This window comes from Equus przewalskii, chromosome X (assembly GCF_037783145.1).
Source record: "Equus przewalskii isolate Varuska chromosome X, EquPr2, whole genome shotgun sequence".
NCBI classification, from domain to species: domain Eukaryota; kingdom Metazoa; phylum Chordata; class Mammalia; order Perissodactyla; family Equidae; genus Equus; species Equus przewalskii.
In genome coordinates this window covers 42,801,637-42,873,725 of record NC_091863.1, presented here as the reverse complement: position 1 = coordinate 42,873,725, position 72,089 = coordinate 42,801,637, and the positions used below count along the sequence as shown (strand labels likewise).

General features: G+C 43.1%; 1 protein-coding gene across 1 annotated transcript; it reads right to left on the bottom strand.

Moving 5' to 3' along the window:
- Positions 1–41,144: 41,144 nt before the first annotated feature.
- ITIH6 (inter-alpha-trypsin inhibitor heavy chain family member 6) lies at positions 41,145–70,150 on the bottom strand. The gene is given in 17 exon segments (XM_070605475.1): positions 41,145–41,451; positions 42,376–42,758; positions 43,966–44,079; positions 44,263–44,294; positions 45,349–45,443; positions 47,266–47,662; positions 47,664–48,028; positions 48,031–49,325; positions 50,067–50,238; positions 55,692–55,808; positions 60,512–60,676; positions 62,568–62,572; positions 62,854–63,043; positions 63,045–63,102; positions 63,938–64,048; positions 68,679–68,830; positions 69,934–70,150. Coding segments are annotated over 17 exon segments (3,963 nt in total). The 5' UTR covers positions 70,036–70,150; the 3' UTR covers positions 41,145–41,241.
- Between the last annotated feature and the right edge of the window lie 1,939 nt (positions 70,151–72,089).

Sequence of the window (72,089 nt, the reverse complement as noted above, 5' to 3'; positions counted from 1 at the left end):
ATTGATAAATATGTACTTATTGCCATTTTGTTACTTTTTTTCTGGGTATATTAGTAGTTCTTCTCTGTTCCTTTCTTCTTCTCTTGCTCTCTTCCCTTGTGGTTTGATGGTTTTCTTTAGTGTTATGTTTGGGTTAATTTCTCTTAATTTTTTGTATTTATAATAGGTTTCTGGTTTGTAATTACCTTGAAGTTCATATATTATAACCTACATATATAGTAATCTGTGTTAAGTTGATGGTCTCTTTAGTTGACCTCTTTCTAAAAGCTCTATTCTTTTACTCTCCTCTTCCCACATTTTATGTTTTTGATATCATATCTAACCTCTTTTTTGTGTGTATATGTATCCATTACCCTCTTATCATTGAAAGAGATAATTTTAGTTCTTTGTCTTTTGACCTTCATGTTATCTTCATAGGTAGTTGATCTTCTACGTTTCCATCATTTTTGCCTTTACTAGTGATTTTATTGTTTTTTTTTTTGGATAATTTTCTTATTCCTATTTGTGGTCTTCTCCTTCCCACTTAAATAAGTCCCTTTAGCATTTCTTATAAAACTGGTTTCTTGGTGGTAAACTCCTTTAATTTTTGCTTATCTGGGAAACTCTTTTTCTCTCCTTCCATTCTGAATGACAACTTTGCCATGTAGAGAATTCTTAACTGTAGGGTTTTTACTTTCAGCACTTTAAATATGTCATGCCACTCCTTTCTAGCCTGTAAGGTTTCTGCTGAGAAGTCAGCTGGTAGCCTTATGGAGTTTCCTTTGTATGTCACTTGTTGCCTTTCTCTTGTGGCTTTTAAGACTCTCTATCTTTAACTTTTGACATTTTAATTATAATGTGTCATGGTGTGGGCCTCTTTGGGTTTATCTTTTTTGGTGCTCTCTGTGCTTCCTGTACCTGGATGTCTGTTTCCTTTCTTAGGAAAGTTAGGAAAAGTTAGGAAAGTTTTCAGCTATTATTTCTTCAAATAGATTCTTTGCTTCTGTGTCTCTTCCTTCTCCTTCTGGTATATCTATAATGCTAATGTTAGTGTGTTTGATGTTGTCCCAGAGGTCTCTTAGACTGTTCTCATTCTTTTTAATTCTTTTTTCTTTTATCTGTTCTACTTGGGTGATTTTCTCTAGTCTTTTTCCAGCTCACTGATCCATTCTTCTGTATCATCTACTTGGCTATCGAGTCCCTCTAGTGAATTTTTCATTTCCAGTGTTGTATTCTTCATTTCTGATTGGTTCTTTTTTATTTTACAATTCTTTGTTGACATCTCACTAAGTTCATACATTCCCCAAGATCAGTGAGTATACTTATGACCTTTTTGTTTGAACTCTTTGTCAGTTAGATTGTTTATTTCTGTTTCAAATAGTTCTTTTTCTGGGGTTTTGTCCTGTTCCCTTACTTGGAATGTACTCCTTTGCCTCCTCATTTTTCTTATTTTTCTGTGCTTATGTCTATGTATTAAGTAGGTCAGCTACCTCTTCTGATCTTGGAGAGGTGGCCTTATGTAAGTAATGCCTTATGAAGCCCAGCTGTGTGCTTCCCTCTCATCACTGGTTTCAAATGTTCCAGAAGTGACCCTTATGTGGGTTACATGTGTCATTCTGTTGTAGCAGGGTTTCTCTTGCTGCAGGTCCTCAGGGAGGCTAGGCTGTCCCCCTGGCTGGCTGGTTGTAACTCTCAGCTGCATGTGGCTGCTGTGGACCCTTCAGTCACTTTATTGGGTGTGGGAAGCCCCAGAACAGTTGGCTGCAATATCTGACAGCACATTCCTGTTGCAGTTTTTCTGTTAAGTGAGTAGGCCCCCATTGTGGCTGGTTGCTAGGTTCAGGGGCTTACAAGTGCTGTAGGCCTCCAGCCTGCGAGGCTGTTGTCAGCTCTCTCAGGATTGCAGCTGAGTGGGGCTGGCCCCAAGAATAGGAGCACCCAACTGTTTCAGGCTTGAGAAGGTGAGTCCAATCCCTTGTGTGGCTGTTTGAGAAGCACAAGTCTTCTCCAGCTGACAAGTCCCACCATCCACAGGGCCACACACACTGTCAACACAGTCCTTCCCCATGCCCACATCCTGACCCCCGAAGCAGAACCAGTTGCCCCACTGCAGAGGCCCCGCACGCTCCACCACACCCCACACACTCCACCCACTTCTCAGGCATGCTCTGCCCTGCGGAGGCGGACCCACTCACCTGCCTGCAGAGGATCCAGGTACTCAGCCTATGCAGGGCCACAAGTTGCCTGAGGGCTTGCTGTTGGGTAGGGCCAGTCCCTAGGGCAGGCTGCCTGCCCTGGCTGAGCTGGATTAAATCAGTGCTTTAGTGGGTGGGGCAGACCTTGGGCTAACAGGCCAGGGGAAGAACTCCAATGGTGCCTGCCAGCATCTGTGTCAGCAAGCCTTTACTAGGTCACAATAATGGCTGCTGCCATTGTCTCAGTCGCTGGAGAGATCTCACCTCACCGAGATGCACTCAGAGTCTTTCAGGTGAGTCTCTTTTCACCAAAGGACTGTCCACTTTTCTTTCTGGCGATTTTAGGTTGCTTTCCAAAACAGGTGAATTTGTTCATGGGCCCTTTAAGAGCTGCCTTTATTTTCCTTTATGTTGGATAGCTTTTCTGGGGGTATTCCCTGTTGTGGTTAGTAGCCAGCAAAACCAGATATTATGAGACTTGTCTTGGTTGTGCTGAGTCCAAAGGCTGCTTATAGTGGTAACGCTGCCCCACTCAGTTGCCCCACTCCTCCAGAGAAGGCTGCATACCTTAGGATTTCTCCTGGCTGGCCATGAAGCACTACAGCTTGTGAAGGTGGATTTTTTTTCTCCAGAAAGGAATTTCTGACTCTTCCACCTCAGTCAGGACTGTCTTCTGTTGTGGGAGTTCTTTTTATCCAGTTTTCAGTTCTCTCTCATGGGTAATTGTTCCAAGAGTATTTGTAAATTGGTTGTGTCTGTTGGAGGAGGTGAGTTCAGAGTCTGCCTATGCTGCCATCTTTTAATTTTATTTCACAGGCTCCACCTTCTTTTCTCATGGCTCTGCTCGCTCCTGTATTCTTAAAATCTGTGAAGTACTGTATAGAACATGACTAGGAGACAACATCTAGGGAAAGATAACTAGAAGTTTTTTAGTATTTTCCTCCCCACAAGGGAACCCTAGAGGTGAAACTGCTCAGCTGAGAGAGGAACAGGGCTCTAAGGCAGGCCTTTCACTTCTTCTTTCAAGGTAACAGCGGTTTCTGGGGGCTTGTATTGTCTTAGGCATAGATCTCAGTTAGAGGGCAGGGACAGTAAGGTTAACCCTTAAATCTGTAAAAGGTCTTATCTTCCATGAATCTGTCATTTTCCAAGTATCCTGTCCATATAGACTCATAAATGGTCAGAAAGCAGGACCCCAGTTCCATTGGTTTCAGCACAGATGCTCTGAGATCTAACCCAGTGCTCTGTCCTACCACTTCACAGGGATGCTCTGCCCTGCTGGGTGCCTGGGTTGTCCTGCTGTGGACCATGGTGGGAGGGGGTGGCTGTGTCATCAGGAATGATGCCTACAACTCAGCATCTATAAAACAAGTGAAGTGTTGCCATGACGTGGGAAGAGGACTGCTTTAGAGTCAAAGAGACCTGAGTGTGTATTTCAAGCTCTCTCACTTATTAGATGAGTTACCAAATCACCAGCAGCTGTGTATGTATCTGTATAAAGAAGTTTGACCTACCTCTTGGGGTCTTTGTGGAGTGACAAATGTAAAGGGTCCAGCACTAGTTAGAGATTCAATCAAGGCTGTGATTGATATTTTCTGTGCGTGTGTTCCCTCTCAACACTGTGAGATGCTCAAGGACAGAGAGCTTGTCTGCGTTATGTGTATCACCCATACATTGTGAACACCACCTAGAACACAGTAGGTATCAGTAAATGCTTGCAAAGCAAAGCTGGACCAGGCATGTCCCTTCATCTGAAGACTGAGGGAGTTCAACTTGATGGTTCTTTGCTACTCTGACATCCTGTGTTTCTATGGAAACTAATCACGTGGCTGTGTTGATATCAACCTCCTTTGCACAGAAAGTTAAATTTGCTGCATTGTGATCATTGCCATGATGTTTTAAATATGCATCTTTGAGCTGCTTGTAACTAGGGCTGAGCCAGATATGGTTCCTCGCTTTCCACCAGGTTGGATGATACTGACACAGAATTGTTTCACCCACAAGAGATTTAGTACCATATTAATATGATTACCCATAATCAACAGTATTCAATCACTTTTGAAAACCCAGCTTGAATAAAAATGTTTATCTTCTTGGCAAAATATTATGTAATATCACAAAGAATCCTTTACTTCAGAGAGTTTGAGGAGCATTGGATCACAGAAATTCAGCCCTATAGGTAGCAAGAAAGGTCTCTGTCAGGCCAGAAACTTTAGTAAAATAGGGGACTCTGGAGAGAGAAATCCATACATTTATAGGTAGTGCAGGTGAAACCTGATGGAGATGAATTTCTTGGCTTTGGTTACTGTTGAGGCTTACACAGTATCATCGACCCACAGAGATTTTTGAAAAATCTAGAATCTAGACAGAAGTTTGTAATGATGCCTTACCCAAGACAGGACCCTTCTTCTTACTCTTCAATCCCTGAGCAAGTTCACACCAATACAAATCTGGCCCTAAAGTACTCCCCACATGCATCAGGACAGCCCTTTCTCACTATCAGGAGCCTCTCACTTCTGCTCAGCTCATTTCTATGCTTATCCTAGTCACACCCAGAGAGACACACACTCCTTGTTCAGGCCTGTCACATGCCAAGGTCCTTACTCTGCCCAGTACATGTGAGGACAAGCCCCAACCTGATCCTGCTTGGCTCGTCCCAGGCCACACAAGGCATAACTTGCCACTCCCCATTTATTTAAGCAGAAAGTCCTACCCATATCCCAGGGTCTTCCTCATTACTGCAAGCTTCTGGTCAGCCATACTTTGGCCCAGATCCTTCTCTGCCCAACAGGTAGAATAGAAACAAATCTAGTTACCTTGACCCACATCAGGATCCTTCCCGTACTTAGAATCTGGCTCGGAATCCACTATGACTAGGTCAGGGACCTTTCCAAAATATAGGCAGTTACACACTAAGACCTGGAACACAGAAGTACAAGTCCTTCTAGTCTATACAAGCAGTTTTATATTCAGCATTGCCTATACCAGTGATCTTCTCTACAATACTTTTCTCACTACTACTTCTTAACACAGGGTCCTTCTGTTCTTTGTAAGCAAGCTTCAGATCAGACAAAGGGGTCTCTCACTTTGTTATCCTCAGACTTATGCTCAGTTCCACCTCCACTAGGGAGCTTCTGTGCCATAGGCCTACACCCTGCCGAGTCTTAGCCACATCAGGGAACTTCTTCTCCCAAAAGGCCAATCTAAGAAGGCCTATCCACACGTAAATCTCTCTGTGTTCTCTATAGGCTGCCCACTACTCAGTCCCTTCCACAACTGTATTTTTCTGTTTTCTATATGCTCCACCCTCCTCAGTTCCTTCTCATTACAGAAATCCCACTTTACATATCTATCTGCAGCTTCGCTCAGTAGGCTTGTGTTCTAATCTTGTCAGTATGTGTAGTTCTATCTCATTCTGTTTAACTCTTGCATAGTACAGAATCTCATGGAGTTGAAACATTTCCCTGTTCTTGGTATCAATTCTGGTAGTCAACAAATATATACTGAGTATCTACTATGTGTCAAGCACTCCTATAAGTTCTAGGGAATTAACAATAAAACCCCTCACTCATAGAGCTGATATTCTGCTGGGGAAAGTCAATAATGAACAGATGAATGTACATTTCAGTACAATAATCTCCTCCTGCATTCCTCCTGCCAGGTAGCTGCTGTTTTGTTCTCTTCCTCATAGCTGACCTTGAGAGAACAGATGGTGCTTCCACCTGGCCTTTCTTACCAGCCATTCCTTACCACTCTCAAGCTGCTGACCCAAATATCTCACTAAAACAACTCTAGGCACTGCCAGTGACCTACTTCATGAAAAGTCCTTAAGACATTTATCATTCCTCATTTTACTTGAACTCTCTGAAATCTCTTGCACTATATTAAATTCTCTACACTCTGACTTTTCTCTCCCTTCTTGGCTACTGCTCTTCAGCTTTCCTGAATTATCATCTACATCCTCATTAAGAATGATACCATATATCTTCAGACAAAACCTTTTCTCCAGCTCCAAATCCACATATTCAACCACCTGCTACACATCTCTGTTTGAATGTCCTATAGATATGTTTAATTCAGTAGGAGTAAAACAATGCTTTGTTATTCAAACCCTGCTTCTCTTCATCTCTCTTCCTTACGCCCCTTTGCCTCTGTATAGAGCCAATGTCCTTCTCAGCCATCCCCACACTAATGTCTTTTCCTTGGCGCTGCCCAGGCCAGTTTTCTCATCACTTCATTCACGCCTCCACGAGCAGAGTGACTCTTTTTGATTCAATTAGGCTCTCCACTGCCTTAAAGTTGAGACTTCTACATTAGTACACTAGGCTCATTTTGAACCTACTGCACTTTCATAATTCCAAGATAGTCATAGAAAGGGATTTCTTAGAGCTATTTTTACACCAAAGTTTTCCAAATGTGTATGTGTGTTTCAAAGCTTCAATTGCTAGATCTGGGACACACTCTCCTTATGAATAGGATTGCCAGATTTAGAAAATAAAAATACAGGACAATCAGTTAAATTTGCTTTCTAATTGCCTGTGAATATCTATACTGAAATAAAAGAAAAATATTGCATGGGACATATTATACTAAAAAATTATTTGTTGTTTATCAGCAGTAAATTATAAGTATCTAAATTACATACCTTTTTCTTTATATTTCTGTGATGATTCGACTTTCCTTAACAGTTCCTATTTTTTAAGAATTTGCTTATAAAATTCCATGCAGTTACAGTCTGAGTTCTATGTACATATAACAGATCTTCTACACTGATCATATCTAATTTATTTTGTTCTTTTGCCCACATAACAGTGTTAAATGAGAAAACATCTTAAATGTTAGCATTATGAGCTGGTATACTGAACATCTACTGGCAAGACGACTTTGAAAATTGCTATTCAAATTTCATTTGCTGAAGCACATAGAAACCATCTTTCACTGAATAACTTGCTTTTCCATTCTTCATGATTACACTGTATTTCTTGATCAATTATTTTTTAAATGTTGTCCAATGACAAAAAGAGCATTATCATCAATTTTTATTCTCTTCTCCAAACTATACATAGTGATCTCACTTGTTGCCATGCTAAAAGAATATTTAGTAACATCCATGTAAAAGAATCAAATTATTCAAGGGGTGAAATCCATTTCAAAAGATAGTCATGGCAAGTGCCATAATTATCCACTCCAAGTCAGAATTTATTTTCCTATTTATAAGTAATGTTGTCTTTTTTAAGAATAGCCTTGGGCCGGCTCCGTGGCCGAGTGGTTAAGTTCACGTGCTCCGCTGTGGGGCCTAGGGTTTGGATCCTGGGTGCGGACACGGCACTGCTCATCAGGCCATGTTGAGGCGGCGTCCCACATCCCACAACTAGAAGGACCTGCAACTAACATATACAACAATGTGGGGGGGGGGGGGAGGCGGGTTGAGGAGATAGAGCAGAAAAAAAAAGAAGATTGGCAACAGTTGTTAGCTCAGGTGCCAATCTTTAAAAAAAAAAAAAAAGAATAGCCTTGATGCTTAAAGGGATAAATTTTTCATCAATTTTTTCTTTAATGCAACAATGATACTTTGCTCTTCTCTCCATTTTTAGCCCTGTTACTAAAAAGATATTGACAACTACGAACAAGAAATAAGTAGGCTTCACTCTAACGGGTTGTTAAGATAGTCAGAGGAAATTTGGGGGAGTGTTTTATTCAGAATTAAAGTATGATTTAAGTGCTTCAAATAAACTGAGGATTCTCTCAACTGCTTTTGTTAAAGAGAGCCAACAGATTTTCGAATGCAGAATTGAAGAATACTAGATGCCAACAAAATTTTTAAAATCCTTAAATTGCTCAATTTGAACAGTATAAATGCCTAAGTAAGAGAATGATTTCATGATAATTACTTCAATGTCAACAGAAAGGACAGCAGGTGCTACTTGAACATCGTTATGCAGAATATGGGCAGAACAACTTCCCTAGAATCACTCATGCTTCGCTCCAACTTTGAATAAATATCGCCTGCACCTTTATGCAAACACTCACCATGTTTGTATTTGTATTATCTCCACCAAACGTAGTACAGTTTCTTTCATTAACTCCTATCTCAATAAGAGGGTCTCTTCAAAAATTTGGTCTTGTTTCTGAAATTTGATCTAGAAGGGATTTTACTCAGAAGCCTTTATCCCAAGAAAAATATCGCACAAGCAAAGGAAAGTTTTTCTGTATTATGAGTCTGTGCATAAGTGGCTCTGCTGTAAAAAAGTGAGAAATTTAGATCTTTGATAATCTCTGTAATATTAAATAGAACTATTACATTTTAGATCATTGCAATATATTTCATACTGGCACTTGAAAATTTGCTTTCAATTTTGGAATCAGAAAATAATTCTGGTAGCAGTATGTGCAAAACATCATTAGAGCTTAAAGATTGATGATGATATACAGAGTAGAAGACTATTACTTCTTTTGTGATTATTTATCTTCATTTTAATTTCTCTTACTCAAATATCTGTTATTTTATGACTTTCTTTGGTACTAGTTGAGGAAATCATACATCCCTCATACTTGGCTGTTATATGCTGGTTTATATCTGATTTTCCATCATTTTTGATATTGAATAAACAATTGCATAGTGCACAAAGATCTTCAAAAGCACTTTTTCCTCATTTAATAAATGTCCACTGTTCACAAAATCTATCATGAAATTTACACTTGTGTTTTGGCATTTTGGGATTCAAAATATACACAAAATTTTTAAAAAAGATAATAGCAATTGCCACAAGAATTGAAAAGTATGTGTCACTCTAAGTCCAAACTCATAACTAACTGTAAATAGAGGTTGAGCTGTTGAAAGGGTTATGCATTTGTGAACTAACAAATTGAACTTGAATCTGATGCAAAAAGGTGAACTTCATGTTTGCCTGCAAGGAAGAGCTGTACTTACAAGGCACAGTTTTCCAGAATGAAGCCAGAGCTTTGGGAATGGCTGGGGCAGCTAGGCAATTCCTGTCTGTGCAAGAATTGCTGGGAGAAAGAGAAGCGGGAGTGTGGGGATACTTCTGGCATGTTCCTGTGCACGTTGGAGTAAGGCTGCTGTCGACTTGCAACCCACCTTTCATAATAGGTGGCTGGAGCGAGCTCTGGCTGATCAGCTGTTGCCTAGAAGCATAGGGTTTTTATTAATTGGCTGACTTTCAGGAGATTGGCTTTGTTTCAGGACTCGGCGTTTCTGATTGACTTTCTGAAGCTTGGATGCATTGGTGATTTGCTAATTCTCAGAAGTATACTCACGGGAATGAGGCTATAGCTGATTGGCTCATTTTCAGGGCATGTATATAGATCCAAAGTTATCACTAATTAATGGTGGTTGTTCACAGCTTGAGATTTTGGCCAAAGAACAGTCTTTCCCTTTCTTGAAGATGAAAAATAAGTACTCAGTTCTCAGTCACCCTTTCTTGACTTCCCTCAGCCAAGCCTGCACAAAGAGACCATAAGGAATTTTCTGGACAATTTGTGGATTTGTCTTTATCTGTGTTGGTAGAATTTTTAGTAGTAGTACCATTTAAGTGATTTAAGAGCCAATTACTATTGCAGAAAAGTCCAACTGCTAAATTTTTGTAATTTATTGAAAGAAGTGGAATATGGCCCATTTAGGACATCCTGATAAAGTCAGTACAGGATGAATGATATAAAACCATTAAGTGCAGAACATATATTTAATGTCCTGTGTATGCAGCCATTTCTCTGGGCCCAGAAGGTGTCAACCAGGCCTTGTCTCCAGCAAGGTCATCTGCCCCATGCCCCTGAGTCTTACAGCTGCCACGGAATTTCCTGCTCATCTCCCAAGACCCATCCCAGGGGCTCCTCTTCTACCAAGACAGGGAGATAGATGGCAAGACCTCTCTCAGAGAATGTTTGGAGAGGGAGAGGTCAGGGGCCTGAGGAGGCAGGTGTTTATGGGAATACAGAGGCAGAGGAGTGTGCCAGCAAGGAGTCTGAGAAGGAGCTGCCAGAGAAGTAGGAGAAAGACAGGAGTGAATGGTGTTCCAGCAACCATAGGAAGACAGGGCTTCAAGGGAGGAGCTGGCAAAGTGGTCCTGTGACCATGGACAGGCCTCCAAGGGTTGTGATTCCCCCAAATTGTGGGGAGAATGTCATGCGGTGTGCATTTTTGGGGGCCTAGGGCTGTAACTTCCTCAAATTCTGAAGGAGTAAGAATATGACTGGGGCTAGTGGTTGAGACAACATAGGCAAATGAGGTTACCCAGGGGAATCGTGCAGAGTAAGGAGAGCAAAAAAGAAAAGGGGGCTCTGGGCTTGGCCCTGAAGAACTTCAGCAGAGGGGCTGGGCAGATGTGAGGGGCTGGGGAGACAGAGCTGGGAGGAGTAGGTAGAAAGTGGAGATGGAGGGGAGGTGGGAGGAGAGTTAGGGAGAAAGAGGAAAAGGGGTAGGAGGAGAGGATCACTCAGGGAGAATTACTGGGAATGAGAGCAAGAAGCCCTTACTAGCTGTCCCAGAGTAGATTGAGCAGAGGGAGGTATGCACAGTCCAGGGAGAGGTATTTTCTTTTGTAATTTGATTATGTTTGTTCCATCACTTGTAATCAGTATTTCAACTCCATCCACATAAGATGAGGATACTCGGGGTTTTTTTTCCCACCTCTCACCTTTTGACAGTCATTCTTTTGGTGTTACATTGTCAACACTGATAGCATTTCTATTCTGTTCCATAAGCATTACTAAATCTACCAGGCTTTGTCTATAGGTTGATTCTAAAACTCAAAATCAATACACATTATTTACATTGTTGTGACAAAGTGAATCAACAGACAAAATTCCTAGGACATCTGGCAGCCTATATGAGGCTCTTGTGTACATGAGAGAAAGGTGATCCATTGAGGCAGATGAATAAGGAAAGTGCCTCCCTTCTGGGTGGCTGCAGCCCTGCGTGTGTAGAACTTGCCAAGTGGACCATATCCTGGATTTCACCCCCAACTTGCCCTTTTGACTTGGCAACTTTGTGCTGTGCACAAATTTTGCAACCCTAAGTGGCTGTCCTGAACATTTTCCCCTTGGGTCAGCTGGGGCTCAGACACAGATTGAATGTGAAACTATGCTCTCTGTCCCCAATCCAGAATGACCTACACAATCAGGTCTGGGGCCTGAGATTGAGTGTCTCAAGGCTAAGGGCTTGCATAGGAGTAATACCTGGAATTACCAAAATTAGAGAACAAAGGTGGAGTAAAATCCACTACCCAGCCTTGGTCTCCTGGTATCTTGTAATTTCCATTCCACCGTGGTGACAAAATAAGAATATTATCTCATGTAGCGTGGATAGACAGCCACAATTTTAAGGGCAGATCCTGAAAACAGTGTAAAAATAGCACCTACCCCACTTTGGATTTGTGAGGATTCAATGAGATATGCTACATAAAGCACTATTGACTGGCACTGAATGCTCAATAAATGTCAGCAAATTAACTTAGGGGGAGTTAGACAACTAGAGTGAAAGGTTTGGTGGAAAAGGAAAAGACAGAGGATGAGGCTGCCTGGCATGGTGTTGAGCACCCAATAAGCCTTTAATAAGTACTTGCTGTTGCCTGATTAGGACAGGAGCTTGAGAAGCAATGTGGAGTAGCCCCAAAAACTCTGACCCTGGAGACAGGGAACTTGAATCATTGGCTGTGTTTTTTTCAGACAAGTAACTCTTCCTTTTCTCTGGGCCACAGAATTTTTTTTTTAATCTACCACAGGCAATCACAATCCTTCAGCCATCAATAGCTCCCAGATCCTCAACTTCAATGTTTATGCTTTTCTAAAACTGATCTGCCTGAGTATGGTTCTCTTTCACCACCTCCCCTTTCACAATCTTCTTTCTCCCTCTTTACAAAAGAAGGGCAGACCTCACACCAATCCAAAATCTTACCCTAGTGCCATACCCCTGTAGTGTCAAAAACCTCTGGGTATCCAACAAAAGGGAAATTCCAAATACTTTAGTGTTGAGAAACTTAGTGAGTGTATTACTAGGAAACAAATCCTTTTGTGAACCAGATGCTTTCCAATTCTTTGCTTTCAACTAAATGGAAAAGAGGAACCTAATGGAGTTGTATGCTGGTAAATCATTATGAATAATTTTGATCATGGATCAGTATGTAATCTTTAGCATACAATTCATAGGGAGTTCAAAGGATGGAGTGACATTACTATAACAAAACCTTTTCTCATTCCCATCTACTTGCTTACTTCTCAGTGCTTAAATCTATATAAATGAGAAACAGGAATAGAAGTGTTATTTAATGCTATCCCATTCTAGCAGTAAGTTATGTTGATCCATGGATACATGAACTAACTCTTTAAAAGCTCCATTTATCTCATTAAGGGATACATTTCCAAAAAAATTTTGCCTCTTATGTTATCTTTTTTCAAATTTGTAATTTGTTATTTTTATCAATTACATACTTCTACTTATTATGATAACTCAATCTTGAAGAAAAAATTCAATAATTCAATACTTACAGATATGGTCTCAAGAGATTAAAAAGTGTTATTTTCAGTTTATGTATATATTTTTTGTTGCTGAGAAGTATGATGAGGTGATCAAGAAATGATGTCAAACATAAAAAGATATTTCATTAAGATAAAATTCTGTGGGGGAAGTGAAATATAAATCCAGTTCAAGGAGAAATGCTATAAAATTTCTGATGGTCACATGGCTATGGTGTGTAGATTCCATTGGATAGATTTGAAAGAGTGATGTGACAGTTGAATTGAAATGTTTACAGTGAGCTGAAAGTGATATCCTTTGAAACTAAACGTGATGAAAAATTTCAGCTGTGAATTAGAAATACACAAGGCAGTACACAGCTTTTCAAGATCCTTTTAAAGGGTATGTAAGCAAAAAATTAGAAGAGCATCATGCTTGCCCGAGGCCCCTGATTCTCTTCAAGGTTAGAGCCAGACCACACTAAGATCTCTACAGAAAACTCTGGGCTCTCTTACTTTTGGAGACTCCACTCCACAATTTTTCAAACAAACTAAAATTCTTTCACATCTCTCATTAAATATAGTCTTCCTGCTGTAAAATATTTTGAAAAGATTTTATTACTTTGCTTTTTGAAAATATTTGGCTGCAAGTACTTCATTCAATTTATAATTGGCTTAGATTTCTCAGCAATAAGAAACTCTGCTTGCTTGGAAACTTTTGTGGTGTGAAAAAATCTACAAATTGTTTTCAAATATAATGGATACTTCAAATTTTATGATTTCTAAATTAAACAATAAAATTGACCTAGTACTACATTTTGTAGATGTTCAAGTTCACATTTACTACCTTCAATTTTGCAGTTTTCTTTTCCATGTGTTGGAACCAATACACTTATTTTCAGGTCTCAAACACTCTCAGGGCCCTTTGAAGAGCCTAGTGGCCCTGGGCATGATGTTTGTCATGCCCATTGGGCCAATCGGCTTGGATAGGAAGTGGGTCTAATCAGCCTCTGCAACTCCAGTGCCTAGCAGAGTGCCTGGCAAGGATAGGTGACTAAGATTTATTGAATCAAGGAATGAAGCTATTTCCCAAAGAGATCACAGAAATGTTGGGAAAATAGAAATATAGTCATAGTGGGGAAAAGGCTGAATTGGGAATTTATTGTTTCTCTGAACTTAGCAGTTGTTAGATTTTCTATTTTATAAGTTCTACCTGCATTTGCATTCTCATATCTGGTTGGTATAAGCCTGATAAAAATAAAGTGAGCCTATAAGTCAAACTAAGTAAAAAATTATATAAAATTTTGTTGTTCTTCAGGTTTAATTGAGTTCAGCTTTATCCACTGGGAGCTTGTTGTGGCGTACTCTTGCTATGCAAATGTTACTTACTGTGCAAGTAACTGTGGAATAGTACGTGGAGAGTCTTGAACATATGATACATGTGAATATTTTAACTGGAAAAGAGTTTTGAGTGTATCATCAATATTTGTGATTAATGGGAAGAATATTGTTATATTGAGACATATTAATGTTAAACAACTTTATGCTATCTAGGATAGATTTAATTTCTTAAGCTAGTCTATTTGGCTCTTTACTCTGATTTCCTGTGGTAATGGGATATATTCAGCATTTTTTAGCATTCCAAACCTTTCTGCATTATCCAGTGAGCAGATATAAGAAGAGTGGAGAATAAGTAAAAAGGATCCAATCCAAGAGGCAGAATTTCAACCTTGATTCAGCAGCCTTTGCAGATCCTCTCTTGTGGGGGCCGGCCTCGTGGCTGAGTGGTTGAGTTCGCACAGTCTGCTTTGGCGGCCTGGGGTTTTACCGGTTGGGATCCTGGGTGTGGACCTGGCACTGCTCATCGGGCCACGCTGGGGCGGTGTCCCATGTGCCACAACTGGAAGGACCCACTGCTAAAAATATACAACTATGTACCAGGGGGCTTTGGGGAGAAGAAGGAAAAAAAATCTTTAAAAACAGATCCTCCCTTGGTTATCTCTATTGACATTGATTACATTCAAAAGAAGTTTCTGTACTGGATTTATCAGTTGGCCTGAGTAGGGAAGTGGACATAGGCATAGAAGCTAAATGCCACAAATAGAGAACATTATAGATACAGAAGTACAAAATCAAGATCAAGAGTCAGTTCTAAAGCAGACAAGGATCCAGAATGAAGACCTTCTAGCGACAGTACTGTTCAAACTTGTTCTTGATATGATATACTTTGCTCTGCCAAGAACACAACTAATTTATGATAATCACTCCCAAAAGCGTAAGTCTTTTGAGGCAATCCAAGGTTTACCTTCTATAATTATGTGGAAAATGATACTTAATGCAAACCTAAAAATGTAAAAGTTTCTGTTATCAAGTCAGTGGAGTGCTGCTTTATGAGACAATGGGTCAAAATCTGAACCTATCAGATGAAGACAAAGACACTGGGTAGAAACTGCACTGGTCTACAATTCTAAATATACTAGATACCAATAAGTTGATTAAAATAGAGAAGTTAAATTCAAGAGCCATGAAAATGTAGATGCATTGGCTCAAAGATATACTGACAATTATGAGCATTTGTTACTAGGAAATTTGGTGTGGCATAATATTAATTAGAATCATTGGAAAAAAACAGCCAATAGTTGGCCTTTAAATGGGCATGTTTCTCAAGCTTTATGTTGTGCTATAATTCACCATGGCTTGTATTGAAAACATAGGATGATAATGAGCATTATAGCTAAGATTTTCAGGACTCACATAAATGGGATTGGAAAAGTCAAACCTCTATTGAAAGCACTGTAACACACCAATCTTTCTTAGCTTTGCATTGAAGTCTTCTTCTCCTCTCTCTTGAGCCATGTATCAGGGAATAGTTGAAGACCATTCTGGCATGAGTCAATTTGGGTGATGGCACCATGTGATATAGGACTGACCTCATTAGTGGACTTTTGTTGGAAGGGCAGAGGAATGCGGGATGACCAGAGCATGGCATCAAAGGAAACAACCAATAGACTGATTCTCCACCTCTAAGGAATATTTCAAGATTTGTCACTGTGAAAATAGAAAAGAGAAACTCACAGTCCAATGTGAATTTGTTTATATTAACAATTTTAAGGACAAGTGTGAGATGCTTGTTCACTGAAAAGTATATATTGGAAAGTGGAGGTAAAGCTGTTGGGCATGTGAGATGCCACCAAGGAAGGAACACAACATTTCCACTAGGAAGCTTTGTGATAGCTGAAAGGGAGTTAGCAAAAGAGAGTAGTGTTAAATAGGTCTCTGAGTAAGACAAATGGAAAATAGAGAAGAAATCAATAAAAATTTTTGTACATAACTTTCTGTGTGAGTATGTGAGACTAGTGTGAATATGAATTATTAGTGATGAAACAGTGATCTAGAAACCAGCGTCTTCTGAGACCTGTTTTATTTAGCTGTCACCTGACATTGTCTTAGTGGGAGTCAGTAGGGGCTCACCACTACTCTCACTAGGGGTTAAGCTCAAAGCCAGATGGATCAAGTAATTGTGGGAGCCTGTACTGAACAGTGAATAAAGAAAGACCAGCCAGCTAACTGGTTTGAGAAAATGAAATTCTCCTGGGAAAGAGAGGAAGAAATGCTGATTCTTTGAGAAGATGAAGCTTCCCAGAATAATCTCTTCCCTTAACCTCCTTGTTCATGGTTTTGTTTTTTTGTTTTGTTTTGTTTTGTTTTTTGGTGAGGAAGATTGGCCCTGAGCTAACATCTGTTGCCAATCTTCCTCTTTTTGCTTGAGGAAAATTGTCACTGAACTAACATCTGTGCCACTCTTCCTCTATTTTGAACATGGGATGCCACCACATGGCTTAATGAGCAGTGTGTAGGTGTGCACCTGGGATCCGAACCCGTGAACCCCAGGCCACCGAAGTGGAGCTTGTGAACTTAACCACTATGCCACTGGGCCAGGCTGGCCCCCTCTTTGTTCGTGTTCTTTTTGTCTTTGTTGTTCAAGGTAATATTTCAAGCACACAAAAAACATAGAGAATAATATTACACTCACCACTCAGATTTGTCAAATCTTAGCATTTGCCTAATTTGCTTCATATTTTTTTCTTTATAGGAAATAAAATATTACACACAGTTAAACCCCTGTGTGCCCCTCCCAATTGGTTTCCTCATTTCTCTTCCTCTCTCCCTAGTGATCACCACTATTCTAAATTGAGTTTTATGATTTCCATTCAAGTTTTTATACTTTCACTACATATTAATCCATCCATAAACAATGTAAAGTATTGTTCTACAAGTTTTATAATTGTATATAAATAGTATCATAGTAAATTCATCATTCTGTACCTTGTTTTTCATTCAAGATTATAGTTTTGGGTTTTATCCATAATAATTCCCATGGCCCTCAAGGCAGCCTACAGGTTGGAAGGATGAGTCCAGGGCCTAAATAGGATATAGCCCAGTGGGAATAACACTCAAAACCTGGGCCAAATCCTGAAGGTTAACATACTCCATCAAGACTAAGAGTAGAGCTTCCAGTTTTTTTTTTAGAGGCCGGCAGGAGGAAAGACTCATTGCTAATTTATTAGGCCAGCATCTCAGGACTGGAAAAGACCTTGGAATTTATCTGAAACCAACTGTCTGCCAAAAGAAGGACTGACCTCCACTCTCTCCCAAGGTGCCTGTCAAGGAATATGCCACACTTTGAACAGCTCCATGGATGGAAAACTCATTCTAAATGCTGACTATGACTTCCCTCTGCATCAATTTGAGATAGATTAGGACTAGTTTGAGTAGGTTTGCAATAAATGCTATCCCTTCCCTCCAACTAAACAGAAAATTTCTCTAACTGTCCTTTTTTCATGATGCCTGAAATACCATTTGTGAGAGGCATTTCTTTGGGGTAAGGCTGGTTAAGACTAATCCTCCAGGAAGGCAAACTCTACTAAGACTTGTCAGCCTCCTTGTGAATGAATTTCTCCAATCCCTTTCCAAGATGGAGATTGATTTACAGGAGGAAAGGGCAGGAGGCACCTATTCAGCTTAAACTTGGCAGATTCCCTCAATCTGCAGAGTCTCTGTTCCAGCATCCATCATTCCAGGGGCCAGGGCCCCAGGCTAACATGGAAGTGGTTTCCAATTTTGCCTTTAGTTAGATCCAGTAATGCAGGCTGCCAGCTGAGAGCTGCTTCTAAAGGGTCTTCCTGTTTGATCTGTCTTCTTTGAGCCTTAACCTCCTCCTTTCCTCCATAATACCACCTAATTCCCTTTAAAACCATCCTATGCCATCATAATCCGTCCTTGTTCAGAACTATTCAGTGTTGACTCATTACCAACAGAGTAAGATCCACAATCCTGAGCCTGGCACTCATGGAAGGGCATAGCAAATGGAGGACATAGGTCCCTGGGTGCAAATTTATGCCACGAAGATGCCAACCAAGAATTTATTTCAAAATTGAATTGAGTAAGTATCTTTAGATTTGAAAATTAAATGTGTGAACACACTTTAGTTTTGCTATGTATTTATTCAGTTCTAAGCTATTCTAGCACCTGTGTAAGGAGAGAGGGCACAATCACGTTACATTGAGCTCAGGCCCTATTTGCCCTCCCCAATGTTTCCAGACCCTCTCACTCCTTCCAGTTTCCTTCCCTTCTAGCTGGGCTGTGTGTAGGTGGAAGTGTTATAAGGGAAAAGATGTTTTCCTATCCTGTTGCACTGGAAGAGGGAAATGTGTCAGCTTCCTGAGGTGAAGCTGTTCCTTTTATCTGGACTACTGTTCTCCCAGATAATTGCATGGATCCTCCCTTACCTCCTTCTATTCTTAGGGTGACCAATTGCCCTAATTTGCCTAGAATTGAAGGGTTTCCTAGGATGTGGGGTGTTCAGTGCTAAACTGAGACAGGGTACAAGTCTTTCACATCCTTCATTAAATTTATTCCCAGGTATTTTATTCTTTTTGTTGCAGTTGTAAATGGGATTGTATTCGTGACTTCTTTTTCTGCTAGTTTGTTATTAGTGCATCGAATGCATCTGATTTTTGTATGTTGACTTTGTACTCTGCAACTTTACTGTATTTGTTCATTATTTCTAGTAGTATTTTTGGTGGATTATTTAGGGTTTTCTATATATATAATCATGTCATCCACAAATAGTGACAGTTTTACTTCTTCCTTTCCAATTTGGATCCCTTTTTATTTCTTTTTCTTGCCTAATTGCTCTGGCTAAAACTTCCAGTACTATGTCAAATAAGAATGGAGAGAGTGGACACCCTTGTCTTGTTCCTGTTCTCAGAGGAATGGCTTCCAGTTTTTCACTAAGTATGATATTGGCTGTGGGTTTGTCATATATAGCCTTTATTATGTTGAGGTACTTTTCTTCTTTACCCATTTTATTGAGAGCGTTTATCATAAATGGATGAGGGATCTTGTCAAATGCTTTCTCTGTGTCTATTGAGATGCTCATGTCATTTTTATTCCTCATTTTGTTAATGTGCTATATCACATTGATTTGTGGATGTTGAACCATCTCTGCATCCCTGGAATAAATCCCACTCAATTGTGGTGTATGATCCTTTTAACGTATTGTTGTATTCGATTTGCAAGCATTTTGTTGATGATTTTTACATCTATGTGCATCAGCGATATTGGCCTATAATTTTCCTTTTCTGTGTTGTCCTTGTCTGGTTTTAGTATCACCGTAATGTAGGCCTTGTAAAATAAGTTAGGAAGTGTCCTTCCTGTTCAATTTTTCAGAACAGTTTGAGAAGGATAGGAATATAAGAATTAAATCTTCCTTGAATGTTTGTTAGAATTCACCAGAGAAGACGTCTGGTCCTGGACTTTTGTTTTTTGAGAGGTTTTTTTTTTTTTCCCAGATATCATCCTAAACTTTTTTTTAAATTAAGGTTATGATAGTATACAACATTGTGAAATTTCAATTGTACATTATTATTTGTCAGTCACCATATAGGTGCACTCATTCACCCTTTGGGCCCACCCCTTCCCTCCCTTCCCCTCCTTCCCCCTAGTAACCACTAAATGGTTCTCTTTGTCCATGTGTTTGTTTATCTTCCACATATGAGTGAAATCATCCAATGTTGTCTTTCTATGTCTGGCTTTTTTCACTTAACATAATACCGTCAAGGTTCATCTATGTTGTTTCAAATGGGACAATTTTGTATTTTTTATGGCTGAGTAGCATTCCATTGTATATAATATACCATATCTTCTTTATCCAATCATCACTTGATGGGCACTTGGGGTACTTCCACGTCTAGGCTATTGTGAATAATGCTTCAGTGAACATAGAGGTGCATAAGTCTCTTTGTATTGTTGATTTCAAGTTCTTTGGATAAATACCCAGTAGTGGGATAGGTGGATCGTATGGTATTTCTATTTTTAGTTTTTTGAGAAATCTCCATACTGTTTTCCACAGTGGCTACACCAGTTTGCATTCCCACCAGCAGTGTATGAGGGTTCTCTTTTCTCCACATCCTCTTCAACATTTGTTATTTTTTGTCTTGGCTATTATACCCATTCTAATGGGTGTAAGGTGATATCTTAGCGTAGTTTTTTTTTCAGATGTACATCATATTTCGAATTCTGTATACATTACATCATGTTCACCACCCAAACACTAATTATAGTGCATCCCCTCACATGTGACCCTAATCACCCCTTTTGCCCTCCCCCCTCCCCCAATGGTAACCACCAGTCCAATCTCCAATGCTATGTGTGTTTTTTTTTTGTCGTTTTTATCTTCTACTTATGAGTGAGATCATATGGTTAGTGTAGTTTTGATTTGCATTTCACTGATGATTAGTGATGCTGAGCATCTTTTCATGTGCCTAGTGCCCATCTGTATATCTTCTTTGGAGAAATGTCTATTCATTTCCTCTGCTCATTTTTTGATCAGGTTGTTTGATTTTTTATTGTTGAGTTGTGCAAGTTCTTTATATATTATGGAGATTAATTCCTTGTCAGATATATGATTTGCAAATATTTTCTCCCAATTGGTGGGTTGTCTTTTTGTTTTGATCTTGGTTTCCCTTGCCTTGTAGAAGCTCTTAGTCTGATGAAGTCCCACTTGTTTATTTTTTCTTTTGTTTCCCTTGTCCGAGTAGACATGGTATTCGAAAAGATTCTTTTAAGACCAATGTCAAAGAGTGTACTGCCTATATTTTCTTCTAGAAGTTTTATGGTTTCAGGTCTTACCTTCAAGTCTTTGATCCATTTTGAGTTTATTTTTGTGTATGGCATAAGATAATGGTCTACTTTCATTCTTTTACATGTGGCTTTCCAGTTTTCCCAACACCATTTATTGAAGAGACTTTCCTTTCTCCATTGTATGTTCTTAGCTCCTTTGTCAAAGATTAGCTATCCATAGATGTGTGGGTTTAGTTCCGGGCTTTCAATTCTGTTCCATTGATCTATGTACCTGTTTTTGTACCAGTACCATGCTGTTTTGATTACTATAGCTTTGTAGTATATTTTGAAGTCAGGGATTGTGATGCCTCCAGCTTTGTTCTTTTTTCTCAGGATTGTTTTAGCAGTTCGGGGTCTTTTGTTGCCCCATGTGAATTTTAGGATTCTTTGTTCTATTTTAGTGAAGAATATCATTGGGATTCTGATTGGGATTGTATTGAATCTGTAGATGCTTTAGGTAGTATGGACATTTTGACTATGTTTATTCTTCCAATCCATGTGCATGGAATATCTTTCTATTTATTTACGTCATCATCAATTTCTTTCAGTAATGTTTTATAGATTTCAGTGTACAAGTCTTTCACTTCCATTGTCAAATTTAGTCCAAGATATTTTATTCTTTTTGTTGTGATTATGAATGGGATGGTGTTCTTGAGTCCTCTTTCTGTTAGTTCATTATTAGAATATAGAAATGCACTGATTTTTGTAAGTTGATTTTATACCCTGCAACTTGGTGTAATGGTGGATTGTTTCTAATAGTTTTCTGATGGATTTTTTAGGGTTTTCTATATATAACATCATGTCATCTGCAAACAGCAAGAGTTTCACTTCTTCATTGCCTATTTGTATTCCTTTTATTTCTTTTTCTTGCCCAATTGCTCTGGCCAAAACCTCCAGTACTATGCCAGATAAAAGTGGTGAGAGTGGGCACCCTCATCTTGTTCCTGTTCTCAGAGGGATGGCTTTCAGTTTTTCCCCATTGAGTATGATGTTGACTGTGGGTTTGTCATATGTGGCCTTTATTATGTTGAGGTACTTTCCTTCTATACACATTTTATTGAGAGTTTTTATCATAAATGGATGTTGGATCTTGTCAAATGCTTTCTCTGTGTCTATTGAGATGATCATGTGGTTTTTTTTCCCTCATCTTGTTAATGTGGTGTATCACATTGATTGATTTGCAGATGTTGAACCATCCCTGTGTCCCTGGTACAAATCCCACTTGATCATGTGTATGATCTTTTTAATGTATTGCTGTATTCAGTTTGCCAATATTTTGTTGAGGATTGTTGCATCTATGTTCATCAGTGATATTGGCCTGTAATTTTCCTTCTTTGTTGTCCTTCTAGGACTTTCATATCAGGGTGATGTTGGCTTCATAGAATGAGTTAGGAAGTGTTCCTTCTTTCTCAATTTTTTGGAATAGTTTGAGGATAGGTATTAAATTTTCTTTAAATGTTTGGTAGAATTCTCCAGAGAAGCTATCTGGTCCTGGACTTTTATTTTTGGAGAGGTTTTTGATTACTGTTTCAAGCTATTTACTTGTGATTGGTGTGTTCAGATTCTCCATCTCTTCTTGATTCAGTTTGGGGGGGGGGTTATGATTCTAAGAATTTATCCAGTTCTTCTAGGTTATCTGGTTTGTTGGTGTATAACTTTTCATAGCATTATATTATAATCCTTTGTATTTCTGTGGTGTCTGTTGTAATCTTTCCTCTTTCATTTCTGATTTTATTTGAGTCTTCTCTGTTCTTTTCTTAGTGAGTCCAGCTAAGGGTTTGTCAATTTTGTTTGTTTTCTCAGAGTCAGTTCTTGGTTTCATTGATACTTTCTACTGTTTTTTCAGTCTCTTTTGTTTATTTCTGCTCTGATTTTTATTACTTCCTTCCTTCTACTTACTGTGGGCTTTGTTTGTTCTTCTTTTTCTAGTTCTTTGTATAGTGTAAGCTTATTTTTTTGAGATTTTTCTTGTTTTTTTTTTGAAGTAGGCTTGTATTGCTATAAATTTCCCCCTTGATACCACTTTTGCTGCATCTCATAGGTTTTTGTATGTTGTGTGTTCATTTTCATTTGACTCCAGTATATTTTTATGTCTCTTTTGGCTTCTTCATTGATCCAATAGTTGTTCAGTAGCATGTTGTTTAGTCTCCACATATTTGTGACTTTTGAAGCTTTCTTCTTGTAGTTGATTTATAGTTTCATGGCATTGTGGTCAGAAAAGATTCTTCATATGATTTCAATATTCTTAAATTTATTGAGATTTATTTGTTTCCCAACATATGGTCTAGCTTTGAGAATGTTCCACGTGCACTTGAGAAGAACGTGTATTCTGCTGTTTTTGGATTGAATGTTCTCTATATATCTATTAAATCCATCAGGACTAGTGTTTCATTTGAGGCCACTGTTTCCTTGTTGATTTTCTGTCTAGATGATCTATCCATTGGTGTAAGTGGGGTGTTACAGTCACCTACTATTATTGTGTTGCTGTCAATCTTTCCCTGTAAGTCTGTTAATAGTTGCTTTATATACTTTGGTGCTCCTGTGTTAGGTGCATATATATTCATAAGTGTTATGTCTTCTTGATGGAATGTCCCTTTTATCATTATATAGTGCCCTTCTTTGTCTCTCATTGCCTTTTTTTATCTTGAAGTCTGCTTTGTCTAATTTAAGCATGGCAACACATGCTTTCTTTTGCTTGCCATTTTCTTGGAGTGTCATCTTCCATCCTTTGACTCTGAGCCTATTTTTCTTTAGAGCTGATGTGTTTCCTGGAGGCAGCATATTGTTGGGTCTTGTTTTTAATCCATCCAGCTATTCTGTGTATTTTGATTGATGAATCCAATCCATTTACACTTAGAGTGATTATTGATATATGAGGGCATAGTACTGCCATTTTATCTTTTGTTATCTGGTTGTTCTATATTCCCATTGTTTCTTTTTCCTTCTATTTCTGTCCACCATTTCAGTTTGGTGGTTTTCTCAGTTGCCTCTTTATTTATGATTTGTGACTCTGCTCTGAGTTTTTGTTTTGTGGTTACACGTGAGGTTTGTATAAAGATCTCATAGATGTGATAGTCCTTTTTCTGATAGCCTCTTGTCTCCATTAGCCTATGTAGGTTCCATTCCTTTCCTCTTCCCCTTCTATGTTTTTGTTGTCACAAATTATTCTTATTTGTGTTGTGAGTTTGTAGCCCACTTGGAGTGTTTATAATTATTTTTGATGCTTTCATTCCCTTCATCCTTTATGTTATAAAGTATGTGCTAACCTATTCTGATATAGAGCTACGATTTTCTGATTTCATCTGTCTATCTCCTTGCTCTAAGCTTTGTAAACCTTTGCTTTTTGTTTGGGGTAGGAGAGCTCCCTTCAACATTTCTTGTAAGACAGTTCTAGTGGCAATAAACTTTCTCAGCTTTTGTTTGTCTGGGAAAGCTTTTATTTCTCTGTCATATCTGAAAGATAATTTTTCTGGTTAGAGTATTCTTGGCTGATAGTTTTTGTCTTTCAGTATTTTGAATACATCATTCCACTCTGTCCTAGCCTGCACAGTTTCTGCTGAGAAATCTGCTGAAAGCCTGATAGGGATTCCTTTGTAGGTTATTTTCTTTTGTCTTGCTGCCCTTAGTATTTTTTCTTTGTCATTGACTTTTGACGGTTTTAATATTATATGCCTTGGAGAAAGTCTTTTTGCATTGATGTAATTAGGATTTCTATTACTTTCATGTACTTGCATGTCAAGTTCTTTCCCCAGGTTTGGGAAATTTTCAGCTATCATTTCTTTTAATAAGCTCTCTTCTCCTTTCTCCCTCTGGGATATCTATAATCCTTATATTACTTTTCCTAATTGAGTTGCATATTTCTCAAAGCATTTCTTCAGTTTTTAAAAATTTCAATTCTCTCTCCTTCTCTGACTGAGTTGTTTCTAGGTTTCTATCTTCAAGCTCACAAATTCTCTCCTCTATAAGTTCTGCTCTATTTGTAATGCTTTCTATATTATTTTTTTAATTTCATTAATTGCATTCTTCATCTCCAGAATTTCTGTGTGTTTGTTTGTTTGTTTTCAAAGATTGGCACCTGAGCTAACATCTTGCCAATCTTTTTTTTTCTTTTTCTCCCCAAACCTCCCTTTACGTAGTTGTATATTCTAGTTGTGCTATGTGGGATCCACCTTAGCATGGCTTGATAAGTGGTGCTAGGTCTGCATCCAGGATCCAAACTAGTGAAACCCTGGGCTGCCAAAGTGGAGTGCAGGAACTTAACCACTCAGGCACAGGGCCTGCTCCTGTTTGAATTTTTTTTAGAGCTTCACTCTTTGGTGAAGTACTTCTTCTGTTCATTAATTTTATTCCTGAGCTCATTGAACTGTCTTTCTGAGTTTTCTTGTCACTTGTTGAGTTTCTTTATGACAGCTATTTTGTATTCTCTGTCATTTAGATTGCAATCTTCTGTGACTTCAGGTTTGGTCTCTGGAGAGTTCTCATTGTCCTTCTGTTGTGCTGTGTTACTATAGTTCTCTATGGTGTTTGATGAGTTGATCCTCTGCCAGTGCATTTGTGGTGGTAACCACCATTTTTTATTTTGGTACAGCTTTGGCTACTTTGGTTCTGAGGTGCTTCTGATTGTTTTTGAGAGCCTGCACTTTCTACTCTTCACTGCCTCTGCTAGAGCTGTCATCAGTGCCCTCCTTGTGCTGCTTGTACCTCTGTGGTTGCTGTTGCCTTGCTGCTTACAATGTCACTGCAGTCTCAGGTGACACCACTGGAGTCACCAGGCTGTGAGCACTTCTGCTGCTTCTGGGCTCATGTGGATCTTGTGTTCCTCCACTGGCTTTCTGCAGGTTTGGATGCTGTTACCCCACACACCACCTGTGCTGCTGTTCCTGAGTTGTCTGGGGTGCTGGTTGCATTGCTGACAGAGGTGCTGGGTTCATGGGTGTTGCTGTCACAGGTGGGGACCTGGGGAGCCAAGGACTTGTATGTACCCCCTTGTGCTGGTGGAGCTGGTGTTGGGAGTGCTGCCACTGGAGGCTGGGAGACAAGAGCTGATGTAGTTCCTGTTGCTTTTTGTCATAGGTTCAGCCTTCCATCACTGGGTGTGGTCAGGGTCTCTTTTTTCTTCTCCAGCCCAATCTGCTGGCAATGTTGCATGATCCAGGCCACCACTGCCTCTCTGCTGGCAGTGACACATGGGCCAGGCTGCCCTTGCCTCCACTCACAGTCATGTGGGCTGCTGTATGAGGATCTGTGCCCTAGATGGCTGCCACTGAGGGAGGGGGAACGGTCTGCTCCCCTGGTTCCACCACTTCCTAGTGGTCCAGTCCACCCACCTTCAGATGTATAGCTGCATGGATATCTTAGGCATCCTGTTTGCTGTGTAGAGGATCCTCTGTTGGTCAATGAATGTCCGTTTGGTTGTAACTTAGAGGGGAGAGACAAAGGGAACAATTCACTCTGCCATCATGCTTCTGTCACTTTGAGACCTTTTCTGACCAACCACCCTGTCTAAAATAATGCATGCTCCTTTCCCCACAATCTCTATTGCCTTACTCTGCTTTATTTTTCATCTCAGCTCTGTTTACTTTTAAGTCTCTTCCAACTACAACATAAGTTCTATGAAGGCAGGGGCTTTTGTTTTGTGACTGCTGTATCCGTAACACATAGAACAGTACCTGACATGTAGCAAGTAATCACTGCTCACTGTTGCATGAAATTCATCTAGTTTGCCTCTAGAAAGCTTGAGATACTTTTGTTTTTAAAAATCACTGAACTCCAAGGCTAACTGTCATGGCCACTGGCGATCACTCACTCTGCCAGGTGTCCTGCTTAGACTTGTTCATCATTTAATTACATTTGGCTTAAGCTCCATTCTATCATTTTTAGCTGTTTATCCTGGCAATGCTACCTCCTTAATATCTCTTGTATACATCTCCTCCTCTAAACCCCATTGCCCTTGTCCTAGCTTTAGCCTTATCGCCTCTAGAGCACTGACTCTTAAAACAGACCAGATTCATCACACTCCAATTTGGTTCCAGCTTCAGAGTTTTTGCTTTAGTTGTTCCTTCTTGTCTGGAACATTTTGTCCCCAGATCTTCCTATGACTGGGCCCATCATTTCATTTAGGTCTCAGCTGAAATTTCACCTCCTCAGGAAGCCTTTTCTGACCTACCAAGCCAAAGGAGCCCCACCAGTCACTCTTCATTTGCCCTATTTTATTTTCTCCATAGCATCTGTTACCCTCTGAAATTATTTTTGTTATTCTTATGTGTTAACTATCAGTTCTCCTCCCTTACTAGCTCCATGAAAGCAAGGACTTTTGCCTACCTAGTTCACTATTCCATCTCCAGAGGCTTTCACAGTGCCCAGAACATAATAGGAGCTTCCAGGCTAGTCCCCTCCAATCTATCTTCTACAGCAGCCTTCATAGAGCTCTTCTTAATCTGCAAATCTGAACGTGTCAATCTTCTGCCTAAAATCTTCACAGCTTCCTGCTGCCCCTGGGATAAATTCAGACTTCCTCAGCCCAGCATTCAAGGCTGTCTAGGAAGTGCAGATATGGACAATCCACAGCTAATTTCTGACTTCTCTCCCTTTCTCCCCAACTTGAACTCTCTAATTCAGATGTAGCGAACTACATATAGTTCCTGAAAACTACAGGCGTTTTAAAGACGACATGGTGTTTCCTTTACCTGGAGAGAACAGTGTGGCTTATGAGCAGCAATCTGGTTGAAAAGAGAGGTGCTAGGACTTGTCTTGCAGCTATATATGTACAGCAAACCCACTGGATTTACTCACTTGAGATGTTATTGATTTTAAAATTCATCTAAGTCTTCTCAGGATGATTTTTAAGAAATAGCTATACTGGGATATAATTCATGCACCATAAGAATCACGCATTATAAATGTACAATTCAAAGATTTTAGTAAATTTATAGGGTTGTGTAATCATCATGGCAATCCAGTTTTAGAATATTCCCATCATCTCTAAAAATTCCTTCTTGCCCATTTACAATTGATCTGAACTCCCACCTCCAGTCCTAGGCAATTATTGATCTGTTTTCTGTCTCAAAATCTTCCCTTTCTGCACATTATAAATGGCATCGTATAATATGCAATCTTTTGTATCTGGCTTCTTTCACTTATGTTTTTGAGGTTCTCCCACGTTATAGCATATATCAGTACTTCATTTCTTTTTATTGCTAAGTAGTATTTCAGTGTATGTATTATGCCACATTTTGTTCATTGATTCATCCATCAATGGACACTTGGGTTGCTTCCATCTTTTGGCTATTGTAAATAATTCTGTTATGAACATGTGTGTACAAATGTCTCTCTGAGACCCTACTTTCAATTCTTTTAGATACGTATACCCAGAAGTGGAATTGCTGGATCATATGGTAATTCTATTTTTAAATTTTTGTGGAACTACCATACTGTTTTTCATAGTGGCTGCATTATTTTACATTCCCACCAACAGTGCACAAGGGTTCCAACTTCTCCACATCCTTGCCAACAATTGTTATTTTCTGTTTTTTTCCCCTTTTGATAGTAGCCACCCTAATGGATCTAAAGTAGTATCTCATTGTGGTTTGGATTTGCATTTCCCTAATTATTAGTGATGTTGAGCATCTTTTCATGTGCTTTTGGTTATTCATATATCTTCTTTGGAGAAATGCCTATTAAAGTCTTTTGCCCATTTTTAAATTCGTTTGTTTGTTTTGAATTGTGGGGGTTTTTTTGTTTAACAAATATTTGAGGGATTTCCCATATTTCTTTCTGTTGTTGATTTCTAAGTTAATTTTATTTTGGTCAGAGCACATATCCTTTTATATTTACTGAGACTTGTTTGATGACCTACAAAATGGTCTGTCTTGAAGAATGTTCCATATGTACTTGAAAAGAATGTGCATTTTGCAATTATTTGGGATAGATAGATAGGTAGATAAGTATCTGGAAATCAGTAGATATAGATTGGTAGATAGCTATCTAGATATCTATCTATTTATATCAAACACATACACATATATGTATATATTCACCCTCCTCCTTTTTGCTATTATTTTCATATCTATTATATTTACATGTTATAAATTCAATAATATAATGTCATAGTTATTGCTTTAGTTAATCTTAAGATTTTTTGAGAAGTTAATAGAAGAAATAAGCAAAAATAATTTTAGAATCTTATATATTTACCTACATATTTATCAATTCTTCTTGTGGATTTGAGTTATCATCTGGTGTCATTCTTTTCGGCCGGAAGAACTTCCTTTAATATTTCTGGTAAAACTGGTTAGCTAGTCAAAAATTCTCAGTCTTTATTTATCTGTGAATGTCTTTATTTCACCATCGTTGTTTGATAATTCTAGTCTTAATCCAGTACTTTGAATGTGTCATTCTACTTCATTCTGACCTCCATTCTTTCTGACGAAAAGTCAGTTGTTAATATTGATTCTCTTCTTTCCATGATGTTTCCTTTTTTTGCTGCTTTCATGATTTTCTGTCTGTCTTTGGCCTTCAGAAGTTTGACTATGATGTATTTTTCTGTGGATCTCTTTGAATTTGTCTTACTTGATTTTCTTGAATCTATAGATTAATGCTTTACATCAAATTTGGGAAATTTTCATTATTTCTTCAAATATTTTTTTCTGCCACCTTCTCTCTCTCCTCTTCTTCTGGGACTCCTATTATACATGTCTTAGAATGCTTGATGTTGTCCCATGGGTTTCTGAGGATCTATTAATTATTTTTCAATCTATTATTCTCTCTGTTCTTCAAATTATATTTCTATTGATTTATCTTCAGGTTCAGATCCTTTCTTCCATCTTGAATTTGTTGTTGAATTCCTCTAGTGAATTTTTCATTATAGTTATTGTGCTCTTTAATGCCAGTTTCCATAGGATTCTTTTAAAAACTTTTGTAGCAATTCTGGATTATGATATTTTCTCCATGAAGATTGTTGTTGTTGCTTTTAAAAAAAATTTGTTTCTCTGTTTAGTGATTTGTCTCCCCTGTGGTATGCAGACAGAAATGTATCTATTTTATTTTTTTATAGACATTTTCAATCTAGTGGGTTTTTTCCCCTTTTTCTTTTTCCAAAAGCCCCCCAGTACATAGTTGTATATTCCAGTTGTAGGCCCTTCTGGTTGAGCTATGTGGGACACCACCTCAGCATGGCTTGATGAGTGGTACCATTTCCACGTCCAGGATCCAAACCAGTGAAACCCTGGGCCGCTGAAGTGGAGTGTGTTAACTTAACCACTCCACCACAGGGCCAGCCCCTCTGTTTTCTTTTTTAAATATTCCTATAAGCCTGGCTTCCTAATGGTTGCCCCTGTTTCTGCATAGCTTATTGGTCAGTCAATGATTGGAAAGAGGTTGTGCTGAATCATCTTGAGCCAGTAAGGCCTGCATACTTTGCCAATGGATCTGGGTGTGGGTAGAGGAGTGAATTCAGAGTTCAGCCTGTTTCCAAATCTGCTCCAGATTTTACTTTCTCTTTTGAGTCACCTATGTGTATGCACAGAGCCTCAGGGCTGGGCAGGAGGCCTGTGGCCTATTAGGCTCTGCCCAGGAATATGCTTACCCTAACCATGACCACAACCTCAGGATAGCAGAGCCTCAGCTGATAGGTTCTCACCCACTTACCCACTGTTAAGCAGTCTCTTCCACTGACAGTGCTGCTGATCATGAGTATCACTCACTGCTCCAAATCAAGTGAGCCACCTTTGACAGCAGTAAGGAAACTTCTGGGTACTTATGGCCTGCACCACCCTGGAAGAACTTCCTCACTCATCTAGCTGAGGGGTGAGGGTGGGAGCAGCCCCAGGCGAGAATGCCATAGAGTCCTGCTGTTCTTATTCCAAGTTCGGCAGTTTTAAAAAGTATGAACACTTCTTAGATTGTTGTGAGCCTTTGGATTCAAAATGGTTGTTTTTATCAATTTTGTCTGCTTTGTGGTTTCTTTTTGAGAGGAGGATTTTCTGGTCTCCTCGTTGAACCGTAGCTGGAAGTCTCTCAGGATTATTTTTGTCACACTTTACATAAGATTGAGAAACTGCAGTTATCCATATCATTGTCATTCAGTATATTTGGAGTAGATGTGGAGAGGTTGATGAAGTTTATAGAGGGAAAGGCTAATATCCCCCAAAGCTATTCTTTAGTTCCCTCACTACTTGTATACACATAAATCCCTATTTTTTGTTTGTTTGCAATTGTCTGTGTTTATAACCACCTCTTCTCAGGTCTTAGGCCAGGTCTGAGTGCTCTCTCATCCCCAAGCTTGTCCAGCATAACCTGGCACAGAGAAGCTTTCTAAAGTCTTAGATAATTGAATCCTCCAGCTGGGGAAGACAGGTGAACACCCAATAGAAGGGTGACCCATTGACTTTACCCCCCACAGTGTGGATTGTCCCCAGAATGGCTTAGCTAGACAGGGTGAAAAACAGTCTTGAATAAGGAGTTGGGAAAAGAATGTTCTAGTTTTTTTCTGCCACTAACTTGTTGTGAGAGCCCAGGCAAAGTTTTTTTTTCCCTCTCTGGGCCCCAGCTACTCCATCTGAGAAATGACAGTATTGGAATGGGTAATTTTTAAAGTTCTTTCTACCTCTGACTTTCTGTGAGGAGTAATAATAACATCAGGTACCATTTATGTGTCAGACTTTGAGCTGGGCACTATAAATGTGTGTATATGTGCATGTAAATATATACATACATGCACATATATTCTTTTATTTCAATCTCATATCCCTGAAAAATAGGGTTGATTCTCTCCATTTTACAGAGCAAAGCCTGAGGCTTAGAGGGAGGAACCGACTGACTTGAGGTCACATAGCAGGGGAGAAGGAAATGATGTGTGCAATCACCTAACTCAAGTGAGTGACAGTGGAGGAGACCACTGCTGGATCTCATTCAGTTTGCACCATCTAGCCATTTGTACCATGTGTCTGTTTGCTGATGGCCCTAGAGTGGCCCTTAAGCTCTAGCCCTGGGACTTCGAGGTACCAGTGATGTTCAACCACCCTCTAGGCATCCTAAGGGTTTTCTGGCTCCAATGTGAACAGGTATTCAGACAGCCAGTGACCAGGTAAGGACCAGATAAGAAAGAGGAGAGTTAAGAGTGGAGACTAGATGCAATGTTCTCTTCTTCTTCTTTTCCTCTCTGAAGTCTACCCATCTTCAAAAGTCCAGACCAAGCCTCACTTCCTCTGGAAGCTCTCTCAGTCTTAAACCTTGTCCCAGAGTATTTGCTGATATTTTCCAAAGGGCCCCTGTGTGGTTGGAACACTCCAACCAGCCTGGGAGGAGGACAGGGAGACATCTCTCTCCCACCCCCTACATTTTCCTCCTAGTGTTGATAGCTGACTATACTCAGGAAATAGTTTTTGAGCATCTAGTTGAACAATAAGGACCTTCATTGTAAAAACCACGGGTAGGGTAGCAATAAGCCAGGTATAGTGGATATTTACCACTATTCTTGGTTACCAATTCCTTTCCTGTCCTTGGCAATACCCTGCTTTATGAGGCAGAGCCCACCTGCCACAATAGAAGCTGAAAAGACCACTTACTCACTTTCCCAGCCTCCTTTGCAACTAGGGCTTGGACACATGACTAGACTCCACCAGTTAGAATAACTTATCCTAGACTTCTTATCAGAAGTTAATGCTCAAGGAAGCAGGGATTGCATGGAATTCATTCGGGTGATGGGTGAATGCAGCTGTAGCAGCTACATCTGGGTCCAGAGGCAATGGAAGGGTCAGTAGCTGAGAACTGCAAATGGTGGCATCTAGTTTCCAGTGGTGTCACAAGTAGTGTCTCCTCTGGGAAGATTCTGAAGTGGGATTCTGGGCATCAACCTGGCTATGTTGTCTCTGGATCTGGTTTTACAGCTCTCCCAGACTCTGTGAGCTATATAATACCTGTTTAACAAATTCCTTTCTATTTAAATCAGCCAGAGTTTATTTCTATTGCTTTCAGCTAAGACACATTGACGGTTTCGGTCCTGGCTCTGCCATTGACTTGCTTTGTCCTCCAAAGTAAATCATGTACACTCCTGGCTTCACTTTTATCCTCTGTTAATAGTAGCATTGCCATATTGTAGATTCAACTCAACTTATATAAAGGATAGAGGGGGTTGTGACTGTTATGACAGTGGTCATTTGCTACTATGAAGAAACAGCTACATGAAGATCACCTTCAGAACTCATCACTGTGTTGTCATTTTGTGCCATGGCTTCTAGGAAGCTCAAGGTTTTTGGATGCATTGCAGTAGTTTTATCTTGTGTGAGTCTTCTGGTACAATTACTACTCCATCATTACTGGGTACTTATTCCTTTGGCCTGGTTTACAGTGTTTACTGCAGCCAAGCCATTTATTCCAATGTAGTAACAGGCTCAGTGGTCTATCCAGCATACATTTCACCCCTCACCTAATATGTATCAGCCATGTACTCGAGTGGGGCTGACCCAACCCTTACATCCAAGAATGGGCCCAGATTTGGCCTAAGCCAGTTAGCACAACCCTATATCCAGGGACGCAATAATTGGTTCTAAAGTGGGCATGGACCCAAGTTAGAATGAAAGCTCAGGAGTTTTGCTCAGTTGTTGTTGCTGCTGGCAGTCACCCTGTGATTAGGAGAGCCAAGCTTAGGATACAGCAACTCTGTGGAAGGCAGAGTGGAGAGATAGAAAGAAGCTGGATGTCACTGTGTTGACGTCATTGACATCATTGAGCTGAACTGATTCAGTATTCATCTGAGACCCACCCTACTTCTGAATTTTTTTCAGTTGCATGAGCCAATGAATTCCCTTTATTAAGGCAGTTTGAGTTGGATTTTCTATTGCTTGCAAGCAAAATCATCCTAACAAAGAGATTTATGAAATATCAAGACGTTCGGAGAAAGAGGTGTGATTAATTAATGAATAAATGTTTTGGGAGGCCCACAGTCACCTTAAACTAATGTAGGCTCCCCATAAAAGCCTACTTCTTCTATGTCCCTCTATTCTAAGAAATGGCTCCATCATTCACCCAGTTGCCCAAGCTAGAAATAAACATAGAAGCCACGCTAGACTCCTTTCTCTCTCTCACCTCCAATCAAATCAGTCATCATAATTCCTCCCTCCTACCTCTTTATTATCTTTGAAATCTGCCCTTATATCTCCAACTCATTGCCACTGTACTAGTCCAAATACCACAGCCCACAAGAACCTCCATGATCTGGCTCCTGCCTCCCTCTCACATCTCATCTGATGTTCCTCTTCCCGCCTTGATCTCTCTGTTCCTGCTATGCTGAAGTGTTCCCTGCACATATTTAGTAGTTTCTTTTTTTCCTTATAGAAGGTAAGCTCTATGAGTACATAAACTATGTCCAGTTGTTTACTTATGAATTCCCAACACCTACCACAGTGGTTGGTATATACTAGGTGATCAATAATGTTAGTGGAATTAATGAATGAATAAAAGAATGAATCTTTCAGGCTTTGTTCAAGATAACCCCTCTGTACGCAATGTTCTTCCTTGCCGCTGCCTCCTTTTTGACTAATTATTCTTTCTACCTCTAGACTAGGCCTTGATATTGCCTCATCTGGAAACCTGTCCTGACCCCCAGTCTGGATTCCCTGAGCTCCTTGGGTTCCCACAGACCCCTAGGCTTACCTCTCTTCTAGCATTGTTCATATTGTGTCATTATTGTCTGCTGCAACATGTGTATCCTCAAGCAGCCTCAATGTTCCTGAAAGACAGGGCCTGGGTCACATTATCTGTTTTATTCCTACGGCCCAGCACAAGGTCCAGCACAGAGGAAGCCTGTGATAAAAAGTTTATTGAATGAATGAATGAAGAGTGTGAATGTGTGCCAAGGATGGAGCCTTTGTGTTTGTTCATTCCCACTTACTAACACCTCAACAAGGCCCGTTCTTCTCCCCTTTACTCTTTCTCCCATCCTATCAGACCAAGCTCCTCAAGGCTGGCTCCAAACACCTCCACCTCTTGCCACGGGCTGCACTAGTTCTTTTGGCCATAGGAGAAAGCTCACATTTCTCATCCACACTCCCTCACTCCACTTCACTTGTTTCCCCTTGCCATCCAGCTTCCTCTCTAGTCGGCACTCTCCTCACATAGAGCACTCTCGTGCTTACCGCTGTCTCAAGACTCAGGATGAGGCCCCTCTGTCCCCTATTCTTGCCTTTTCTCCTCTTTGCCGATGGTAAAGCACTCTGGTCCTGCAAGACCTAGCATCCAAAACACCTCAGATTCTTTGCGTTTCTTAGATTCTTTGTGTCTCATTGTCTGTATATTCTACTGTCCATATGTCCCATTGTTTGTGTATCCCAGTGTCTTTGTGTCCCAATGTCTGAGTGTCACAGTGTTTATGTCTATCCCAGTGATAGTGTGTCCAAGTGTCAATATACTTCAGCTCCTGTGTGTCCTAATGTCTTTATATCCTAGTGTCTTTGTGTTCCAGAGGTTGAGTGTCTCAGTGACTGTATGTCTTAGCTTTTCTCTATGCCCAAGTGTCTATGTGTCTTAGGGTCAGTGTTTGTATATCCCAATATGTGTATTTCCTGGTGTTGGTATTTCCTCCTATGTGTAGCTGACACTGTTTCTGTGTTCCAGTGTCTGTACATGTCCCAATGACTGTATTGAACAGTGTTAGTGTGTCTTAGTATGTGTCTATATCTCAGCGTCTTTGTTTCTTCAGTTTCAATATGTCCCAGTGGCTGTACATCTCAGTGTCTGTGTTTCCTAATGTCTGTGTGTTGCAGGGTCTGGGTATATGTGCTAATGACTGTTTATCCCAGTCTGTGTGCTCCATGGTCTGTGTGTCCTAGTGACTGTGTGTGTTACAATGTTTCTGTGTGTCCCACTGACCAAGTGTGCTTTTGTTTGTGCATCCCAATGTGTCCTTGTATATGCTAATGCCTATTTCCCAGTCTGTACATCTTATTGTCTGTATGTTCCAATGTTGTGTATTTCTTGATGTTTGTATATCTCAGTGTCTATGTGTCTTGATGTCTCTGTAAGTCCCAGTGTGTGTGTGTTTGTGTCTCAGTTTCTCTGTCCCAGTGCCTATGTAACCCAGTGTCTGTACATCTCAGTGTTTATGTGTCTTACTGTCTGTGTGTCCCCATGTCTGTATGTCCTAGTGTTTGTGCATCCCAATGCCTGTTTTTTCTAGTGTCTGTATGTCACATACTCTGTGAATGTCCCAGTGTTGGTGTGTCCCAATGTCTGTGTACCCCATATGTGTGCACCAGTATCTATGTGTTCCAGTGCCTGTATATCTCAGTGTCTGTGTGTCCTAGTGACTGTGCACCAGTATTTATGTGTCCCAGTGTCTGAGTGTCTCAATCGCTGTATGTCTCTGTGTCTCTGTATATCCAAGTGTCTGTGTGTCTTAATGTCTATGTGTCTCAGTGTTTATTTACCACAATGTCTGTGTATATCAACTTCTCTTTATCTCTGTAAATGAGTGCATTAGTGTCTGTACCCCCAGTGTCTGTGTGTCACAGTGTTAGCATGCTAGTTGTGTATCTCAGTCTCAGTATTTCTGTGTGCCTCAGCGTCTGTATCCAAGTCTGTGTGCCCTAGTTTTTTGTGCCAGTGTTTGTGTGTCTCAATATCTCTGAAAAGAGTGTCTGCATGTCTCAGTGTCAGTGTATCCCCATGTCTGTAAGTTCCTGTGTCTATGTATCCTAGTGTCTGTGCATGTCCCAATGACTATGTTCCAGGGTCTGTGTCAATGTCTGTATGTCCCAGTGTTTGTGTGTTCCAGTGACTGTGTTCCAGAGTAAGCGTGTTTTCAGTGTGTCTATATGTTTTGGTATTTTCTGTGCTTTTGTGTCTGCACCCTAATTTCTGTGTGTTTGAGTCTGCATATCCCAGTGTGTGTATGTTTCAGTGACTGCGTCCCTGTGTCAGCATGTTGTAGTGTGTCTAAGTTCCAAATGCTTCTGTGTGCCTTAGAAGTTATATCCCAGTGTCTGTATGTCCCAGTGTTTGTGTGTCCCAATATTTGTAGGTTTAAGTGTTTGCTACCAAAGTCTGTGTATCCCAGTGTCTGTATGTCCCAGTTTCAGAAGACCCCAGTGTTTGTGTATTCCAATATCTGTGTACTGCAACATCTGTATGTGTCAGTGTGTATGTGTCTCAGTGTCTGTATATCCCAGTGGTTATTTGTCTCAATGTCTGTGCACCCTGTTTCCCAGTGCCTGAGTGTCCCAGTGACTATATCCATAAGTGTCTCTGTACATCCAAGTGTCTATGTTTCTCAGGGGCTGTGTCCCAGTGTCTATACAGCCAAGTGTCTATGTGTCTCAATGTTTATCTATCCCAGTGTCTGTGAACCTCAGTGTCTATAAGTCCTAACTTCTGTCCCTACCTCTGACTGTGCACCAGAGTCTTTGTGTCAAAATGACTGTGTGTCACAGTATCTGTATATTTCCCAGTGTCTGTAGATCACAGCCTCTCTGTACTCTAATGCCTGGGTATCCCAATATCTGTTTATGTCCTAATGGCTGTATGTTCTAGTGTCTGTGAGTCTTGGTGTCTGTGTATATCCCAGTATGTTCCTCAGTTTCTATGTGTCCCAACATTTGTGTACCCAGTGGCCATTTGCATGTTGCATGTGTCTCTTAGTTTCGGTATACCTCAGTATCTGTAGCCCAGTATCTGTGTGTCACAATGTCTGTTTGACCCAGTGTCTGTATGGTCCAGTTCTGTATAGTCCTGTGTTTGTATGTGCCACTGTCTCTATAAACTTCAATAATTGTATGTCACAGGTTGTATCCCATTTTCTGTGTGTCCCAATGCCAGTGTACCTCAGTGTATGTATATTCCAGTATTTGCATGTTCCACTACTTGTGAGTCAAAGTGTGTGTGTGTCTCAGTGTTTTTCTGTCTTTGTGTCTGTGTGCCTCAATGTCTGTATCCTATTGTCTGTGTGTCCCAGGGTCAACATATCATTGTGTGTGTCTGAGTTTTAGTTTTTGTGTGCTTCAGTCTCTGTAACCCAGTCTCCTTGTGCCCCAGTGGTGTGTGTATCCCAGTGTGTGTGTGTGTGTGTGTGTGTATGTAGGTTCTATGTGTCCCTCTGTATCCCAGTGTCTGTGTAGTAGTGTGTGATCCCATTGTCTCTGTGTGCCAGTGTCCCTATGTATTCTGACGTCTGTTCTAGTGCCTATGTGTGTTAAGTGTTTGTATGTGTCAGTGTCTCCGTGTGTATTACTGGTTGCCTATGTTTCCCAATGGCTGTATGTATCTTAATATCTGTATGAGCAAGTTTCTGGCTATGTTTCAGTGTCTGCATATTTCAGTTTCCCAAAGTTTCTGTGTCCCAATGTCTCTGTGTTCTGGTGTCTGTGGTTTCCATTGGATAATGTGGTCAGTATCTGCATGTCCTTGGCCCCCTGTTAGTCTGTGAGTTTCTGTGTTCCATTCTTTATGCATCCCTGTGTTGTACATCCTATTAGTCTCTGTGTTTCAGCGTATGTATATCCCTATCTCTGGGTGTCCCTAAGTCTCTATCTGTATTCCCCTGCTTCTATGTCCTTGTTTTTCTGTGTCCCTGATCTGTGTGTTTGAGTGCCTGTGAATACTTGTCCTTGAATGTACTTGAATATTTACACATCCTGAGCCTTTGCAATCTGGAATCTGTGTCTCCCTCTCTCTGTGTTCCCATGGATCTCCATGTTTCAGCATCTGGGCATCCAATAAGCCTCTGTGTTCAAGTGTCTGTGCATCCCTTTTTCTGTGCATTGTTGAGACTTTGTGTGTTCCTCATTCTTTACATGTTCCTGAATCTTTGCATGTTCCTGAGTCTTTATGTGTCCTTGAGTCATTGTGCATCTCCGAGTCTGCATGTCCCTGAACCTTTAAAGGTCCCTGAGTCTTTGCATGTGATCTAGGGTCTGTTCATTTCTGCATCTGGGCGCCCATTAACTTCTGTGTTCCAGTGTCTGTGTGTTCCTATCTCTGTGTATCCCCAAGTCTTTGCATATCCCTGAACCTCTGTGATCTAATTTTTGTCCCAGATTCTCTGTGTTCCCTGGGTCTGAGTGTCTCTCTCTGAGCCTCTGTGTTTCAGTGTCTGTGCTCATGAATCTGCATACGCCTCCTTCCATGTGCCCTTTGTTGGTGAGCATTTGGTATTTATCCTACTTCTCTATTTTCCCCAGCTTTTACCAATGTCTCTATGTTATTGTTTCTTAATGTTGGTGTGGCTGTGTCATAAATTGTCCTGTGACTCAATAACTCCCTTTCTCAGTCCCTAGGTCTTTTTCTCTGGGTCCCCACGATGGCGGTGGGAGGGGGATGCTGCTTCTATGGGTCCGCTTGTCAGAGTGTCTCTCTGCATCTGTTTCTCTTTTTGTCTTCCTCTGTCCCTGGTTTTATTTTGATCTGACTCACCATTTCTGTGTCCCTGTCTCTCTGTTTGTGTCTGGTCTCTAGATCCATGTCTTTTTATTTTTGAGCCACTATCTCTGTGTCCCTGGGTCTGATTCACTGTCCCCATCCCTTCCTTTGTGGTCTTGGTTGCCTATTTGTGTGTCTCTATTTCTGGGTGTCCCCAGGTGTATCTTGATTCTGTGTTTTTTCATCCCTGCCTCTCTGGATATATTTCCTTGTGACCATGTCTCTTCCCATTTGCTTATGGCTGTGTGTCTGTTTCTATGTGTCTAGGTTTCTTTGTTCCTATCTTGATCCTTCCAGATGTGTCCCTGTGTTTCTGTCCCTATGTCTAGCCTGTATCTATATGACTGTATTTGTGGGTTCATATCCCTATGTCTACTTGTTTTAGGATCTCTGTCTCTGAATTCCTGTGTCCTTGTCACTGTGTCACAATGTCCCCATTACACCTGGGCCTCTACCTTGCTTGTCCTTATGTTTCTGTTACCTGACCTGACCCCTATCTCTTTGCTGGTGTTTGTCACCATTCAGGTGCCTGTATCCGCATGTCTTCATCACTGGATCTCTAAATATATAAGTCTGTGCTCCTGTGTCACTTTTAGTGTGTTCCTCCGCATGTGCCTGTGTCCTTGGGTCTTTGTCACCAAGTCTGGGTCTGTGTAACGTCTCTGTTTCTATATCCTTATAGGTGTCTGGTCCTGTGTCTTTGTGTTCTCCTCTCATCTCCCACTCAATGTCTGCAAGTCAGCATGTGAGTATGTCTCTGTGTTTCTAACTCTCTGTCCTTAGTGTCTTGGACTCTGGTCTGGACTAATATCTCCCTGGTTACCTCTGTGTCCCTGTGTCTCTGTGTGTCATTATGTGTCTTGACCCTTTTGCTCCTGTGTCTGAATCTTTGTGCATATCTATCTCTTAGTTTGTACGTTGTTATGTCTCAGTGTCTTCACATTAGTCATTGTGTGACTGTCTCTTGGTGACCTTGTTTTTGTCTCCTTGCCTCTTTGTGACAGAGACACTACCTTACAATGGGGATACAGAAGCCCAGCAAGAGAGCATCTGTTTCTCTGGGTGTATGTCCCTGATGCTGTCACTCTGGCTCCCTGAACCCATCTTTGTATGTCTACATGTCCCTACATCCATTTTCTTTGTTTTGAGATCCCTCTGCCTTGTGTTTTCATGTGTCTCTATTGCTCTATTTCCCCATCCACGTCTGTGTCCTTGTTGCTGTCTTTCTGTGTATGGTCCTGTATCTTTGGTTGTAAGTATGTATACATGTGTGTCTGCTGATGTTCCTTTTTTTGTTCATTCATTCAGCAAATATTTACTAAGCACCTACTATGTACCAGGTACTGGAGATACATAAATGATTCAGTAAAGGTCCTTGCCCTCAAAAAGCTCAATCTAAGCCAGAGATCCAGACAAATAAATAGATGACTACTACACAGTATGATACATTCTATGAGTTTGGATGGGGTGTGGTGGACTATAGGAACACAGAGGGAACTGAACTCAATCTAGGAGAAAGGTCAGGGAAGGCCTTCTAGAGGAAGTGACATGTAAGACTTGAAGGATGCATAAAATCTACCTACATGAAACCAAAAAAGGGCATCCCATGTAGAAGGAAAGGCCTAGCAGTGGTAGAGAGCATGGTTTGTTAGAGGAACTCCAAGACCCTTAAATATACCATGGGAGCCAGAGAAGGTTGTGAGTATGACTGGTGACTCAGTCAGTTTTTTGTTTTAAAAAAGTCACTTCTAAGGCTGGTATGGAGTATGTTGAAGAGAGTGGAGACTGGAGACAGGAAGGACTGTGAGGAGGCAGAAGTCCCTAAGCCTCTAGGTGGATAGGTCTGCATGTCTATGTGTCCTTGTATATATGTCACTTAGCACATGTGTGAGAGTGTGTATCCCTGTGTCGGTCTCCATGTCCTTAAGTCTTTGCTTCTGGCTCACTTCTTGCCCTGGCCTCTGGATCTCCCAAGCTCAGATCTCCTGGCTCTGAGGTTCAGGGACTATAACAGGACATAGGCAAGGTAAGGGTGGCCCAGCAGCTGCTGTACATGAGAGCACTTCACCAGCCAGCAGGAAGCCCAGCAGGGCAGCATCCCTGGTGAATCCTTCAGCAGCCTCTTGCCTAGAACCACAGGCACATCTGGGCCTTGGTGCCTCTGCAGACTTGGTCCTGTAGGCCCTGCCACCAACCGGATGTCTGTGTGCTGGAACTTCCCTGAGGGAGAAAGATTCAGTGCCAGTCAGAGTAGTGACCTGAGTCACCAATGAGTTCTCTGAGAAGATCCTAAAGCAGGAAACCTAGAAGAAAAAGTGGAAGAGAGGAGGGGCAGCAAAGACCTGGAGGAGGCGAGAGGCTGGACATTGTAGAAAATGTGGAGGAGCCAGATGGGACAGGAGTATAGTATGGAAGTAGAGAGCCAAAGTAGATGAGATGGCAGCAGAAGGGGGACATTCAGGCTTTGCTTGGAGGAGAAGACAGGGTAGATTGGAGGGAAGGAGAGGAGAGGAGTGGGTAGGCCCAGAGGAAGTAAAAATATCTGTCCAATCCACCATCACTGCCCAAACTCTTTGGTGTGGGCCTCTGCCTCAAGTTCTGCTAGTATCTCTTGACCTACAATCTGGCTTCCTGCAATCCCCCTTTATAGCAGCTTCCAGAGGGATCTTCATAATACCCATATATGACTGTGTCTTTCCCCTGCTTATAACCTTTCATGATTCCCCATTGTCTTTAGGATAAAGTCTAATTTCTCATCTTGGAATTCTACTCTGACCACTCCAGCTCCATCTCCTACAATCTCCATTCCTTTACTCTACACTTTTGCTCAGCCTTCTAGATTCAGTGTGGATCTCTCTCCTCCAGGAGATCTTTCTTGAATTTCAAGGCTGAGTGAGGTGTGCCATCCTGGGTTCCTCCAGCTCCCTGGGCTACTTTCTAGCACTGATAACTTCCTGTGATCACTATCCATGTCTGAGTCTATCCTCTCCCAAGACCAGGAACTCTCCAAGGGCAGAGATTGACTCTTATTCCTCTTTGTGGATTGGGGGGTTGAGGTGCTGGGAGTTCACTGGCCTTTCATCCTGGCAGGGTCTCTCTTGGACTGGTTCTCCCTGGCCCCTCTCATCCTCAGCAGCACTTACTCAAGCAGGCCACAGGCCGAGGGGTTGAGACCTGAGCCATTGACCACATAGAACCCCAGATGGGGTAGTTTCAGAGTGCTGGGGTGCCTGTAGTGGTGCCAGAGGACTAGGAGCTTGAGGTGGGGCCCAAGGTGGATGGTGAGGCAGGCTGCAGCAGCCACGTGGAGCTCCAACTGGGGCCTCCTCAGTAGGGCAGGCTGGTCCCAGGACAGGAGCGAGGTACACTTGCCTTGCACAGATATAGAACTGCAAGTGATGATCATAGTGTAGGCCTGGGGTTTGTCTGCAGTAACTGTGATGATCTGAAAGTAGGTATGGGTCTGGTCCTTGTGGCCTGGCCTTGGTGGTGCCCTAAGCAACTGTCCATGTACATGCAGCCCTGGAAGGAAGAAAGTGCATGCCTGGAGCACAGGCTTTCACATGGTTATTCACATGGTCACCCATAGCACTGACAGGGGTGAGGTCTCAGGGCTCAGGGTCCAGATGAAGTAGTGCAGGTTTGTGGTCAGAGAGCTAGCTCCTGAGGAAAGTGCTTCTACCACAGCCCATCCAGCTGCTCCTTCCTGTGCAGTGTGTGGGAATGTGTGTATGTGTGTGCGTGCTCACCCCAGTGGGGCTATTTGCATGTATGTGTTTGCCTCTGAGTGTGTAAATGTGTGTGTTTGATCATGTTCATATGAGTATCTCTGGGCATATCAGTGCATCTGCATATTTGGAGAAGTTGCTATGCTAGCATATTTTTTTATGTTTATATGTGTCTCTGGATATGTTGGTGTTATATGTCTTTTTTTTTTTTTCCTGCTTTATCTCCCCAAATCCCCCCGGTACATAGCTGTATATCTTAGTTGCAGGTCCTTCTAGTTGTGGCCTGTGGGATGCTGCCTCAACGTGGCCTGACGAGCAGTGCCATGTCTGCGCCCAGGATCCGAACTGGCAAAACCCTGGACTGCCACAGCGGAGCACGTGGACCCAACCACTGGGCTACGGGCCCAGCCCCTGTGTTATACATCTTGATGAATAGTTTATGTTGTGTGTGTCTGGTTGTGTGTTGGTACATATTGATGTGTATCTGGGGGTGTCAGTGTGCATGCATGTGAGTGTGTGTCACGGTGAGTATTTGTGTGCATCAGTGAGTTTTGTATGTCTAGACTAGCAGAGTATGTGTGCCCATGTGTGTTGAATTCTTGGATATTGGGGTGAATCTGGGGGTATCTGTGATGTGTGTCTGAGTGTGTTGATGTATGTGTCATTGTGTATATCTGGGCATATGTGGTGTGTCACTGTGTATCTGGGTGCATATTTGTATGTTACTGTGTGTGGGTGTGGAGAGTGTCAAAATATGTGTGCCTGGGTATGTCTTTGTGTGAGTTTACTATATGCTCTGGTGTGTGTGTGTGTCAATATCTGTGAGTGTCTTGGTGTTACAGTGTATTCATGTGTGTTTTCATGTGTCTGAGTGTGTACTTTTGTGTTAGTGAGGGCCACTGCTATATGTTTTTAAGTATCAGTCCACAAATGTCTGGGGGTGTTGACATGAATATATCCGGCTGTGGTGTTATGTGGGGTAGAGTCCTTGGACCTCTCACCTGCCTTCGGATCATCTATGAGCTGTAGCAGGTCCCCTGGATGCCCATCCACTGTGAAGCAGATCCTCTCTTCTGAGCGTGGCATGTGAATTACAAAGTGGGTGTCCCCATCCACTGCAAGGTAGGAGATGCAACTCTGAAGTTATGGCCCTAGAAGGCATGGGAGGGGAGAGAGGGAAGGGGAGAGAAGAGGACAGTAGGAGGCCATGTCTACTTCCCCAGAGAGAGAGCCCAGCCCCAGTGCCCATGCACAAGCTCTCCTACACTCAAACAGGAAAGTGAGGGTGGCTGTCTTACCTGAGGATGAGAAGGTGGAGACGTTTGGAAACCTGCCTACAAAGGAGAGTGTGTTAGTGACTGATCTATCATAGTTCTAAAACTCTGGGACCCACCCCCAGCCTCTGAGTCACCTCCTCCCAGATAAAGGCCAAATTCCTGAGCTTAGCATTTAAGTCTTTTCTCAAATCTATCCCCTGCCTAGCTCTCCAGTCTCCTCTTCATGCTCCAGCCTAACTGAACTGACTATTCTTATGAGTGCTCTGCCTTCTCTTGCTAATGACCCTTTTTTTTCTTCCACCTGGAATGTTTTCCTTTTCCTTAGCGACCAAAGATCAATTGCTAGTTATCTTTTGAGGCCAACTCTAATGCTTTTTTCTCTTGCTCTCTGCCTGTGGTAGTTAGAATTCTAAGATGGCTTTCATGATGCCCCAGTGTACACACCCTGTAAAATCCCCAGGACTGAGATATCACTCCCATAAATAGGTTATATTATGTGGTACAGTTGACATTAAAATAGGAAGATTATCCAAGTGGGCCTGATCTAATCACATGGGCCCTTTGAATCTGAGTCTAGAGGTCAGAGACAGAGAAGTCAGAGAGATTTTAAGTGTGAGAAGGATTTGACATGAAGGAGTTCTCCATAGCTGTCTTTGAAGATAGAATGAACCGGGTGGCAAGGAATGCAAAAAACCCCTTAGGACCTGAAAGTGGCCCAGATGCCCTCTAGAAGCTAGGAGTGACTGCCGGCCAATAGCCATCAAGGAAATAGGGATTTCAGTCCTACAAACAGAAAGAACTGAATTCTGCGAAAAACATGAATGAGCGTGGAAGAGGACAAGAACTCAGTCTTACAGACGCCTTGATTTCAGTCTTCTGAAACCCTGAGCAAAGAACCTAATTAACCTGTGCCTAGACTTCCGATCTCCAGAAATGTGAGAAAATTAATAGGTGTCGTTTTAAGCTATTAAGTTTGTGATAATTTGCTGTGCAGCAATGGAAAACTAATACATTGCCCCTCCTCTGTGCTCACACAACACCTATGAGAATTCTAATTGAATGGAAATAAAAACTTAGGGATCTTTGTCAGGGGAGCTCCTTGTTCACCATTTTGCTAGTCCAGTAGAGCTTTCCTGAGAGTCCATCCTACTTCCAGCTCCTCCCAGGATGTCTTTAGAATTGCCATCCCAATGTGGATTCCCCACCAAGCACAAAAGAAATAAGAAAAATCCTTCACACTCCCAGGGCAAAGATGCCCTGGCCCACCTTCCTTCTGACCAGGAGAGTTCTGTTTGGCTTCCCAATCTAACCTGCATATTTCCAAGACTGGGACCTTATGCTCTCTGCAGTATCTTAGTCTTTCAAGCTCAGTTATGTTCAAAGTTCTTCCTAATAGCATTTATGCACACATTCATTTGTTCATTCATTCATTCAGGTACTGTTTAAACATCAGGGATATGGTGGTGAAAATGGCAGTCATGATTTCTGACCTGATGAAGCTTGTATTTCAGTCAGGGAGGCAGACATGAATGAAATCATAATTACCAATGGTGACAAATGCTATAAGAAAAAATAATAGAGTGACTGAGGGAGTTACAGATACTTGAGGTAGTCTGGGGCAGTGAGGGGGGAGGGTAGGAAGGACATCTGAGCTGAGATCTAAGTTATGAGCTGGAGTTTCAGTGGCAGTGGAAGAGATGAAGGTGGTAGGAAGAGGGCAGGGCAAGGCAGGTCAGAGCAATTATCAAGCAGAGAGAATAGATTGACAGAGGTCCCTGAGTGGGGGTGGGTGTGGGGGAAGGGCCCATTGAAGAAACAGAGAGGAGACCACTGGGGCTAGAGTTCAGAGAGTGACTGGGAGAAGGTGAGGTCAGAGAGGTATGGGATAGTTGGTAGGCCATAAAGAGGACTTTGAACTTCATTCTAGGTATGATGGGAAACCCTTGAGGGTACTTAAGTAGGGAAAGGACATGAAGAGATCTATGTTTTTAAGTGATCCCTTTGGCTGCTGGGGGAGAATGGCCAAGAGAATCTCTTAAGAGAGGAAGCAGAGAGACCAGTGAGGAGGCTGGAACGGTTTTCTAGGTAAGACACAATGGTAGTATGCCCTAGGATAATAACAGTTGGGGTGGTGAGAAGTGAGTGCATTGGGCAAATATATTAGAGGTAACATTGTTAGGAATTGAAGATGGATGGGATATTGGGAGGGGAGGTGGTAAGGGAGAGGCGCATGTCCAGGATGTCATGCCCAAATGTGTATCCCTGTGACTTACTGCCACGGCCAACTGGTTCTAATCCTGCCCTATAAGGTCATTCCCAAAATGTCGCTCCTTTCAGGAAGGCGGAATAGTGGACTGGTGAACCACATTCAGTCTGGGACCAGATTATGTAGGTTCAAATCTCTTACTAGCTGTGTGACATGGAACAAGTTACTTCTCTGTGCTTCAGTTTCCTCATGTATAAAATGCAGATATTAACAGTTTCTTGAATGGATTAAATGAAGAACTACAACTACAATATATAGAGAAGTTCCTGCACATAGGAAGAGCTGAAAACTGTTTACTGTTGTTATTTCAGTCTTTGGGAAATTTAAAGATAACTGTCATCATCTTCCCTAATTTTTATACTCCTCTCATTAAGTAGGGCTGTTCACAGAGCACAAAAGAATCAAGCAGACTTGCCTTGCCAAGTGACGCTCCCATTTATAACCCCACATCTTCCCCCTGTTTGGGAAGCATGAGTAATTCTCTTGTCCAACAAAGCGAATGTCAAAGCCACAGCTTGGCCGGTTTGTATCTGTTCAGCCTTCCCAGTCTTAACATTCCTCCCCTCCAAGGGTCTCTAATTCTGTGCCTATGTACTGAAGTCCGGAGAAGTCAAGCAGCTGGTTTAAAGTCTCAAAGCAGGTAAGCAAGCAGCTGTACTATCACTAGAATCTGCACAAGTCTTGTACATGCCCAGTTCCTGGTGCTCTCCATTCATACCTCCCCATCGTGGCTTAACCTCTTGCCCATGGCACTCACCATCTTTGTCAGGAGTGAGGAAAATATAGAAAGCTGGTGGGTTCAAGGATTCCACAAACTTGGATTCCACCATTGGCTCAGAGAGCAGCTCTAGCTCCTCATGGAGAAGAAGCAGGCTGACTGCCTCAGGGAGGATGCTAGAAGTCAAGACTGGCAGGTTTGAGGGGCTGCCTTCTGGCATTGGGCTGGAGCTGTTGGGTAGGCCCATTGTTGGGACTCCTGACACAGATGGTCTCAGAATTTGCCTGGTGTTTTGGAGTTCTGGCAGCAGGTTATGCTGATGCCAGAGCCTTCCAGGGGGCAGGAGAGAGGGCAGAGTGGGGTGAAAGGGCGTAGGGAGGGGTTCTCTAAGAACAGAGGTGGTTATGGTACTGCTGAGACTTGTAGGACTTGAGACTGCTTGGGAATGTGCTTAGGCTCTGAGGAGGTAGGGGCCTGGATCTGGTAGGTCTAGTGGGTAATGGGGTTTTGGGTTTGTTGGGGATTGAGGTCCTAGGTTTGGAAAGTGATAAACTGAGGGAAGTTTGGTGAGGTGGGGCACTAGATTTAAGAGGTGACAGAATTTTAGAGGTCTTGGGTAAGAGGATCCCAGGTCTAGAGTGCGGCAGGTTATTTGGGCTCTTGGAAGGAGGAACTCTTGGTTTGGTGTGTGGTGGGTATTTGGGGATCTGAAGTGTGGAGACTTCAGGCCTGGGCTGTGGCAGCCTTTTGGGTGACTGTGATGTGAATACCCCAGGTTGGGGTGTGTTGGGGCATCCAGTTTAGATTGTGATGGAGCACCGTGTTTGCAGTGCAGTGGAGAAACATGTTTCATAATGCCAGCTTTGGGTTGGGATGGAGTGCCAGGATTCAGAGGTGGGACTTGTGTCTTAGAATTCATGGGTAATAGGGTACCAGGATTCTGGTGTGGTGATGTACTAGGCTTCAGAAGCAATAGAGCACTAGAATTTGAAGGCACAAGGGCAGCCAGTTTCATCCTGAGAGTTGGCTGAGCCAAGGTTCCAGAATCCTGTTGTGTTGAAATTTTGGGCTTTGACTGTGCTGGAGTGGATAGAGTACTACGGCTCTGACCCAGTGGCTCCAACTCCTTGGAACTAGGCATCTTCTTTGTAGAGGCAGGAGTAGTTGAGGATAAGTAGGACTTTGGTTTCACAAGACTTGATTTGGGAGAGAACTTAGCTGCCAAAGCTGGTCAGGCTGTGTCTGCCCCTAGGCCATGCCTGCTGGTGGATGAGGGCATGATGGTGCCTGGTCCACCTGTGGTGGGAGTCTGTCTCCTGGCCTTCTCACCAGCCTCCTTGGGCTGCACCGTGACCAGTGAAGTCAGAGGTGTGACAAAGTTGTATTCAAGTGACAGGTTGAGGACTTCGGCAGCCAACAGGTAAGTGGTGGCATCACAGGCTTGGAAGCGTGCCTCCAGCAGTTTTCCAATGGTGACCTATGCCCAGAGGTGGCAGATGAAGTGGGCTACATTGGGGACTGGCTCCCCTGGGAAAACAAAGGCCTTCTGGCTGCTGTTGGTGGCCACCTCACTGTGGCGGGACATGAGAAGCTGACCCCTGGGGCCATGGGTTGCCAGGTAGATGCCTAGTTTCTGCTCACCTGGTTGCACCTGTTCTGCCACCACCAGCTCTGAGCCACCAAAGTAGTTGGGGAAAAGGACCCAAGGGGAGGCCCCAACTAAGTCCCACAGGTAGTCCAGACGCACATCTGTCAGCAGAGGCATGAAGATCTCCTTGTAGAGGCCTTCCAGATGTAGGGCTGCATCAGTGTCCTTGTATATGTGCCAGGCTGCTCCCCAGTTCTCCAGGGACAGGTGACGTAGCAGTGGGAAGTCAGCATCATCCCAAAAAACCAAGCTGAAAAGATTCACCCTGTTGCCCAGTGCCTGAAGGATGTTGGAGAGGATCACACTGGGGGTCATCATGTCGGCTGTGGGCTCCCCATCCGTCAGGAAGATGATAAGAGAGATTCTCCCCACACTGGGGCCCCTCCCAGGCTCCTAGTTGCTAGGGTACAGCACTGAAGCAGCTGCCAGCAGAGCTGTGTTGATGTCGGTCCCTAATTGGGGAGTAGACTGTGAGGCCATCTTTTCTAGTTACTTCTATCCCCATTGCAGACACACTGGGAATCTCACCAACCTCCCAGGCTCAGTCATATCTCCTCATCTTTGCTCAGACTATTTCCACTGCTCATCCTTCCCAACTCCCTTACCCCCACACAGAGATCTAACAGTGGGGCCCATATGTCCTTAGCTTTTAGCACTCCCTGTCTCAGACTGTGCTTTGCCAGTTTCCTGGGGGAAAGTCTCATTCTCTAGTCAGAATGGCAGCTCCCCAAAGATAGCACCCCCACCTCCATGCTACAGGGGAAGAAAGGGCTGAGTTGACAAGAGGTGGTGGTTGGGGAAGATTTCAGTAATTGTCTGAGAGAGGATTGATCAAAAACCAGAATCAGGGCAGTAGCTTGCTCAAATAAATAAATATCTAGGAAACAGATCTTGGAAATAAATATCTGGATTATTGATTTTGAAAAACTCTTAACAAATTCTTCTGAGTATGTGCTTTAAAGAAGAGGAAACTCAGGCCCAAAGAGAAGTGTGACCAAAAATACATGGAGAATCAGCTGTGCTCTTTCCACTAGGAAAAGGAACACAGATGAAGGGACATATTTGTATAAAATGTAATAGTGATATTTCAGGCATTGTGATAAGTGAGGTGGATGGGGGAATGGAGGGAGCATTTCAAGAATTTCCCATATAACCACAGTCTGCTCATTTGGGTAGGTAGGTCTGACACTTACAGCCACCAGCTTCCATGTGGCCCAGGTAGTCCTTGGCATCATAAACATTCTGGATGGTGGCCTGGATGGAGCCTCCAGCTTTCCAGACACTAACTGTGTCAGAAAAGGAGATGATGTTGAAGTAGTCATTGGCCTGCAGGTCACCAAGGATCACATTCATGGCCTTTTTAGTCTGTGGGATTTGGAAGAAGTGAAGGAGATGGACCAAGACTTGAGGTCTTGTTGAAGACTGAAAGGCTCTTTGTATATAGGGGACTAAAGTCTAAGCATTATATGATTTTAAGACTCTGACTCCAGCACTCTATAAGTCTAGGATTCTCAAATCAAAATGCTCTAGAGGCTCTATGACCCAAAGCCTAGAACTGCATTTGTCCAATGGGAGCTGCTAACTATAGCTATTTAAATATTAATGTAAGTTAGTTAAAATTTTAAAATTCTGTTTCTTCACTTGCAGTAGCCACATTTCAAGTGTACGATAACCACATGTGGCCAGTGGCTACTGTATTGGAGACCTCAGAATTTTAGAACCTTTCCATCATCAAGAAAGTTCTCTTGGACAGTAGTGGTTTAGAAGGTTCAAGCTCTATGCTTTCAGAGCAGTAGGTTCTATGTGTTCCGTGGTTCCTGGAACCCATCACTCAGGATTCAATGATTCCAAAGCTCTAAAGTTTAAGAGCTTTATGATTCCGGATCTTTATAGCTGCCTTTCAATGACTTTGCATGCATTGGTTCTGTTCTGTCTAATCTGTTCTACTCACCGTACGTTTCTTGCAGGCTGGTCTTGTTACAAGCCCCCAGATAACCCAGATTCCATTTCGTCTCCACAACTTTACTCTTATTGTGTCCTGTAGATAACAGACTTTCCTACTTCCTTTTTATTTGTTCATGTCTTCACTGTTCCTTCAGTTGCTCCTTCTCTGGGCAGACCCTCCTTCATTGCCTACTCTGACCCATGCCCTTTGCACCCACACATTCCCATTCCCAAGCTGTTCACTGACTGTCTTATGTAGAATATTTTCATTCTCCATCCAGGTATTGAGCTCTCTGAGAACAGAACTTAGAAAGCTTCTTCCTCTTGGCTCCCTGCTCCGTGACAATACTTAGCATAGGGCTAGACATGTAGGAGGTTCCAAGAATAGGGTATATAGGTTCTAGTATTAGAACACTATTTATAGGACACTTGCTATATTCCAGGCACTGTGCTAAATACTTTAGATGCATCGGCTCATTTAATCCTCACAGCAACACAATGAAGAAGGTACTGATATTGTCCCCATTTTGCAGGTGATGACACTGAGGCTCAGACAGGCGGAATGACTTGTTCAAGGTCACACAGCTAGTCACTGATGGCTCAGGGACTGAAATCCATATTTTAGAGATATTAAATCCAGTTATTTTAAGCACAATATTATACTTTCAACCCTTTTTATAGGTATGAGTTCCAGAGACCACAGGAAGGGCACTTGTGGCCCACCTTTCTCTATATCTGAAACTGATAGAAAATGCTTCAAATGCTTCTAAGTGGATCAGAGTCTTTCCCGCCATAGGATGAACTCAGGGATAGGCCGCACATTCTAGGATAGGTAGCTAAGCACCATATTTTTGTTTTCATTGAGAGGGCTGAGACATAGAGGATGGCCTTTCCTGAGAAGCTCCTGTTAACCAGGGACAGATTAGGTTTTTAGAAGCATGTTGTTTAATCTCCTATTATTTTGAGATTTCCCAGCTATCTCTCTGTTATTGACTTCTAGTTTAATTCTGTTTGGTCTGAGAACATACTTTGTATGATTTACATTCTTTTAAATTTGTTAAGATGTGTTTTACGATCCACAATGTAGTCTATCTTGGCAAATGTTCCATGTGAGCTTGAGATGAATGCGTATTGTGCTGTTTTTGGATGAAGTATTGTGTAGATGTCAATTACATCCAATTGATTGATAGTGCTATTCAGTTCAACTATGTCCTTATGGATTTTCTGCCTGCTAGATCTGTCTATTTCTGATAGAGGGGAATTGAAGCCTCTAACTATAATAGCGGAATCATCTATTTCTCCTTGCAGTTCTATCAGTTTTTGCCTCATGTATTTTGAGACTCTGTTGTTAGGTGAATACGCATTAAGGATTGTTATGTCTTCTTGGAGAATTGACCCCTTTATCATTATATAATGCACCTCTTTATCCTTGATAATTTACTTTCTCTGAAGTCTACTTTGTCTAAAATTAATATAGCTGTTCCAGCTTGCTTGCTTGCTTGCTTTCCTTCCTTCCTTCTTTCTTCTTAAGATTGGCACCTGAGCTAACATCTGTTGCCAATCTTCTTTTTATGGTTCTTTTTCTTATCCCCAAAGCCCCCTGGCACATAATTGTATATTTCAGTTGTGACTGCCCCTGGTTCTGCTGTGTAGGATGCTGCCTCAGCATGGCCTGATGAGCAGTGCTATGTCTGCGCCCAGGATCCAAACCAGTGAAACCCTGGGCTGCTGAAGCGGAGCCCGTGAACTTAACCACTCGGCCACGGGGCGGGCCCCTCCAGCTTTCTTTTGATTAGTGTTAGCATGGTATATTTTTTTTCCATCCCATTACTTTTAATCTGTGTCTTTATATTTAAAATGGGCTTCTTGTAGACAATATATACTTGGGTCTTGTTTATGTTTTGTTTTGTTTTAATCAACACTGACAGTTTCTGTTTTTCAGTCGGTGTATTTAGACCATTCATGGTTAAAGTGATTACTAATTTGCCATATTTAACTGTTTTCTATTTGTTGTCCTTTCTTTTTTTTTTTTATCTTCCACTCTTTTTCTGCCTTCTCTGGTTTCAGTTGAGTGTTTTATGTGATCTGATTTCCCTCGTCTCTTAGCATATCCATTTTGTTAAAAAAACTTTTCTTAGTGGTTGCCCTAGAGTTTGCAATATGCTTTTACAACTAATCCAAGCCCATTTTCAAATAACACTATACAGCTTCATGTGGAGTACAAATACCTTGTAACAGAATCTCCCAATTCCTCCCTGCTGTCCCTTATAACGTTGCTGTCATTAATTTCACTGATCGATAAGCTATAGTCACTGAATACATTGCTGCTATTACTATTTTGCACAAATTATTTGTTACATAAAGTAATTAAAAAATAAAATATTTTATTTTACCTTCATTTATTCCTTCTCTAACACTGCTCGTTTCTTTATGTAGATCCAAGTATCTGAACTAACCATTTTCCTTCTCTCTGAAGAATTTCTTTTAACATTTACATGTGCAAGGCAAGTCTACTGACAAGTCCCTCAATTTTTGTTTGGCTAATAAGGTCTTTATTTCTCTTTCACTTTGGAAGGATAATTTTGCTATACAGAATTCTAGGCTGGTGGCTTTTTCCTTCAACACTCTAAAAATTTCACTCCACTCTCTTTTTGCTTGCGTTATTTCTTAAGAGAAGTCCCATGTAACTCATCTCTGTTCTTCTATAAGTAAGGTGTTATTTGCTACTGGATTTTTTTTCAGGATTTTCTGTCTTTGATTTTCTGTAGTTTGAATAGGATACGACTATGTGTAGATTTTTTTGGTATTTATCCTGCGTAGTGTTCTCTGAGCTACCTGTATCTGTGGTTTGGTGGGTGTCATTTATTTTGGAAAATTTGTATCCATTATTCCTTCAAATATTTCTTCTGTTACTTTCTCTTTCTTCTCCTTCTGGTATTCCCATTACACGTATGTTACACTTTTGTAATTGTACACAGTTCTTGGATACTCTCTTGTGGTTTTTTTTTTTTCATTCCTTTGTTCTCTTTGCTTTTCAGTTTGGGAAGTTTCTATTGACATATCTTCAAGCTCATTCATTCTTTCTCTGCCCGTGTTTAGTGCCCTAATGAGCCCAAAAAAGCTATTCTTCATTCCTGTTGTAGTGTTTTATATTTCTTCCATTTCCTTTTGATTTTCTTAGTGTGTCCATCTTTGCTTACATTACCTATCTATGCTTGCACGTTGTTCACTTTTCCCATTAGAGCCTTTAGCATATGGTTATTTTAAATTCCTAGTCTGATAATTCCAATATCTATGCCATATAAGTCTTGTTCTGATGCTTGATTTATCTCTTCAGACTGTGATTTTTCCCTTTAGCATGCCTCGTAAATTTTTGTTGAAAGCCAGACATGGTGTATGAGGTAAAAGTAACTGAGGTAAGTAGGCTTTAGTGTGAGGTTTTATGTTTATCAGCCTAGGAGTTAGGTTGTGTTTGCTGGCTGCTGCAGTTGCAGGTGTCAGAAGTTAAATTTCTTCTAGGGTCCTTGTTTTTGTCTCCTCTATTGTCTTGGGTTTCCCTAGAGACTCTTTCTTAAACAGAGTCTAGGCTTCCAGTTCTTTCAGCTGTAACCTCCTGGTTAAACAGGAGGCCAGTTGATGTGGTGGTAATGTGTGGGGGGAGGGGAAGCATTCCTTAGATCTATAATTAGGTCTCAGTCTTTTAGGGTGCCTGTGCCCCTGGAATATGACCTTCACGAGTGCTCCCCAGCTTCTTTCTCACCTTAGATGAGATGGAAATGTTAGAAAAATTTGGAGTTGGATATATGCCTTCCCCTACACTGAAGGCTAGAGGGAGACAGTTTTCAATATTTCCCTTCCCCCAGTTAGGTTACACTCGGGTAAAACAAGTCAGTGAGCCTTAGGTTCCATGGGCTCTGTGGTTCAGAACTTCAAGGTAAAAAGGCTACACTGCCTAGAACACATGAACCTTACAATTCTAGAGCCCCAGAGTACTATGGTTTGAAAATGCTGCTTCCAGAACTTTACGATTCAGGCTCTAAAGTCAAAATCTCCTTGGTCTAAGACTCAAGACCTGTTTCAAGGGTGCTCTAGTAGAAGACCTACAAGATTTAAACCCAGATGGATCCAGGTCTCTATGGTTTCTAAGCACTCTAATGCTAGTGCACCGTATTTTTTTGGCTTTGAAGTAAAAACATAAAACATAAAAAACAAAAACCTGTGGCCTCTCAAAGTTTCAGAGTCTGAAACGACTAAGGTTTTATTTTTTTGACACAGCTTTTATGATACCAGAGTACTCTAGCTCAAAGGTTCTATGACTCTGGGCCCCTATGAGACCTGGAGTTTTGGGGCTGAGGGTCTCAATGGTTTCAGGCTCCATTATTCAATGTTTCAATGTTCCTAGGATTCTTCTTTTTTTTTTTTTTTTTTAAGATTGGCACCTGAGCTAACAACTATTACCAATCTATTATGTTTTCTTTCTGTTTTTTTCTCCCCAAATCCCCCCAGTACATAGCTGTATATTTTAGTTGTGGGTCCTTCCAGTTGTGGCACGTGGGACACCACTACAACGTGGCCTGATGAGTGGTGCCATGTCCACACCCAGGATCCGAACCAGCGAAACCCTGGGCCGCCACAGCAGAGCGCCCAAACTTAACCACTCAGCCACAGGGCCGACCCCTTAATGTTCCAAGGACTCTGTGGCTCCAGGTCTACATGGCTCCTGACAACGAAGGTACCAGGACCCTAAGGTAGGCTCAGGCCTATAAGATCCAAGGGTGAGGGTCTCTGGCCCCAGGGAACCACTGTTTCAGCACTTTCTGCTTTCTGAGCCTTCTAGAAAAAGAGTTATGAAAGGTCCCAAAGGTCCTTGTTACCTGTTTCATCTTGATACCAAACATGGAGCCGCCCACGTCAATAACGAACACCACGTTTCTCTCGACAGGTGGGAGGCCTCTGGGAGCAAAGTAATGAATAAAATAGCCAGCGTAAATCTGGACAAAACGAAGTGAAACCAACAAGAACCGTGAAAGCCAGTCTAAATCAGACTCTCTTACTCTCCCGCATAACAGCCTGCTCTCTTCCTTCCTAGGCTTTATCACTGTTTCTAGTTAAACAGGCATTTGTGCAATTGTTTGTTCAACGTCCATCTCCTCCACCAGATCTGTATCTCTGCTGTTCAGGCTGTCAGCCCAGGGCCTGCCTCAGAGCTGTGGAGTGAATGAGACTGGCTGGTGGCCCAAGGCTCCAAGGATCAGGATCTCTGTCATACTTGAGTTCCTGTCCATGAGGGCTGGGCCTGCACAGTCTTGAGGGCCTCTGGGGACATTTTGCCTGGGCTCCAGGAACTGTAAGTATTGTTTTGACCTCCCTCTATAGAGTGAGCCTGGGGCCCAGCTCCACTGCTGCCAGGGGCTGGGAGTTTGCAGGGCCTCCCTCTCCTCCTTAAACCTCCTTTCTGCTGTTGCTGGGCAGAGCAGGGAGGGGAGGAGGGAGTAGAGGCTGACTGAGCTGTTTGTTCAGAGGGGATTGGTTAGACCAGGTGCAGATGCCTTGGGCCGTCCAGGATGTGATTGGCTGCTGACCCCCTTCCCCACTCCATCTCACCCTCTGCAGAGCCTGGGGGCTGGGACAGCTGAGGGAAGGGGAGGGGGAGCTGGGAGGGCCCCCAGGACCAGTGGCAGCTCAGCCTAGGGAAGTATGGGCTTGCTGAGGGTCTGTGCTGCCTAGTAGCCTGAAGCAGGCTCTGCCCTGCGATAACCAGCTTATTCTCCTCTCTGCCATTCAGGCCCTCTCTGATCACAAGGCTGCACACACTCTCTCTTCCTCTCTCAGTGGGGAGAGAAGGAGATGGGAGGGCATCTTTCTCTTCTTCTCGACCCCAGCCTGTGATTTAGTTCACAAGTGCAAGTGCAGCGTCAGTCTCCACTTTCTCCTGGCATTCTACAGCATTTCCCAAAGGCCTGGGTCGAGCATCCTGCCACTGCCCAAGCCAAAGGCAGAGTCCGGCTGCCGTCCTCTGTTCCTCCCACACCTGGGCAGGTGAGAGTTTCTGGGAACATCACAGGCCTACCTCTCCTTGGTCCCTCCCTCTCACCGGTGGCCCCAAACCTCATATCCTATAAGCCAGAGGCACGACCCAGGTCACCAACCTCTCACACTCCCCTCAGCTGTCACGCCACCCCACTCTAGGAAATGTCTCTCTTCCTTCTTCATGAAGAAAATTAAGGGCCCCAGGCCCTGTTTCTTGGACTGCCCGCCCCACCCTTGCACAGGGTCCACATCCCCATATACCTCTTGCTCTACTTAAGGACAGCACAGTCCTGCCCTGGACTCCATGCGCTCCGAGCCTCCAGCACCTCCTCCACCAGTCAGGCCCCTTCTCTCCAACCCAGGCCACACTACCTACTGGGACTTCCTTAGAATATAAAAATGTTTGTGTCTTTTCCATCCACTAGGGCAGCCGCCATTGATCCCAAGCACACCCAAACTTCAAAACAGCTTCTCTCCTCCCTGTACCATGCCACAGTAATGAAATCGGCACCCGCAGTGGTCTTCTTACCTCCAGTTCACTCCTCCGCCCACCACAGACTGGCTCCCCCCGCCACCACGCACTGACCCTTCTCTCGCTAGAGGCAACAATGACCAGTTGGTTTCCAAACTGCATGGGTGTGTTTTGATTCTCACCGGACTGCAGCTCCCTCGTGCATTTCACAGCTGGTGGTTGCTTCTGGTCCCCAGGAAATCTTTTCCCCTGGGATTCTGAGATGATGAACTCTCCTTATTCTCCTACCAGCTCTCTGGCCCACCTGATTCAGTTGCTTTTCTGGGTTCCATTTTCTCTCCCTGTCCTTTAAGCAGTGCTTCCCAATATTTTTCAGTCATGGCATGCAGAGAAAATGATCACGTTTTTGTAGCACAATGGAGGGAAGTGGTGGGGATTTAGAGCTCTGAGCAGACTGTCGGCAGTTGGTGGGGCCAGACAGCCTGAAGGCTGAGGAGCTCCGGCTCCCGCACTGAGAAGCTCTGCCTTAGCAACTGCCATCCTGGATCTGTTCTTCTGGCTCTACACATTGGTCCTGGGTCACCTGCCTGGTTCTCTCGGTTTCAATCCATGGGTCTCCCCTGATGACTCCACATCTCTTTCTCCAGTGCAATGCTCTCCTCTCTTGGCCCTCCACAGCTGCATACCCACTCACTGTTGGACCTGTTCCCTTGGATGTCTGAAGATGCCTCCAACGTATCTTACCCAAACAAGAAATTCATTCTCTTCTCCCCACCCCCCATCCTGGCCTTGTGTGCCTTTGTCATTTAGAGGTACCATCATCCACGTGGCCACTCCAGATACAAACCTGAGTGTCACCCCTGAATCCTCCTGTGCACCTCACTCTCCACATCCAACCAGCCACAGATTCCTGCTGGTCTTAGCTGCTGGATATGTCTCAGGTCCATGTCCTCTCCACCCCAAACTAACAAAGCCCAAATTAGGGACTTCTTTCTCTCTAGTTTGCCTGCTTCTATTGCAGCCCCTCCTGTGCATGCATCTTTGCAGCAGCTGCTCAGTCTGGTCTTTCTAAACACTGACCTCATAACGTCATTCCCTCTCGGGGTTCCCCGGTCACTTTCAAGACAAAGTCCACGTTCCTTATCATGCCCCTGCAGCACTCACCGCCTTCAGACTCACCCCTCACCATTTCTTGTGCCTCAAATTAACGCTCTAGGAACTCCAACCCACTGGAAGCTCCCTAGACACCCAGGATATTTCCAGCCTCCATTCCTTGTATCATGCAGCCCCTAGTTTGCTAGAATACCTTTCCCTTCGCACAGCACCCCTCCCAGCTTGGTACGCTTCTTTGCGTTCTCTAACACCCAGGTCGGTCTTTACTTCCTCCAGGGAGTCTTCCCGAAGTTCCTTTCCCCTCGTGATGGCTTCCATCATCCTTTGTGCTGTCACTGAAAGAGCACTTCTCATCTCGTGTCATTATTGCCTCTTTCTGTTTCACCCGGAGATAGTGAATAAAGTCTGTGTGCGATTCACTTCGGGCTGCCCGACATCAGCCAGCACTGGGCACGACACAGATTAGGTGCCCAGGGAGTCCTGACTAAGTGAATGAAGGGGCAAATGTGCTGGGCTTTGAAAGGTGGGCGTACTCACGCAGGAATGGGAGGTGAATTGAGGGGTTCTGGGTGGGAGGACGCAGGAGGCAGGGCACACAGTGGATGGGATTATCGATCATGCTATTTAATGCCTCATTCCATCTGTTCTATCTGTATTTCCACTCCAGGCAAAGGTGGCATAGGTAAACAAACAATGGACAAGCAGACAACTACCTCAACTAACACACACGTGGCAGAACACTAGGTTAAGGCCCCTGCTGCCACCTGCTGGCAGGATACCCTCAGTTCCTATTCTGAGAGGGTGAATTACTTTTATTCCTCCTACGCAACAGGCTGTGCCATACCTCTCTGTCTCTGCACATGCTGTTCCCCCTCTCTCTGCATGCGTTTCCCTTCCCCCTCTTGGCCTAGGTGGAGGTAGAGTCTACTCATTTTTCCCATGCTAATTTAAAGGATGCTCCTTTAGGCGGGCTTTCCTGAACCCTTCCTCAGGGGATCCTCACGTAGCCCGTTACAGATTTGTACACAGCACTTAGAACTTTTTATGTCTGCTCGGCCTCCATGTATCTGACTCCTTCAGGACTGGGACATTCCAGAGGGAAATTAGGGGCTGTGTCCCACTCATTTCTGAGTTCTCAGAGTCAATGAGGACAGGAGCGGGCTAGAGTTACTCTGCTCGGTGGAGATGTGTCCATGAATGAATGAATGAGTAAGTGCACCGGGGGAGGTGTAATGAAAGCAGTGTACCAGCCCAGAGCAGAGAGAAGAATTGTCAGTGGAGTGGGATCACCAGGGTGGTGGCATTTGAACAAGGTCTTTAAGGACGAGGAGGACACTGACCAGTGAAGAAAGGAGGGAGAAGACATTCCCAGGGCAGCAGATAGTATGAACAAATGCTGAGACATGGATGAACGGCAGGTTTGGGTATTCGGGGAGAAAGGGGTGTGGTGTGATGTGGTGTGGGACAGCTGGAGGGTGGTTTGTGTGCTCGAGGTGGTGAGAGGTGTGGCGGGAAAGGCAGGCTGGGACCAGACATCTCAGGCTGCCGTGCAGTCACTGCCATCAAGCCCAGGGTCTTGGACCAGTCCTCTACCCTCCTGGTACAGCGTGGGACCTCGCTATGTTCTCCATGAGTGTGTGAGCTCAGAGTTTAAGGGTTCTCTGTTTAGGCAGATGGCTCACTCAGGCAAAAAGAATTTCTAAAACTTAGAAACAGCAAAAAAGTCCAAGAGAACGTGAGAATATCAGAGCTGTCGAAAGTGTGAGAGACCAATTACTGGCCATCGGTTCACTTTCCAAAAGGACTGGTTAAGAGTGGGCTATGACCGGATTCAAGCAGGAACGGATTCATTTGGAGCTTGATTCAATTTACAGAGTTCCAGGTCTCTAACCCTTTGAGGGCGCACATGTGCCTCCCAAGGTGTGAAGTCATACGTCGTTACACGTCATCCTGTCCGGGTTCGCTAGTTCTCACTGATCCCTAGGAAGAACCAAGTGAGCAACTTGGGGAGGCCAGATTATTGCCCAGGCCGGTCTGACTCCAGAGCCCGTGCTCTTTCCATTCCCCTAGCCCCCTCGCCTGCACATCTCCCGTGACGTCCTCCAGGACTACGTCATACTGGACTGTGAAGTCGGCCGTGATGCCTGAGCTGGAGAAGGCAGACTGGTCTTGCAGTGTCGGGTAGAAAGTGATTCGGACACGGATCTCTGCCCTCTCAGTCCTGGTGGATGGGGGCGAGTCAGCCTCACCCGTGTGGATGCGGAGGGTTAGGGTGGGGTGGCAAGGAGGATTCACCAGGCAGAAAGCCAGGTAAAGGGACCTCAAAGGGGGCAATATCTGGGGAGGGTGAGAAATAACCCCCACACCACCTGCTGCTCCTCCTGCCTACAATGCCCTTCCACTTGTGCAAACGCCACGCTCCTCCGGAAACCCTACAACCACCTCCTCATGCTCTGCCTCTTCCAGCAAGCCCAGCCTGGCAGACCCAGCCCTCCCCTCAGCTCCCAGGCTCTGGCAGTCTGCCCCTCACTCACGACCTCGCCCTGGCTCACTTGCCATCCGTCCTGGGGCCCAGTCTCTGGAGGAGCGTCACATTCCCAGGTCGACCAGGAGCCTGGGTCTCCTCCCAGAAAGGCCGTGTGGGGTGTGTTGTGGAGAGATCCAGACACACAGACAGGGCCTAGGTCTCCTCCCATGCCCCCTTACTGCTGTGGGAAACTGCAGTCTAGCAAGGTTCTCCTCTGGGATGGAATTTCATGTGTTCTCTTCCCCCGCTGCCTTCCGACTCTCAGAATCACATGTGGGAATAGGCCTTTTAGCACCTCATGAAATCGCAGATGAATTTCTAGTCCCGGATGTTTGCTGAGCTGGCCACAAGATCAACTCCTCTGGAATTTCAGTCCAAGACAAATGTCCATTTAGACATGTCTCTGTGCCTCCTTTTTCCCAGAAAATGGAAACTTGGGAATTCTGCTCCCCTCCCCTTCCTGCTACAGCTGTCAGGAAGCTTAGGGGCAAACTGAGCCCCCATACTCTCTGAGGCGCCTGCTTCCATACGTTCCCTTGGCTTCCTTCCTTTCAGAGGTCTTTGTTCTGTTTTATCCCCACAGGATTGGCTGTACCCTCTGTTTTAACCTTTAAGGAGAATGGGGAGGGAGCTGCCATTTATAGCTTAGGGCTTAAGCGTGCGGGCTCCAAGGACTCAGATGCTGCCTGAGGACAAGTTACCCACACTCTAAGCCTCAGTCTCCTCGTCTGTAGCACAGACATGATAATCGTTCCTATTTCATAGACAGTGTTTGTGTGGATTAAATGAGACCATTCATGTAAAGCATTTGGAGCCATACTTGGCTCTGTCCACTTAGTAAGTGCTCGATCATGCTCATGATTACAGGTACCATCTAATCTTCATTACTCTCTACCACTGATTCACAGGGAGGAATTTTCTCAAATTCTCACAATGGTCCTGAGCCATGGATGGCATCTCCGCATTGTACAGATGGGAAAAGTGAAGCAGAGGATTGAGTGATTTGCCTGTGGTCCCACCTTAGGAGAAAGTCAAAGCTGGGATTTGAACCCAGATCTGTGTGTCTGTTTCTCTCCTCTACGTGCACCGCACTGTCTCTCTGGGCCAGCAGGGACAAATTAGGCAGGACCTCCAAAGCGAAACAGTTTGGCGAGGGTGGCCACGTGACATGAGTGATTTCTCTGTGCCTGTCCACTCATCTCTCAGAGGAGGTGGGTAGGCCAGCTCAGTGGTTCTCCAATCTGGCTGGACATTGCCCTCTCCTGCAAACTGGTCAGAAACAGATTCTTGGGCGCCTCCCCAAGGTACCGAACCAGAAGACTCCAGAAGGGTCGGGTCCAGGAATCTACATTTCCAACAGTTCACATAGTGAGCCTGATGTGGCCACTCTGGCCTTCAAACACCTCTAGAAGAAAATTTGAAGCACGGCTGACAGACAGGACATCTCTCCGGCCTACAGGGCCTGAGATGGCATCCTCCAGGGCAGCCTGAACTTCACACTGTCCTCCCATTGCCCTTCCATTCTCAGTGGTGATTCCAGAGGAAAGCAAGATTTGGCCAGTGTGGCTTCTGAAACCTGCTGCATTCTCAACACATGATTTCATGGACGTCACCTAGTAATCCCTCCCCAAATCCTTATTTTTTCCTGAGGGAAATCATGACTCTGGGAAGTTATTGAACTGCTGGTTTCATACAGCTTGCCAGGATCAGACCAAGTTTGTAAACCAAATATCTTCAACTCCAAACATGTCCTCTTTCCATTGTTTGAATGGGGAATGATCTTGGCAGTGAGCACAGTGCAGAAGTAGTACCGGAGGGAAGCTCAGGGAAAACAGGTAGGTTTCCATTCAGGGAAGGTCAGTTTGATGGTTCACCCATAGTGCTGTCCACATACTGGTATGGATGTTGGTGTGCAGGCGACTGGTCCTCAAAGGTGGTTTGTGAACATAGCCAATGCCCATCCTTTCTGACAGTGTGACCTCTACACTCAGCCTTTTCATCAAGTGGCTAGGCCTCGGGCTCACCATCAGCTGATACTGACCCTGGTGCCTTTGTAGCAGCTCTTCATAGGCCAGGGAAAATTCTCACCTCTGTGCCTGCTGCTGGGCTGGTGGACATGTGGAACTTCTCGGATTCCGGGTCCCTGGGCATGAAAGGGAGGAGATTGGGAAGGGGATGGGATCTTTTAAAGGGGAGGGGAGCTGCTAGATTACCTAGTTCTTCCCACCCCGACCCTGGCCCCACCAGATCTGACCAGGTTTCTAGTTCAACTAAGTCTCTCGCCCGCAGTTAATCATCCACTCATCCACTCATTAATCTCTCTCTCTTCCTCTTTCACCTTCCTAAATGTTTTGCCTGAGAAACTCTATCACAGGCAGCTTACCCATAAAGAAACTCTGTTGGTGAAAATCTGAATCCAGAATAGAAAAATAAGTGGCTAATGATTTGTTTTACAAAAAGGGTTTTCAATTTATACACAATGCCTTTTCCCCTTCAAATAGCCCCTCACGCCCACCCCTCCCCCATGCTTTAGATTAACCTTGTTTATATGGCATTAATTCCTCAGCATGCAGTACCAAAACCTAAAGTTTATGTGCTTAATGACATTCTTGGAAGCTGGGAGAAAACATTGAAAGAAGACAATACATTTCTGCCAGCAGAATGGAACTCAGGTAGTAAAAAATATTTGATTTAGAAAAACCTCCCTTGAACATAACCTTACCAGAAGGTACCAATTCTCAAATAAGCCTCATCCTGCTAGGAGGAGGAAAGTGGAAATGGGGAAGTAAACTCCCATTTGTTGAACACCTACTCTCTTATATTCATTAACCACATCATCTTCATGTAATCTTATGAAGTAGAGATCATTGTCCCCACTTTACAGAGATAGGGACTGAGGCCCAGAGAAAACAATGTGTAAGCCCCTGATCACAGGGCTAAGATGAACTTGTTGTGTTTCAGACTGGATGGAGCCTTACATGATGCCTACATGAGCAGCTATCTTTCCCTGCTGATGGGCTTCCTTATAGATTTTCTTTGCCTGATGCTTCTCTTTGACTTCTGCAATGTAGACTTCATTGTTGATGGTCCTGATGGAACAGCAAAGAGGAAGGACAGAGACAGAGAAAAAGAAGATGGTCAGAGACAGAGAGAAAGAGACATACAAAGAAGGAGGAGGAGGACGGGAGATGGGGAGAAAGAGCAAAATAGTACCATAAAGCCAGAGTTAGAGAAGGAACAAGAGAAGAGAGGAGAGGTGAGGGAGATAAAACCAAGTGAAGCAGTTATCATTATCTCCATTTGTAAGATGGGAGATAGAGACCACACAGTTGGCATATGGTAGACCTGGTGTTAGGACTTTATGTTTCCCAAGTGTTGAATGAATTCCATGTTTTGGAATATAAAATAATTTTAGGTGGGACACAACTGAACGTTTTTATTATAATTGTTATGTTTAGTGAAAACATTACAGTAAGTAATGTGTATTAAAAATATAACTAGCACATTGAACCCATGAACTCACAGATATTGTTGCTTAGGATAAGACTAACTTAGGTAATCTTAAAAAGTGTACCTATTTAAAGAAACCATATTAAGTAAATAACATGGTGGGTGGTACAGGTGATAAAAATTGTGAAAGCAGAACGTAAAAGGCATCTGAGCTTGATTAGGTAGGGGCCGTGACCTCAGAGAGCTCAGAGACTTATGGGATGCTAATTCAGATTTGCTAACACCCATTTTTCCATTGCTCTAAGGAAGGTAATAAAAGGCAAAGGAGTTCAAAGAAGGGAGGGAGCACTTTTGCCCAAGTCTTCAGGAAAGGGTCCTAGAGGAGGTGGCTTTTGTGCTGGACCTGAAAGACAGGGAGGATTTGGATACATGATCCTCAGTGGCCATGCCTTCTCAGTCTCCTTCCCTTCCTGACTTCTAAATCTTTGAGACACTCCGAGGCTCTGTTTTCAACATCTCCTTCCTCTCCTCTTTGTAGTGACTCCCTAGGTGTGGTCATCTATCCCCATGGCTACAATATCATTTGTACACATATGATGCCCAAATCTGTATCTTCAATGTGAACTTGTCCCCTGAACTCCAGGTCTATATATCCAGTTGCTCACTTGACATTTCCACTAGAATGTCCAATAAGGGCACCTAAGGCTTAATATATCCCAAACTAAGTTCCTGGTATCTCCCCCACTTCTCCAATGTGCTCCTCCCCTAGTCGTCCTTATCTCAGGACATAGTTGTTCAGCTGAAAATCTTAAAGTCATGCTTGACTCCCTTCTTCCTCTCACACTCCACATTTAATCCATCTGGGAATTTTGGCTCTATCTTTAGATACATCCACCATCTGACTCCTTCTCACCACTCCCACAATTGCTACCCTGGTCCAAACTACCAACATTTCTTGTTCAGATAAATGCAGTAGCCTACTAACTTCCCTCTGTAAAGCCTTGCCTCCTTATTATCTGTTCACTTCATAGAAGTCAGAGCAGTCATGTTAAATCCTAAGTCATGCTACGTCCCATTCTTGCTTAAAACTCTGTGGCTTCCATCTCAACTCAGAGTAAAAGCCAAAGTCCTTACCAGGGCCCCCATGGCCAGACACAGTCTGGCTCACTGTCACCTCTTTAACCCCATCTCCTACTCTTCCCACATTCATTCTGCTCCAGCCACACTGACCTCCTTGTTGTTTCTTGAATTTGTTCAGTGCACTCCTGTCTCAGAGCCTTTGCAATTGCTGTTCTCTTTTCCTGGAACACTCTTCCTCCAGATCTTTCAAGACTTATACCCCCTCTTCTTTCAGGTCTTTGCTCAAATGTCATTTCCTCAGAGAGATATACTTGATCACTCTAAAATAGCACCTGCCCACTCACTTTCTACCCCCCTTACTCTACTTTCTATTTTTTGGTAGCACTTCTTATACACAAACTGACATATGCTTCCTTGTTTGCTTTTTCCTTGCCTGTCGTCTCCAATGGACTGTGAGCTCCTTGAGGGCAGGGAGCTTTTCTGCCCTATTTGCTGCTATGTCCTCAGTGTCTGGACTATGGCCTGGCACACAGCAGACACTCAACAATTATGTGTGGAGTGTGCATTCCAGACACACAGCAGGAAAACACAGAATGCATTTCAGGAAACTGCAAGTAGTTAGTTAGATTGGGCTGGAGCAGAGGGGCAGGGAAAGGAGGTATGGAGAGAAGCTTGGAGTGGTTGGGTAGAATAAAGGAGAATAAAGGGCTTTGAAGACCAGACTCAATGAGCTCATATGGCAGTGAAGACTTTTCCTATGGAGAATGGGGAGTCATGGAGAAATCTTGAAAAGTGCAGGGATGGGTCACAGCTGGCCTTTGAAGGGAGTGATAGCTCGGTGTCCCAGGGGACGTGAGTGCAACTCTGTAAGAGGCAGGAACAAGTCTCTATTTTACAAATTGAGAAACTGAGGCATAAATATTGGGGGAAGGGAGTTACTTGACCAAAGCAGCAGCTTCCAGGAACACTTGAGGATATGCAGCCTGCAAGAAGAGACCACTCAGGTGAGAAGTGTTTCTAGGCAGCTGAAACAGACTATTACTGTGGCTGGGCTAGTGTGGGGGTGGGCCGAGCTGGCACTGCCCCAAAATCTCCTAGGGGGTGTAGGGGTTTAGGGTGGAGCTGGTCTGGCAGCAGCACACTGGGGCCTCTGTGTGTGTGCTGCCTCCAGCCAGCATACTTTCCACAGAGTCTGCCCAAGAACATTTCCTCTAGCCTGCTTTGCTTAATTTTAAAAAAAAATTTCTTTTGGTGTTTTTTCTATTGAAATAAAAATCCAAATTCTGTCTGACTGCTTGGCCCTTGGATCATTTGACCAACAACCTCTCTGGTGAGCCCCTGTACTCCAAACCCATGCCTGCTCTTTTGCCTTTGGTCTCCCTGGGCTTCCCACATGAAGTGGGCCTGGCCCCTTCAAAACTTACCCATATGGAAATCCTGCTTCCAGAAAGCCCTCCTTGACTACCTCAGCACCTCTCCCCTGAACTCCTTGGCCAGGAGCACACCTCTTACCTCCTCTAGCCTTTCCTCTTTCCAGGGGAGTGCCATCTGCCCATCAAGGCCAGGAAGGGTTCTGATGACGAAGCCCAGGCTCTAGGACTGCTTTTCCAAGGCTTACAGGTTGTTTACAGCACAAGGCCCCACTCCAGTGAGGGGGTCTGAGCAAAGGCTGAAACTCTGCCTGTGCCATCCTCACTCATCTGCTGAATCTGAGTCCCTCTCCCCAAAGCCAGGGGTGTTTTTCTAACTCAGACTAAGGTGTTATATGGGTTAATGAGGCCCCCGCTAAGCTTTCCCTTATCTTCTCCTCCTCCCACGTTCACCATCTCAAAGAAGGCCTCTCATCCACCAGGTCAGACAAGCCATGATGGCATCCTCCATATGTACTTACTCCCCACATCCTTCTTTATAGTCTCTCAAATCCCACCGCCACTGGACTCCTCCAGCCCTCAGCATCCCTCATATGGATGCTGCCCCAAGTTCCTTACTGCTCTTCCTGCTTCCTGGCTGGCCCTTTCAGCCCACCCCCACTTCATTATTGTCACTCCTTGCTTAAAACCTTGCCATGTCTCTTTATTATGGCCACAGTTATTTCTAAAGTAGGATGTATTTTCTCCAGGGGGTGCTGGAGACAAATCCTGAAGAAGTGTGGAAAGAATATTAACACTGTAATTATAGGAGTTTTTTCCTCATCCTTTATTTATATTTTTGCATATGCTTCATAATGTACCTCATATACTTGTTCAGTAGTATATTTATATAATTTATAAATTAATAAATAGCCATATTTTGGGAGTACATGGTCAAGTTTTTCCTCCTGGGTGTGCAAACCCTTAAGATGATTTGGAGACCATCAAGTAAGGGCCAGGTTCGTGCCCTGGCATTGGCAGCCCTCTACTTCTCAGTCCTTCCCTATCTCTCCAGTCTCATTTCTGACCACTCTTCTACCCCTGCTTGTACTTTACACTCCAGTGACACTGAAGTACCTGCAGTTCCCCTAATGAGGGAACACTGGCTCCTGTACTCCTTTTGCCCAGATTCCCCAGCCCTGCCCTCATCCTGCTTGCCTGGTGAACATCTTATATTTCAGTTGCGGTGTCATCTCTGTGAGGTTTTCTCATGCTGACTAGGGGTGGGAACTGACCAATGTCTCCTGGTAGGCCTCACCATTCCCACCACCCCCTCCCCCCACACACTTCTCTTTCCTCCAAGCATACTTTTTAAAAATTATCTGTTTCTTTTTTTATGTCCCCCATTAGACTGTGATCTCTTTGGGAGCAGGGACCTTTGTGCGATTCATCTTCCTCTTTCTGTAGTACCAAGCACAGTGTAAGTCACACAGTCAGCATCAGGAAATGTTTCTTTAAAGAAATAATCAAGTTAACATTATCAAGGACTTACTATGTGCCAGACACTGATTTTAGCATATATCATCACATACATTAACTAATTTAATCCTTGCAGATGGGTTCTAATTTTATCCCCATTTTACAGATGTGTAAAATGAGACTGAGAAGTGAAGTGACTTGTCCTGAGTCCCATAACTGGCATAGCCGGGTTTCAAACTCAAGAAGTCTGATCTCAGAGTGCATGTTCTTCAACACTATGTTCTGTTGAAAGAACGAGCAAAAGAATGAATGAATGTATGCACGCATGGATGAAGCCGTAAGTTTGGAAGCAGACCTACACAGTGAAATTGCGATAAAGGCAAGGCGAGGCAGATCCAGGTCAAAGACAGCTTCATGGGCCTCAGAATGTGGATTAAACAAGACAGAGGTGACCAAGGTGTGGGCATAGCGGGAAACCACAGTAGAACACTGTGAATAGTTTGTCATCAACAGCTGAGAGAAAACATAGGGAAGTGGGTTAGGTAGACTCTATCCTTCACTTAGATGGGCTAGTACTTGGGAACCCAGGACTCCTGGATAGGCCTCAGGCTACAGGTGGAGTAACTGAGGCCCACAGAGGGAAAACAGACTCCATCATCCGTTACATGGATCTGCCTAATATTTTAGTGAGTTTTACCAAGTCTCAGAACCAAAGACTCACAGAAGATCACAAATCAAGGGAACTTTGGACAAGCGCTCCTCCAACTTCCAAATGCACACAAATCACCTGGAGATCTTATTAAAATGCAGATTCTGATTCTGCAAGTCTTGGGTGTGGCCTGAGATTGTGCCTTTCTAACAAGCTCCCAGGTAATGCTGATGCTGCTGGTCCACAGATTTTACTTTGAGCAGCAAGGCTTTAGAATATAACAGAGTGCCTGTCATTCACTGAGCCCTACTTTGCACAAGGCATTGTGATAAATATACATATTTTTTCCTCTTTAGGATCTCAAGTGTACAGAATTGCACTTGATAAGTGCAATCATGCACTGAAAGCACGGTAACCATTTGGCATCCATGATCTTATTGAATCCTCACATCAGCTCCATGAGCTAGATACTATTATTGTCCACATTTTATGGACGTGTTAACTGGACCCAGAGACTGAGGTCACACAGCAAGATATCAATCTTCTTCCTCACCTTTTCTGAAGCCATGTTCCCTCCATTTACCCACACATAATGTACATCTAGTTCAATCTCAGTGTGGGGCAGTGGGAAATGAGGGCATTTGGGATCAGATGGACCTAGGTTCAAATTCTAGTTCTCCCACTTCTTAATTGTGTCTTAACCTCTGAGCCTCTGTTTCCTCCCTATGTGATGAGGATAATAATAGAGCCTAGCTCACAGGGATGCTTTGAGGACTAAATGGAACAATAACTCTACAATCCCTGGTGCAGCACCTAACATGTGCTCAGCAAACAGTAACTCTTTTCTTTGGCCCTAGCTTCTCTGTCATGGGACTGAGGAAACAGACCAAATAACCTTCCCCCATCCCCCCAAGGAGCTAATTTTTTCACAAATCCTAGAGCTTTGTTCCCTCATCCCAGAACTGACCTTTGTGCTTGATCAGGGGCAGCCTGGAGGTCCCTGGTATGTCAGTTCAAGTAGAATGGTCAGCAAAAAGCTGACACAGATGAGGCACCTCCACTCACACATGATGCCGCCTTTGGCCTGGGTCTGTTGTTTGCGTCCAGAAGGTCTGAGCCCGATCTCCAAACTCTTGCTCTTTTAAACCTCGAGGTATCCCTTCTCTTGAGAGGGAGGGACTATCCTTAAGGGTGGAGAAGGCTCTGAATGTGGCATTGAGGCCCACACAAGCCAAGATTGTCCAAGAGCTGGGGGTGGCATCTTGCCTGGAGAGGGGCCAGTTCCATGCCTCCCGTTTTCCCCTCATCCAGCTGTAAAATGAATGGAAACCAAACATACTAGAGTGCTGGGTCTGTCTGTTTGCTATGTTGGCTCAGGGTGGGGCTTTTCTTTCCTATAAACATCCACAGGAGCCCAGTAACTGAAGCCAAAGAAAGGTCACTTAGCATTGATCATCTTAAAGAGGTAGCAGATATGAGAGAGGGGTTGGTGGGACAAGGGCCCAATCCTGGTCCTTTCTGGCACTGACTTTTTAGCCTTGGGACAGGAGAGACTTACTTAGGGTTCCAGAACAAATTAGGAGTCCCACAGATATGAGACAATCTCCAGAATAGTCAGAGGCCAAGACAGGCTAGGGCAGGACTGAAAATATAACATAGCGGTTCAAAATAGAACTACTGGATTCAGACCATCTGGGTTTGAATCTCAGCTCTGCCACTTACTGACAGTGTAATATCGAGCAAGTTAATTAATCACTCTGTAGCCTCAGTTTCCTCATCTATAAAATGAATAATAATAGTACCTGCTTCATAAAGTTGCTATGAAGATTGAGTGAGGTTCTACTTTTGGAATGCTTGGCATATGGTAAGAATTCAGGAAATATCAGCTGCTAGAACCAGAGCGGGATGAGGCCTGACTGAGATCAAAAGTATGGGAAGCTTCCTGTCCCTCCAAAGACCTGTGTGGGAGGGCTGGGGAGATGCCAAGTTGATGGTTGTCATTCTGTCTGTGGGAACCCGCAGATGCTCTGGACTGTGTCTGCAGGTACTGTGGAGGGCGAGAGTGAGGAGTGGAGCTGAGAAAAAGGAAATTACTTGAAGGTCTGCTCATGGGATATCGGCATCACTCAGAACCCCTATCTCTCTGCCCTTTCCACCCACATAGAGCACATGCAGCTCCAGCACTTACCTTTAGGCAAAATCTCTACCGGTGTTTTACGAACTGTGTAGGGAACACTTAGACTTGTCTTATGGCATTTGGTACTACAGAAAAAAGCTTTCTGATTTCAGTATTTGGGCAACCCATAGCCTGTTGGTTGCCACCTCCCCCAAGTCCACATGAAGTTTCCTGTCAGAATTTCCTTATGGAGGAGAGCCCTAGCTAGAAAATAGCCCTGCTTATATAACAACAGAGAAACCCACATCAGATACCAGTCCTTTTCCCTTCACTAAGAATGGATAACCAAAGATCCTCAAGCAAATTAAGGGAAACTGCATCATGAAAGAGAAAACCTAAAATAAACAAATGGAACAATGACACCAGAGCAATCTGGAAAATTTGGAAACAAAAGAGAATTTCAGAAAAAAATGGTAATATTCTCAGCAAAATTCAAGAAGATGTAACATGAGTAAAACAAGACCTAGATGACACAAAACAGGAACAATCAGAAGAAAGAGGGACTCCTTAGAAATGGAAAAATAGGTGGCTGAAATTAAAAAAAACTCAACAGAAGGACTGGGAAATAAAATTGAGGAAATTTCCCAGAATGTAGGGCAAAAAAACCCCAAAGAAACACAAAGTATGAGAGAAAATTTAAGAGAGAGAGATTAATCCAGAACGTTCAATAGCTGCATAATAGGAGTCCTAGACAGAAAGAACAGAAAAAAAATGAAGAAAAATTTATCAAAAACGTATTAGAAGTTAATTTTCCAAAGCTGAAGAAGGATGCCCAGAACAGTGAACCCAGGAAACAGTGAATCCAACTCAAGTGATTACTGCAGCAGCCTCCTCACTGTTCTCCTGCTTCCCCCTTTATCATCTACACCTCATCCCCCACCAATATATTTTCACGATGGCCAGAGGGATCCTTTTAAAACCAAGTCAGATCCTCTCCCACCTCTGTT